The sequence below is a fragment of the Magnolia sinica genome, chromosome 19, assembly GCF_029962835.1.
Source record: "Magnolia sinica isolate HGM2019 chromosome 19, MsV1, whole genome shotgun sequence".
Lineage (NCBI taxonomy): Eukaryota > Viridiplantae > Streptophyta > Magnoliopsida > Magnoliales > Magnoliaceae > Magnolia > Magnolia sinica.
This window is the reverse complement of record NC_080591.1, coordinates 49,378,529-49,450,617: the sequence shown is the minus strand read 5'-3', so window position 1 is coordinate 49,450,617 and position 72,089 is coordinate 49,378,529. Positions and strand designations below refer to the sequence as shown.

Below are 72,089 nucleotides of genomic sequence, written 5' to 3'. Positions count from 1 at the left end.
TGGACGGTCTCAGATTAACTAAAGCAATGGAAGCTAAAAAGATGAAAATCTACAGCGACTCATAGTTGGTGGTCAACCACTGAGTATCGTGCTAAAGGTGAAAATATGGTTGCCTATCTAACTAGGGTTTGAGAGCTACTCGAGGAATTTGAAATGTACAAAATCATGCAGGTTCCGAGGTCCAAGAACGTCAATGCAGACTCCTTGGCTAGGTTAGCCTCGGCCATTGACATTGATCTCACCAGGATCATCCCAATTGTGTTCCTGCTCGAGCAAGCATTAGTCAACCTGGTCAGAAAGAAACTCTCCTTGTCAGTCATGTTCCAAGTTGAATGGTCCTGATCATATGCTACGTGCAATAAGGTGAGCTGCCTAAGGACAAGCTAAAAGCTCGAAAAGTCAGGTATCGATTTGCTCGGTACACAATGTTGGGGGGCATATTATATAAGAAAGGGTTCTCATTACCCTACTTGAGGTGCTTAAGACTATATGAGGCTGAGTATGTCTTAAGAGAAATCCATGAAGGCGTCTGTAGAAACCCCTCGGGCGGGAGAGCCTTGGCGCATAAAGCAGTTCGATGGGGATATTATTGGCCCACTATGCATGAGGATGCCAAGCGGTTTACAAGGAGATGTGACAAGTGCCAACACTTCATGGCAATACCACGACAACTATCCAAATAGTTGCCAACCCCCCCCCCCCCCCTCTCGAACAACTAATCCCAATGAACATGCCCTGGCCCTTTGCACAGTATGAAGCAATATCATCAGACCCCTGCCGACCGGTAAGGGGTAAACCAAGTTCGTCATCATTGTTGTTGATTACTTCACAAAGTGGGTCGAGGCCAACCTCTAGCTCAAATCACCAAATAAAAAATGACTGACTTCATCTGGATGAACATCATCTACAGATTTGGCATACCTCATGCTATTATTATCGACAATGGTAGACAGATCGATAATGCCAAGTTCCGAGGACTGTGCAAGAGGCTCATCATTTATCACACCTTTGCCTCGACTTGACACCCACAAGTTAATGACCAAGTGGAGGCGATAAATAAGATCATCAAGAGCAACCTTAAGACCAAGCTTGAGAAATTCAAAGGAGCTTGGGCAAAGGAGCTGCCACACTTCTTATGGGCATATCAGACCACTGCTCGAACGACTACTGGGGAGACCCCCTTTTTGCTAGCCTTTGATGCCATAGCAGTGGTCCCAGTAGAAATTGGGATGCCATCATAATGAATTGAACTATTCCAACTGGGAGAAAATGATGGGTGGATGCTACTGAGTCTCGAATTACTTGAAGAACTAGGAGATAATGCGCAAGTGAGAGTCACCACATACTAGCATAGAGTTGATCGATACTACAACTCGAGGGTCAAACATCGAACATTCAGGGTTTGATACATGGTGCTTCAAGAGGCCTCCTTAAGCACCAAGGAGTCCAGCTCAGGAGCCTTAAGACCAAGCTGGGAAGGACCCTACAAAGTCACTGGTATAGCTTGACTAGGGATATACCGGTTGGAGCATTATAAGGGGCGAGCCCTGCCTCATCTATGGAATGCAGAACACCTACTATCAGTAGAAACTGATCCGATCGAACTCTACAAGAACCTCAAGTGTGCAAGGTCGACAAACACCTTAGGTATTAACTACTCGTATTTTTTTATTTTCTTATAAGTAAAAGCGCATCTTTCCTATATTGGTGATTGTCTATAAGTGATAAATGCAGCGACTAGAAAGCTTGAGAAGGTGCAATACCTGAGGAGGTGCCCTTCCAATTACATAAGGCTTGACAGTTAAAAATCCAAAGCAAGGGAGAGGCCGAGAAAGGCACTCTCTGGTCAAGCACGTTACCTTAATTAGGTAGCAAACCCAAGGGGCATAGCCTGGAGACAAGCATTTGACAAGGACCTCAACGCCCAAGATTAGATATTTCTAAGGACTTCTTTTAGTGGGTCTGACCCCTACTACCTTGTACAATCTCATTTCCAGGCCCGAACAATCCAAGCTCGAAAGTGCGGGCAGCAGCAAGCATACACTTAGAATATGCACAAATTCAAGAAACAATCACAGAAGTATTCCATTAATAATGTAAATTCATACAAAGTATACAAAAACAAAAAGAAATACATGTATGCCTATACTAGTGGGGGTCTCTCTGGCTTGGGAGCGACATGACCAACAGTAACCCAACTACAACAACATCCCCCTCCAAGCCTACCTCTTTATCTAGCCACAATAGGCTAAGATCAGGGAATCACCCCTAGATTTCTTCTCAGTGGCCTTGGAAGCCGGCATTGAAAACTTCCTCAAACTCCTCCTGGTGGACTTCGGAAGCTTTGTAGGCGTCCATCGCAACTGCCTCTCTAGTCGGGATACTAACCTCTGCCTTAAATGCCCTGGCCCTTGCCTCCACCACCTCGGGCTCCAGCTCGACCCCTTTGGCCATCACTGCAGTACCCTGCTGGCACGCATCTGCTAGCTAAGACTGATCGGCCTCCCGTCCCTCCTCAAACACATGAAGGGAATTGTGCAACTCCTCCATGGTTGATGTGGCCAACACCAGCTCTAAGGATTTCGCTTTAAGGTCACTTCAGGCAGAGTTCAGTCGGTGTTCGACCTCCTTGACTCGAGCCATCAGGTCAAAGAAAATTTGGCAAAGGTCGATGATCTCGAGGGCCTCTTGCAATAGAAAGAGAACACCGTGTTTTTTTTTAAAAGAGAGCAGAAAGAAGGGATTGATGTTCTTGAAGCTATTGACATACCTTGATGGCTATGTTTGTCATTGCTGCAAATAGCTACTCTGGGCGTAAAGTCAGCAAACAGTTTACCTCCTCTTCGGACACTTGACCCCACCCCCAGCTCAAGAGCACACCTAATGCCTTGGGATCGAAGAGGAGGAAGATGAATGTAACAACCCATTTTTAAAAATAAACGATGGGAACTAAATCCTGTCATTTCCTATGGTGTGGCCCACTAGAGCTTCAGATCTATCTCATTTTTTGGCCCATACCCTAAAATGCTCTAATGAAACTGGTGAGTGGAGTGGATTCGTCACATCATCCTAGTGGGGCCTACCATGTGAAAAATAAATAAAAAAATAATGCAGTGACGTGCTAGTGCACATCACCGCACGGCCTAACTTCTCTCCTCGACCTTCTCTCCCATTCTCCTCCTTCTTTAGTTGCATTTCGCACCGGTAGCTGCACGACCTAACCTCTCTCTCTCTCTCTCAACCTCCAATCCATCCATCTCTCTCTCTCTATTCCAAAGCCCCAAACTCCAAAAAAAGCTTCCCATTTTCAATGGATTCCTTAATCTTATTCCATGCTATTCCTTTGCTTTCTGTAGGGTGTAGATAAAGCTCAAGCAGTAGCCATTGTCAAGGGCAGTGTCTTTTGCGACCAATGCAAAGATGGGAAGATAACCTTCTTCGACTACCCACTCTTCAAAGCCAAGATATCTCTGACATGTCTGGGCAACGACGGGAAGCCAACTGTTTTGAAGGAGGGGACAACTAGCTGGTTTGCTAGCTACACGTTCAAGTTCGATGACAGCACAGATCTGAGCCAATGCCACCATCCGCTCAATTTTCACCGTCTAGCCAGTTCCCGCCCAAAACTCTTTTGCAAGGTTTCGTTTGTTCGCATGACGTATTTTGGACACGATCAGAAGAATGAATCAGAAGAAAAAGCTAGAAGAAATGAGAATAAAATAAAGAAGGAAGAAAGAGAAGCAGACAATTTCATTGAGCTAACTCAGCGAGTCAACCCGATAACTCACTGGCCCGATCATTCGAGCTAATTCCATATTCCAACTTCGAGCCATTTATCAGTTAAGTTTCTAATCTTCATCCTTTAACCTCATACGTTAGAGTAGCCTTGATTCGAGTCGACACACTGAGTCATCTTAGTGATTTAACGTGTTATTTTCTTATATTTCTTATATTTTAATATTAGATAATTAGAAACCTTAGTGTAGATCTTAATAAATTAGCATGTATGATTTATGTAGGAATGCCATCATTTATTTTAAAAATATGTACTGAGTCTTACTAGTCTAAGTGCGTCGAATTGAGTTTATGCGAAGTCAAACCCAGACCATCTACATGTAGAATCCATCATCACATCAAATCTATCACTCTAATAGCAGGTAGGTGATTTTTCCAATTGAAAAGATTATATTATTATATACTTTGATTTTATTGATTATTTATTTTGTATTACTGATTTAAGCCATTTGATTTTGGTTTTACGTGGTGTAGAATGCATTTATTTGATTTCTAATATGTGGAATAAATTCATTTGATTATTGTTAACCATTATGTTATTTTGATACAAGTGCTCTGTCCAAAGTCATTACTGATAGGATCAGCACAATACGGGTGCTCTGCCCAGGGTCATACCTAAAAGGATCGGCACGGGTGCTCTGCCTTGAAGGATTTCCTAAAACGATCAACACACACGGGTACTCTACCCTAGGTATTTATCCTAAAAGCTTATTCACTAGGTGCTCTGCCGAAGGTCATTCCCTAAAAGGATCAACACCGGTGCTCTGCCGAGGGTCATTCCCTAAACGGATCAACACACACAGGTGCTCTACTCTAGATTGAACCAAAAAGGATTTTAGATGACTGTATTATCTTATTTTATTATTATGAAAAAATAAATTGTTATTATTGTCATGTAAAATGCTAATTCAATACTCATAATTGATCCTATTTATTTTATTGAGTTGTATTGGTATTAACGTAGAATTTTCAATTTTGGAAATGATGTGACCCTATGAGCCGCCATGCTTACACCCGTATAGATTATTTTGTAGGGTTTGTACATTAAGAATCAGTTGGGCAAGATTGAAGACTTTTTTCCTTATTTATTTAGAAATTAATTAAAGTTCAATGTATATTATTATTAATTTTTTTAATATCAATGTAATTAAATATTCAATGATTAATTTATGGATGTTATTTAATGCTAATTACTTTGACTCCTTTTAGTTATTCTGATTGCCATAAAAATTATGAAAATAACGTGGGTTGTCGTATATATTTTATTTAAAGTCAACTCACAGTCCTGGAATTCGGGTTCGAGCCTGGCCAATTTGGGTACCGAATTTCGAGGCGTGACAGATTGGTATCAAAGCTTAGACTTTAGATTCTCATGAAGACCTTTGATATATGTTACACTAATAGTTAGATTAAGCCTAGGCTAGAATCAATTTGAGGGCATATGATAAAGATTGAATTAGAGATCCAAATATAAGATTTTTTGCTTTTGTGATAAAAAATAAAAATAAAAATAAAAATATGAACTTAGGAAACCTTATGTATCTATATGACATCAAATATGATATTAATTAGGCTTGACATTAAACTAACAGCCCAAAATTCGACCCTAAGAAATTTTTAAGAATTTTTAGCCTACTACAGTGAGTTGGACAACAATGGTAAGCAGAAAACACATAAATTATAAAAATCATAATTAATTAATTATAACTTCGTTTAAGGTGATTCAAAATCTTAGTTATATATTAACAAGTGTAGTTTTATAGAAAAATAATATAAAAATGTAATTCTAGGTTTCTCGTATACTAATTTTAATTTATGTGTATACTAGTTAGAAATCATTTGCTTCTAGACAGACCTAATTTTCTGAATTTTAGGATTTTTTGTAAACTTTGGATTCAGCTGAAATTTTATAGAGTTATAATAAACTAATAGATACGTTGTTATAAAAAAATTTAGACCAATCTGATACCTAAAAATACTGAAAACATTAGCAGGAACAATATCCTCAGAATTTGAAAATTTTTGCACTACAACCTTGGCATATATCATAACTCTTATTCTCTTCACATTCATGTGTAAGTCTTTTAAACCATCTAATCTTCCTTGTAATTGTACAAAATCTTGAACATACTAATAAAATAAAATAAAATAAAATCATTGTCCAATCAATGGTAGATTATATCTAAGCGATACGAGTCACAACACTCCATCATAAACACTCGTACCCGATGCCCTTGGGAAGAGATTAATTGCGAGTACGTAGTTAAGCCTTAGGAGATCTTTAAGCCTTAGTAGATTATTAGGTATGACAGAGTTAGTAAAAGAGTTAGACCTGATCGGGATCACGCATTAGCCTACTACAACTAAGGATATGAAGATCACATTTCACATCTATGTCGAGCGCCTCAACTCCAGTACCAGTATGGTTTTCATTTTCTCTCGACAACTGCTACATTTAGGGACTCAAGGAGCATCTGCGCCTCAACGTTAACAATAGCCTCATCTTCACCAGCCACAAAGTCAAGGATCCACACCTTAACAACACGATGATCCATCTCAAGGTTATGATGACTTAACACACTACAAAACGACGTGATGCAGGAGTGCAATGTTGTCACACCCCAGACTCGGAAACCGAGCTCTCAAAATTTCCGATCACCGAATCCGATGCCAACAGCCTCTGTAGTACCTCATTCTTGGCTTCCAATGCCATACACCAGATTTCGATCCTGGGATCCTACAAGGAGGATTTTCAACGTATATTTGTCTCATAAGAAGCATAACCACAAGTATACCCAAATCACAAGAATAACATCATCACCATATATCCACTAATATAATTATTCGAGTACAATGTTGAAAGGGGAAAATACATGCATATAATAAAATCTTCACAAGGCTCGGCTGCACTCTCCTGCTCCTGCTCAGCTACGATTACGTCCTAACGTCACCTGCACACATCTATCGTGCATAAGCTTATAGAAAGCTTAGAGGGTGGTGTAAGTGTGTGAGTAGGGTAAGTGTCAAGTATTCAATACAATACCATAATCATACAATATCAGAATTACTGGCAAGATCATGAATTATACGATATCAAAGTAAGCGAAAACACTGCAAGTCCATATACAATATCAGAGTATGCAATACAGATCAGCTATGCAAATGAGGAGTCATAAAGAGCCATATATCAGATGTCGAGAATGCAATGCAATTTACAATTTCTGATGAGTTCACGAATATTGCCAGCTGTATCTAGGCCATGCAGAAACGTCATAACCCAAAATGTCATATGCCACGGATGTAATGCGATATGCGGTGCAAATGGAATGACCATGCTAGAGTGTGAAGTTGAGGTGATAGTACGTAATATCGCAGGTTATGGGGTCCATCACAAGGGACTTCAATCCAAACTAGTCTCATACATAATTTGGATAGTCAGACTCAATGTGGTAAACTCCTGATATCAGGTTAGTCGCATGCCCCAATTGAAATTCTGGCCATTGCGAAGGTATACATAACAATTAGTTGCGCACCACTAGCCCGAGTGGATAGTGAATGAATGAATGAATGGTTAAAATGCTAAATATGTGACTCTTGCTCAATAAGTCCACATATCAATACTGTACATCTCTAGGATCATCACCGGGGTCTAGTACACTCCAAGCTGGCTATCGCCCCGACCGGCCACGAAGCCCAACGAGTGGAAAAGACCTCACTACCCACCTGCCAGTAGTATACCATGCCTACTCGGCTCGTTGATAGCGGACCCATTTAGGAGCTGGTCAAACTCAGCCTAGCTTACAACCCCCTCACTCGGGTAGATAAGGCCACACCCCCTCCCAACCGACCACGACACAGTGGGAGAGGCGGCCTACTGGTATTCAGCATTCGGGCGCTCATGTATTCACTCGGTCTAAACGTTAGGGCATCTCTTGGCCTCGAAGGTCTAGAGACTTTCACCCAGGGACATCCAAAGTGCCCAGATACTCAAACTAAATATTTTTGGTGTCTCATCTGGCCATCCACGACATGCCTGTGGAGGTCACAGCCCTGATGTCGCTAGGGCATACAATAATCACTATCACACAATGCGAGATGCATGAGTCATGAAATCTAATCATGCATCAATCTTACGCATACCGTGCGCTCATGTGGGATAACTCTGCCTATCAGGGAGTCTCATAACAACCTGCCCAATGACATCTTATAACAAACATGTAGATGATGCGTATGGGCATGTATCATGATGCTATGCTGTCACATACTCATAATCGGTATTAATAACTAGCATCGACAATCGACCTCAACAATGTGGACATTTAACCAACATTGCCCCCAAGAAATGGCCCACATAGAGCCTATCATATAGTGGAGCCATGATCTCATACAAGGGCCGAATATACAACACCATGGGCTTCACTCAAGAGCTTAATACCCATCACGATGAGCCTCTCACATGGGCTTAATATACATCACAACAGGCTCCATCGCCTGACCCTCAAATGCATCACAATGGGCCTCATCACATAGACCTCATATTCATCACATTAGGCCTTAAACACGGGTTAGATATACATCACAATAAGCCTCAAATACGGGCCGCATATACATCATATTGGGCCTCAAACACGGGTCGCATATACATCACATTGGGCCTCAAACACAAGCCGAATACACATCACAATGGGCCTCACCTATGGGCCGCATATACATCATACGGGTCTCGACACTCAGCCTTGGCAATCGAAATCGGCCTCAACAATCGAAATCGGCCTCAATAATCGGAATTGGTAATCGATCTTGACGTAAGGCGGGGTCCATAGATAGGCGGCCGATGATGGACCAAGAAATATTAATGGGGCCCATTCGTTTGGGTTAACCCACTAGAGAATGATGAGATGGGCCTAACCAGGCCCAAGGGAAGGTCACAATGTGAACGTTCAACCATCATTGCCCATTAATGTGAACCTTTAACCAACATTGCTCCCAAGGGATGACCCATAAAGGACCAAACATACAGTGGGCCCATGACCTCACACAAGGGCCTCATATATCACATCGGGCCTTATCAAATGGGCTCCAAGTACATCACATCGAGCCTCATCAAATGGGCCCCCAAATACATCAAATTGGGTCTTATCAAGTGGGCCCCAAATACATCAAATTGCTCATACCAAATGGGCCTCAAATACATCTCATCAGGCCTCATCAAGTGGGCCCCAAATACATCAAATCGGGGCTCATCAAGTGGGCCCCTAATACATTAAATGGGCCGTGCCAACTACACCTTTCATCCATTTTAAAAATCATTTTAGAGCAATATAAAAAAAATGAATCATATCAAATGGATCATCTGGACCATACCACAAATGACGGTGGAGATAATGATTTTCAACTGTTAAAACCTCAATGGGCCCACCATAGCGTTCATTTTCCATCCAGTCTGTTCATATGGTCACAAGGACCTGAACTGAGAGGAAACAAATATCACATTGGTCCAAAACTTCTGGAACCCAAAGGATTTCAATGGTAGACATTCAATCCCATTGTTTTGGCAATGTGGTCCACTTGATACTAGATCTATCTTATTTTTCTTCCCAAGCCTAGGACTAGCTCACCAAATGGATGGATGGTTTGGATGAACCAATATATCAGAGTGGGGTTCACCTACGTGGCCCACCTAAGACGGCTCGCTAAATGGATGGATGGCTAGGATGTAACATATACATCAGATTGTGGGGCCCACCGTCTAACCATCTGGACGGTGCGGCTAAGACCCATACATCACAGTGGCCCCACATAAATGGATGGACGATAGGGATACAACACATGCATCATGGTAGGACCGTACATGGCATCGTCCAAATGGATGGTGCAGATGAAACACATAGATCAAGGTGGGGTCCACGAGCGTGGCCCACCTAAAGAAAATTATTTTTTAAAAAGGGGATGATCCAGCGTCCAGCGTCCAGACCTAGACGGATGGCTAGACGCAAGACACCTACATCTGGTATGGGTCCCACGTGGGCCTACATGCATAATATATAATATATATTATATTATATATATATAATCAGCCATCTGGACGGACGGCTGATGAAACACCCACATTTGGTGGGTCCCCTGCTGATGTGGCCCACTAGAGTTTGGGTCAGGCTGATATTTGTATTTTCCCTTAGAGAGAGAGAGAGATGGAGATTGGAGTAGCGGAGATGCCCCGCCACTATGGGCCCCTGTAAGACCCTTATCCTAGCCCATACTGTTCCGTAGGCTTCCGCGGTCCTCTCGGTCGAATTCCGACGACCTGCGACGCGTAAACAGCAATTACGCATGATCCTGAGTCGTGTCCCGTATATCAGAGTCGGCTTAACTTGAGACTTCTACCATTATGACTGCACCATCGTCGCGGTTCCAACGCCGCATCTTATCCACCGATCCGATACCCTGGCAGGAAGATGTGGGCCGGTGTTTATTTCGAAGAAACACCGCGCGTTTGCAATCCCAAGAGAATCTCTACAACATGTCAAATCAATCCCATCAATCACCTCATGTCAAGTACAAAGCAACCCATGCATTCTTTCTCCACAAGTTAAGCAAACTCAAAAGTCAACCAATCCATCACCTCACCCATCACTCACATTCATCACTCTCTCTCCTTACATCTCATCTCTCTCTCTCTTTCCCTTCACATTTTCCAAGCAAAAATCCAAGCAAGAGAGTGGACGTCCATGATTTTCCAAGAGAGGAAGTGTATGTGTGTGGCCTACTTTTCCATCCCTTTAACCTTCATCCTAGCCATTTAAACCTCATCTCCCTTCATCAAAGTGAAGCACAAGGAGATTGGCGTTCCAACGGACCGAGAAGATCAAATGGTGGGTGCTTCTATAGGCTAGTTTTCATATTTTTATGATGGGTTAAGTGAGGCCTACCGATCAATGGTATGGATCTCACTTTGGACCCTAAGATGTGGCCGATGGCCCACCTTGATCTTCATGATCATTCCATGATGGGGCCATTCTCCATGGACCCTATCATGATGTTTATTTTCTAACTTGAAAATGGGTCATCTAGACCTTCTATTTCGATGGAAAAAGGATCTCCACCGTTGATTTTGATCGATGGGCTCATATGAAATGGGACCCACTTGATGTATGTTTTAAATCATGCAAGGGAGGGCCCATAATGTCGGGGTCCCTCCATCTCACGTGCGTCCCACCTTTTCTTTCTCTCTCCCTCTCTCTCTTTCATTTTGTTTCCCATTATGTGTGATGATGTGGCCGTGTGGCCCATCCGGATGGACCCCATCATGAACCATGTATTTTTTTCCAAGTCACTTGTAAGTGGGGCCCACTTTATGTATGTGTTGTATCCACACCACTCACCATTTGGCGGCCCACCTAAGCAGGGCCCACCTCAATGCACGTGTTATGTCCAGATGTCCACGGACGTCCCTGGACGTCAATTGAAAACATAAATATGAGCTTGATTCATAAGCTTTGGAAGGGGCTTGTCCATGTAGGCCCCACCTTGATATATGGGACTAATCCACACCGTCCATTCCATTTTTCAAATCATTTTAGACATTGAACCAAAAGATGAAGCTGATCCAAGCTTCTGGTGGGCCATATCTTTCAAAATAGTGATTCTCACTGTTTAAATTTACTTTAATTTTTGTTACACGCCGAAATATATTCAATATTGGACTTCTTTGGCTTGTCTTAAATCGTAGAGTACAATGGTTGGGCTAGATTCAGCAGATGCAGCCCCCACCTGTGAAAAACCTTTGAAAAACAACAAATTAAAAAAATAAATTAAAATGTGCAAAGAGGAAGCCGCTTGCTGTCAGACGCTGCAGCAAGCAGCGTCCTATGGCTTGTAAAACGAGCAGTGACCATGGCCCCCACCACAGGTCCCACCTTGATGTAGTTCGTAAATCCACACTTTGCATTGGGTGGGACCCCTTTTTAGCTGTAGGCCACCCCAAAAATCGGCCACATGTGGGACTCAGGTGGCCCACACGGTAGGAAATATTGTGATTGAGGGGCTGCCATGGAAACTCTTTTGAGCGCCACAGGAGTCTTGGATTAATATGAAATTTGTTTCCCCTTTCCATCCCGGTCCATGTGACCTTACCAACGGGTTAGATTGCAGATAAACATTATGGTAGGCCCCACGTGGGATCCACAGTGATGTTTGTGTTTTATTCACACCGTCACTGGACGGTGGAACCGAGCACGGTGCATGTGTTTTGTCACCACCGTCCACACCACTGGACGGTGGGACCCCGCTGACATACGTGCTCCTCCACACCGTCCACATCACTAGATAGTGGGACCCACCATGATGCATGTGTTGCATCTGAGCCGTTCAACCCTTTTGAAAGCTCATTTTAAGGCTTGAGACTAAAAATAGGAAAGATCTATAGTTCAAGTGGACCTCACCTTGGTATATGTATGGGGCCCGTCTTGATTTATTTGTGGCCCTCCATTGAGGCCCACCTTGGCATATGTATGAGGCCCATTTTGGGTTTATTTGTGGCCCTCCATTGAGGCCCACCTTGGTATATGTATGAGGCCCAATTTGGTTTATTTGTTGGTATATGTATGAGGCCCATTTTGGTTTATTTGTGGCCGTCCATTGAGGCCCACCTTGGTATATGTATGAGGCCCAATTTAGTTTATTTGTGGCCCTCCATGGAGGCCCACCTTGGTATATGTATGAGGCCCATTTTGGTTTATTTGTGGCCGTCCATTGAGGTCCACCTTGGTATGTGGATGAGGCCCATCTTGATTTAATTATGGCCGTCCATTGAGGCCCATATAATATGCATATGGCCTATGTGATCAGGCTTATTTTGGCGTATTCTAAGGCCCATCTTGATGTAGTTATGGCCCATCCATTGGGGCCCACCTTTGATTTGTATGAGACCCATCTGTGAGGCCCACCTTGATGTGTATGAGGCCCGTTATTAAGGCCCACCTTGACATATATAAGGACCATATGATGAGGCCCATTGTGATGTATTTGGGGCCCGTGGGTCGAGGCCCATTGTGATGTATTAGGGCCCATGGGTTTAGGCCCAATGTGATGTATTTGGGGCCCGTGGGTCGAGGCCCATTGTGATGTATTAGGGCCCATGGGTTGAGGCCCATTGTGATGTATAAGGGCCCGTGGGTTGAGGCCCATTGTGCTGTATTTGGAGCTCATTAGGTTAAGGCCCATTGTAATGTATTAAGGCCCGTGAGTTGAGGCCCATTTGATGTATTTGAGGCCCATGGGTTGAGGCCCAATGGGATGTATACAAGGTCTATTGCATTGTGTGATTCCACCATGGGTTATGTAATGACATTTATGGCGGACCGTGCCTTGGGAGCGATGTTGGTTTAATGTCCACATTATAAGAATAATGTTGGTTAAATGTCCACATTATAACTCTCCTTAGGGCCCATTGATAGGCCCATACTTGTTGATAATTCATCACTTTATAACATGCTTAGTATAGCTCCATGATTCATGCCCATACGCATCATATGTATGCTTGATATGAGGAATGTTTGATCATAGCATAAGCCGTTGGGCTGAAACATTTACGGGACTTCTTATGAGGCGGAGTGCCCTACATGATTGGGTGGTACGCGTAGGATTACTGTATGATTGTACGGTGTGACTCATGCATCTCGCATATATGTGACTTGATCATTATACGCCCTAGTGACATCAGGGTCGTGGCCTCCATAGACACATCATGGATGGCCAAATGGGACACCAAAAATATTTAGTTTTAGCACTATGGGCACTTAGCATGTCCTTGGGTGAAAATCTCAGAATCTCCGAGGCCAGGAGTAGCCCCAACGTCTAGACCGAGTGGAACATGAGCGCCTGAGTGCCGAATACCAGTAGGCCGCATCTCCCACTGTGTCGTGGTCAGTTGGAAGGGAGTGTGGCCTTATCCGCCCAAGTGATGGGGCTATAAGCTAGGCTGAGTATGACCAGCTCGTAAATGGGTCTGCTATCGATGAGCCGGGTAGGTATTGACAGACTACTGGTCAGGCGGATAGTGAAGTATATTCCGCTCGCTGGGCTATGTAGCTAGGGAGGGGGCAGTCGGAGTGGAGTATAATAGACCCCGGTGATTTCCCCAGAGAGCAACCGTACTGATATGTGGACTTATTGAGCAAGAATTGCATATCCATTCATTCATTCATTCACTATCCACTTGGGCTGGTGGTGCGTAACTATTTGTTATGTATACCATTGCATGGCCATGATTTTGGTTGGGCGCGCGACTAACCTGAGATCAAGAGTTTACCACATTAGGTCTGACTATCCAAATTTAGGTATGAGATTAGTTTGGATAGAAGTCCCTTGTGATAGACCCCATAGCCTGTGATACTTCGTACTATCATCCCGACTTCACATTCCAGCATGGTCATTTCATTCGCACCGCATGTTACATTGCATCTGCAGTACTTAGTATTTTGAGTTACTATGTTTTTGCACTTATATGGCCTAGATGAGGTTGACGGTATTCGTGGCCCGTCAGGATTTGCATATTGCATTACATCCTCAGCATCTGTTATTGTCTTATTATGTTTTGCATTGCATAGCCTTGGTACGACTGATAGCACTCATGGACTTACCTGTATATTTCCGCTTACTTTGATATCATATGATTCATGATCTTGTCAGTATTTTTGCTTATTCCGATGATGTATGATTTATGGACTTTATGGTATACTTGGCACTTATCTTGTGCACACACTTTCACCACCCTCTAAGCTTTCTATAAGCTTATGCATGATAGATGCGTGCAGGTGGCGTTACGTTGCAGTAGCATTGAGCTTGGAGCGTGTAACGGTCTCCGGGAGTTTCGATTTTTAACATACGTATTTCCCTTTCAGCATTGTATTCAAATATTTATATTAGTGGATATGTGATGATGATGTTGCCTTTGTGATTTGGGAAAACTTGTGGTTATGCTCCATACAAAAAAAATCTTACTGAAAATCCTCCTTGTAGGATCCCAGGATCGGAATCTAGCGCATGCGCGCTAGGAGCTGAGAATGGGGTACTACGGAGGCTGTCAGCACTGGATTCGACAATTGGAAATTTTGTGAGCCCGATTTTTGAGTTTAGGGCGTGACAGCCCCTCTTGATATAAATCATACATCAAGATGGGTCCCACCATAAGTGAGCCCTCAAATCACAAAATCAACAAATAAAAGCATCCACTGTCGATCTCCTCTTCCTTCTTCCGCCAACACGATCTAGAGCTCCAAAGAAATGATTCTAACGGTTGAGATGGACTTTGGATGGTGGAGATGGGAAGTAGGAAGGTGGGCCACACATGGCTTCTCACATGGAGGCTTGGACGTTGGAGTCTCATGGGGTTTGCTTGAAGATGAAGAAATGAGAGAGAGAGAGAGAGGATGGGATGTAGAGAGAAAGGGATGGGCGAGTGAGTGATGGGTGATGGGTGTACTTGACATGTATGGGTTATAAGAGGGAGAGAGACGACTTTAGGGGAGGGGTGGTTATACTTGCTTGAGGTGATTGATGGGATATGTACTTGACTTGATGTGATGTGATTCTCTTGCGTGGTGTTTTCTCGAACTGAACGCGGGCCCACATCTCCTAGCCCGGTATCGCCTCAGCGCGCAAAATGCAGAGTCGGAACCGTGGCGACGGCGCGGTTGTAATGGTATAAGTCTCGAGCCAAGCTGACTCAGATCGACAGGATACAACTCAGGGTCACGTGCAACTATTATCTACATATCCGAGTCACCAGAATTCGACCGGGAGGACCGCAGAAGCCTACAGAATGGTACGGGCTAAGATACAGGTATCACAAATGTCACTACACTATAATGCAAGGACTCGATGTACAAATGAAAAGATTTTGATGACTAGGCACCGAGATTCAATCTGGAACAAGATCACACCAACCATTGAACAACAAATCGAGTTAAGAAGCAGTGGAAATCATTAACCCCGCACTAGGAGCCGCAACATTTGAAGTTAGCTCCAACATTCAAAATCGCAACCATAGTGCTTGAAGACTCAACCGCAAGAATGGGTTCTCCACGGCTGTACTAAGTATCTTAGCAACAATCTTCGTTGTACACATCACATTGTAGCCATATTAAGGACCACATTGACAATCTCAACAACTATCTCAATCATATCAACAACGACAACAATGGCAATATCATAGGTCTTCACGACGCTCACATCAGGCCAAGGATAAACTACCACACCACCAGATACTAAGCAAATTTCAAAACACAGGTATGTCGGCCACCATTTGAGGGAATGTAATAGATAAAGGATGCACCAACACCAAATCATACCATCTATGATGAGATTTGAGTGTAGTCGATAATATAGTAAATTTCAAGGATGAAATTTTGTTAAGGGGGGTAGAATGTAACAACCCATTTTTAAAAATAAATGGTGGGAACTAAATCCTGCCATTTCCTATGGTATGGCCCACTAGAGCTTCAGATCTATCTCATTTTTTGGCCCATACCCTAAAATGTTTTAATGAAACTGGTGAGCGGAGTGGAATCGTCACGTCATCCCTGTGAGGCCCACCGTGTAAAAAAAATTAAAAAATAAAATAAAAAATAAAATAAAAAATAAAACAATGCAGTGACGTGCTAGTGCATGTCACTGCATGACCCAACTTCTCTCCCCGACCTTCTCTCCCATTCTCCTCCTTCTGTCACATTTCACACCGGTAGCCGCATGACCTAACCTCTTTCTCTCTCTCTCTCTCTCAACCTCCAATCCATCCATCTCTCTCTTTATTCCAAAGCCCCAAACTCTGGAAAAAGCTTCCCATTTTCCATGGATTCCTCAATCCTATTCCTTGCTATTCCTCTACTTTCTGCAGGTGTAGATAAAGCTTTGGCAGTAGCCATTGTCAAGGGTAGTGTCTTTTGTGACCAATGTAAAGACAAGAAGATAATCTTCTTTGACTACCCACTCTTCAAAGCCAAGATATCTCTGACATGTCCGAGCAATAACGGAAAGTCAACCGTTTTGAAGGAGGAGACAACTAATTAGTTTGGTGGCTACACGTTCAAGTTCGATGACAGCCTAGATCTGAGCCAATGCCACCATTAGCTCAATCGCCACCGTTTAGCTAGTTCCCCCCCAAAACTCTTTTGCAAGGTTTCGTTTGTTCGCATGACGTATTTTGGACAAGATCAGAAGAATGAATCAGAAGAAAAAGCTAGAAGAAATGAGAAGAAAATAAAGAAGGAAGAAAGAGAAGCAAATAATTTCATTGAGTTAACTCAGCAAGTTAACCCGATGACTCGCTGGCCCGATCATCCGAGTTGATTCCATATTCCAACTTCGAGCCATTTATCAGCTAAGTTTCTAATCTCCATCCTTTGACCTTATACGTTAAAGTAGCCTTGATTCGAGTCGACTCACTGAGTCAACTCAGTGATTTAACGTGTTATTTTCTTATATTTTAATATTAGATAATTAAAAACCTTAGTGTAGATCTTAATAAATCAGCATGTATGATTTGTGTAGGGATGTCATCATTTACATTGAAAATATTTACCGAGTGCTACTAGTTTAAGTGCATCAAATTGAGTTTATGCGAAGTCGGACCTAGACTATCTACATGTAGAATCCATCATCACATCAAATTTATCACTCTAATAGTAGGTAGGTGATTTTTCTGATTGAAAAGACTACATTATTATATACTTTGATTTCATTGATTGTTTATTTCGTATTGCTGATTTAAGACATTGGATTTTGGTTTTACGTGATGTAGAATGCATTTATTTGATTTCCAATATGTGGAATAAATTCATTTGATTATTGTTAAATACTTTTAATTATATTATGGGTGCTCTGCCCTGAAAGGACCATTATGTTATTTTGATACGAGTGCTCTGTCCAGAGTCATTCCCGAAAGGGTCGGTATAATACGGGTGCTCTGCCTAGGGTCATACTCGAAAGGATCGGCACGAGTGCTCTGCCCTGGGCGATTCCCTAAAATGATCAACACACACAGGTACTCTGCCCTAGGTATTTACCCTAAAAGTTTATTCACTAGGTGCTCTGTCAAAGGTCATTTCCTAAAAGGATCAACACCAGTGCTCTACTGAGGGTTATTCTCTAAAAGGATCAATACACATGGGTGCTATACCCTGGATTGAACCAAAAAGGATTTTAAATGATTGTATTATCTTATTTTGTTATTATGAAAAATAAATTGTTATTGTTGTCATGTAAAATGCTGATTCAATACTCGTAATTGATCCTATTTATTTTATTGAGTTGTAATGGTGTTAACGTAAAATTTTTAATTTTAGGAATGATGTGACCCTACGAGCCATCAGGCTCACACCCGTATAGATTATTTTGCAGGATTTATATATGAAGAATCAGTTGGGTAAGATTGAAGACTTTTTTCCTTATTTATTTAGAAATTAATTAAAGTTTAATGTATGTTATTATTATTATTTTTAATATCAATGTAATTAAATATTTAATGATTAATTTGTGGATGTTATTTAATGATAATTACTTTGACTCCTTTTAGTTACTCTGATTGTCGTAAAAATCATGAAAATAATGTGGGTGGTGGTGGGGCGTGACAATGAAGGCCCCCACTAGCGATCCCTTTAGGGGTCGCACCTTGGCACTTAGAGGTAACTTCAGAATCCTAGGCCTCCTCGCCTAGACCTCCTCAGCCCTCAGGGAGGGTGCATCCAATTCGACCACTTTGAGTGACCGAACACTAGGTGTCGCCGCAATACCCCCTCCGCCCCCAACTAGATATGTTACATACCGATAGTAGCCTCGCTTGCGGTGGGTCGGAGGTAAGGACGATGGTGTGGATGTGAGTGGTAAGAGTTGGAGCAGAAGGAGTCACCCCCTTCACCGCGCACTTAAGCTTCTCTAGCTCAGCCTTTGTGGGAAGTTTCCTCTTCTGAGGTTGAGGAGGACTTGACATCGTTGTATTATATATATATATATATATATATATATATATATATATATATATATATATATATATATATATATATATATATATATAAAGAGAGAAAAGTCAGTATATGTGAAAATTAATCTATTAAGGCCTTCTCAGGTTAGAAGATTTACTTGTTGGAGCAAGGCTGCACTGATGGAGGAGCCGCGGAGTCACCAGTCTCATGTAATCCCACTAGATAGCAGGTCACTCTTGGGCAATCTTGATCTGGCATAGGTGGAAGGCCGAAAGGCTAGGCTTTGATATGAGGAAAGTTGTGAAAAGAAAAAGAACCAGACGTCAACATTGAAGAAGCAATCAATCAGAAATAGAGAGTAAAAGAAATCTAAGTATAACAGCTTAATGCATGTTCTAACCTAGGAGGGTGAAGGAGGTAGGGACCCGAGCTTGAATGCCCTCCATCTCTGCCATAAGAGCCTCCCACTCTCCAATTGTAAAATACCACCTATCCTTCCCATCCTTGTTAGAGGACGGGTTGTTGGTGATAATGGCCTGACCCTTACCCGACCACAAAGAAAAATAATACCAGCCATGAGAGTCAGGACTGCTTTTAGTCTGGTATAGATAAACGAGCTCATCCACTGTGAGCTCGGAGTTCCCAACTTGCTACCAAAGAATAGAGTAGTTAAAGACAACTTGCCACACGTTAGGGTTCAACTGCCCTGAGGTGACTCTAAGGCACCGGAGTACCTCTCTCACCACAGAATGGAGAGGTAAGTGAAGATCGCAAGAAAAAAATATTGGATATAATTAAGGCGACCTCCCCCATGGGAGGTCAATTAAAGACTTCTCTACCTCAAGAAGGTCATAGCCCCACCAAGTTGGGGATCACATACTCATACCTAAGAGCCTACAAGTCGGTTGTCCTCAACCTGCACATGAAGATATTGGCCATAAGGGCCATATTTATAGAAGATGAGGAGGCCGACTCAGGGTGCCATGAGGAGTCCTCCTTAGTTCGTGGCCCCATTCCTGATGGTGGTTCTGCCTCAAGTGAAGGATGGGATCCTGAGGCCTAGATTCTGTGGCCGGGGTAGACATGGAGTCAAAGTTACTGCCCACTAACTCCTCTTACAGGGGACTGGAGATAGTGGCCGCTCCTTAATCCTCACTAGAAGACATAAAAGAAAGGGGAAGGGAGCTGAAAGAGAAGAAGGGAATGGTCTCTGGTATACCGGGAAAGGCTTCGACATGAGGACTTTAGACAAGCACTGAAGGGAGGAGGCTGTCGGATCGCGCTGAAGGCAAAAACTAGTTGACAGAGCTCGTGCTTCACAAAACAAACAAATGAATAGAAATGAGCATTAGGGTATTTACATGGCTCCCCTGGCAGCACATTTACTATAGCATAATACCACGAGTCAACGTGGGAGCTCGAGGTGACACTTCGACAGATGCACTGCTCCACATGGCGGCATGGAATTCATCCTAAGAAAAATGTGTTCACCCTAGTGACAGCTGTCGACCCACAATTCATTCAAAATCCAAATAGCAACCTACCGTTAATGCATGTCCCCTTGCGTCCTGTAACAGTAATCATGCATTTTTTACTTCAGCGTCAAGCACCGTCTTTCACCTCCCACCTTCGTCGGCAAAACCCAGGCTCGATTCAAAATTCAAAAAAAGACTAGGCTACTCGAAATTCAAATTTTTATTCCCGCACTTTCAGGCCAATTTAAGATCTGACTTCCCGAGCACGTGTAGGCCGAGCTCACGAGTGGGGGGCAACTATTGTGGATAAAACCGAACTAATCTACCATACGAAAAATGCAACCAACATAAGAGATAAGTCTTGAGACCTAAACTGGTTGTCTAAAGGCAAAGCTTGGTAGAAGGAGAGTTATCTCGTCGACCTCTTCCACAAATGAGAATGTAGAACCTGCAAGGCAAGAAGCTTGGGCCAGGAGCTCCCTGACCTCCAGACCTCACCGAGTTAGCCCATGGCCGAAGGCAATATAGAAAATTCAAAGAAAATCTTACCTAGGACCAAGGAGGAAACACTTTAAAAAAAATTTGTCCGAGGATCACGCCCACCAAAACAAGATTTGTGATATCTTCCGTAAGGATTCCCATTCAACTATGAGAAATTTACCACTGTACGACCCATTTATGGTTCATGTACTCATTGAAACCCACTTCTTTTTACCTCACCAAAATAAGCCCCAGCTGTATGGACGACTTGCCAAAGGTCGAAAATGCCCCTGCTATATCAATTTCACTCCATTCTCTCCTTTACGCCCAAATACACGTTCGAACTCACCTATATCATCCCTATTTCTTATTTTCACCCATTTTCTTCACTAAATATCCATATAATCTCCATCATACTATCATATTACATCTTCCATGTTGCATTTTACTCAAGCCTAAGTGCATTCTTTTTCTGAGAGGATGATAATGCATTGATAAACGTGAAATCTTGAAGACCTTTCTCCGAAGAACATGTTTCACATCAACGCACTCTTATTCTTTTTCTAGAACACAGATTTCACTGAGTGTTAGGGAGTGATTGGAGTTCGCGGTCAATTACCTTGCATTTTAAATTCTAGGTAAATTCTTAAGTGTTTACCTTGAAGTTTGTGGTCAATTTCCAGTGGTCAATTTCATGCATTGCTAAGTCAATTTTACGTGGCTATCCAATAAAATCGAAGAAGTTCGCGGTCAATTTGATGATGTTTCATAGTCAATTTCACTTAGTTCCCAGTCAATATACTCAATTGATCGGTCAACTTCATGCACTACTTGGTCAATTTCACACATTTTACCAGTCAAATTGTAGTGCATTTTTGTAATAAGACTGTGAATTTATAGTGCATTTTTTTTGTAATACGATTGTGAATGTTATATATTGAATACATTTGTTGCTTTCTTTGAAATTGTGAATTTCTTACCACTACGATTCAAATTTCCAATAAGACATTCATTTCACGGTCAATTCTATGCACTTCACAGTCAATTCTCTTCATTTCATGGTCAATTCCATGCATTTCACAGTCAATTTCAGCAATTCACCTTCACTTCACAGTCAATTCCATGCATTTCATGGTCAATTCCCTTCACTTCATGGCCATTTCAATGCATTTCACAGTCAATTCCCTTCACTTCACAGTCATTTCCAATCATTTCATGGTCAATTCCCTTCACAAAAAATGCATGAAATTGAATATGTGGACCCCACTATAATGTATATGATATATCCACATCGTCCATCTATTTTATTATAATATTTTGAGGTATCAGACCAAAAATGAGGCTGATCCAACACTCAAATGGCTCACACGAAAGGAAATAATGACCTTAATTCTTATACCGTTGAAAGTTATTTCCTTAATTGGGCCCATATTGAGGTGTTTTCATCATCTAACCCATTCATAGGGTCACATAGACATGGATAAGGGGAAAACACAAATATTAGCTATATGTAAAACTTTTAAAGGCCCCAAAAAGCTTTTAATGGTAGGTGTTCGATTCCCACTATTTCCTATGGTGTGGTCCATTTGAGCTTTGGATCTACCCCATTTTTTTGCTCATGCCCTAAATTCAGCTAGCATAACAAATGAGCGGTGTGGATATGTCACATACATCATGGCAGGCCCCACATTGATTTTGTAAATTTCTCAATTTTAGTGTTAAAAAAGTAAGTTATCACAACTACATTGGGAAAGATGTGGTAATTACCTAGGTGAATAATTGTTACCCATTTACATGGTAATTACAGTTGAGCCCAAAAATCAGACAGGCACTCACTTTGCACTCATTTTCAATCACTTTAGGACTGAGAAGTGAGTGAAATTCAATGCAAGGTGATGGGGAGTTGCCTTAGAAGTGAGTGAAATTGACTGTGAAGTGAGTGAAAATCATCGCGAACTGAGTGGTATATTTGAGAACTTTGAAAATCTGACTGTTAAGTCGATCATATTTGAGATAGTACAATAGTGGATTTCCTACTACTCGGTTAAATCCACCTTATACATGTGAATACTAAACGAGTTATATTATTATGTTTGTTTTCAGAAAATGGCTTCGATAATAATCATATGCTCATATGGTGGGGAGTTAGTTAGTAAAAATAATCGATACATGTACAAGGGTGGTTACTCGAAACCTATTACCGTGGGAGTTGACACTACATATAAACAACTTGTATCGAAAATGCACAGAGTTGAGAAGACTAGACCTGAGCATTATGATATAAGGTTGAAAGTACTGTACCCTTGCACAAACGAATCGGTCCCTCTAGCTATAATTGAAGACGATGAAGATTTGAGAATGTTCCTGGCAGCACAGCTGAAACATCCGGATCACTACATCCCTCTATTCATCGAGACAACGCAGCGCGTTAATGAGGTAGTACTCAAAGACCCGGTGGCTTACAGTGCATTCAAACATGACGCCCTAGCTGTTGTAAGTTTGAGTGAGGAACATGGATGAAAATATGAATATATGACATCACGTTCACAGGTTCCTCTAAGCAACACTCCAATACCCGAACCGGCTCAGACATTAAACTTCATGATAAGTCCGGTGAGGTCATCGGCTAACGTGAATCTCAGAAGTGAATATACGACATCACCTTCATTTACAAGAATTACTTGCCCTCAACATCCAACGCCAGAAACGTAAGTTGAAGCGACATTCCATTGCCTGAACAGGCTCGAACATCGGACTTCACCATTAGGCTTCCCGTTGTACTTTTCGAGGATGCTGGTTTCACTAATGCAGACTTGTCACTGTATTCATATCCACTTGATGACCCGATTGATATAGTCGTTGGCCAAACATATAAGGACAAGAGCCGGTGTAAGTATGTTGTGAGCCAATTTTCCATTCGCAACAACTTTCAATACAAGGTCATGTATTCCGCATCCAAGAAATTCACCGTGGCGTGTATGAAAGATAAGTGTGAATGGAGGCTACATGCATCTAGGGTGAATGATGTGAGGATATTTAAAATTAAGACTTACAGGTCCATATATATATGTGGAATGTCATGTATGAAGAACAATCATCGGCAAGCAAGCAGTCAGCTGGCTAGTGAACTAGTTGTCAATGGCATTGAGCAACGCCTGTGGTTAAGGTTGAAGGACATTATATTTATAATATAAGAGAAGTATAATATTCTTATTAGCTATAGGAAGGCATGAAAAGCTAAAGAGATTGCAATCGATCGCGTAATGGGGTCTTATGAAGACTCTTATAAAGAACTCTTGATGTACTTACATGAGTTGAGGATGGCGAACCCGGGGATAGTGACTGCCCTGCTTGTGAATCAACAGACGATGAGGTTTAAGAGATGTTTTATTGCACTCGGACAGTGTGTTAGAAGTTTTCAAACATCTCTGTAAAGGGTCTTGGCCGTTGACGGGACACATCTAAAAAGTAAGTACAAGGGTGTTCTGTTCGTTGCTATGGATTTGGATGGCGACAATCATATCTTTCCAGTCGCTTTTAGTATCGAAGAATCAGAGAACAGTAGCAGTTGGAACTGGTTCCTTACATACCTCAGCGATTCGTTAGAGGATCTACCTGGTCTTGTGATTATATCAGACCGACATAAAGGTCTAATGAAAGAAGTTCCCCAGGTCTTCCAAGTAGCAATCCATAAGTACTTCACGTACCATATATACTGAAACTTGGTAGACACATTAAAAGACAAGGCGTTAGAAATCTACTTCTGGCAAGCTGTAAAGACTTGTAGGAGGCTGAGTTCGAAAAGTTTATGCATTATATTGAACTTGCAAACCCCTAGTACATGAATGGTTGAGGGAAATAGGTTATAAAAAGTGGGCATCTTCACACTTTCTAGGAAAAAGATTCAATTTGGTCACTATAAACATAGCTAAGTGTGTGAATGCTCTATTCAAAGAAGCACGAGAATATCCGGTGATTATGCTAATAGAGACAGTTAGAATGAAAATTCAAGAGATGTTTTATAAAAGAAGAGAATCAGCATCATTATTCGTTGGGCCGTTGACATCGTGGGCTAAGAAACAATTAAAGGATCTCATACCGAAGGCACAAGATGTTCATTGCCACGCAATTTCCTGGGATGAATACTATATTGTGAGAGACTACAATGATACCGTCAAGCTCAATGACCATTCATGTACATGTCGCGAGTTTGAAGTAAATGGATTGCCTTGTTTTCATGTTCTTTCAGCATGTATAAACTATAATCTTCCTCATTATTCGTATTGCTTCCCGTTGTACATGGCGAGGAATTACTAGATCACGTATGAAAATTCCGTGTACCCAGTACGGGATAAGAGTCAATGAAAAATTTCTTCTGGATTCAAAAGAGTATTGTTCGAGTATCAAGCCCCCACTACAGATGAGGTCAGCTGGAAGACCGAAGAAGGCACCGATCCTTTCCCGTGAAGAGGAACGAACAACAAAAATATGCAGACGTTGCAAACAAATAGGGCATAATCGTCGAAGTTGTAAATTTCCAATACCTCTGGAATAATGTAATTTGAAGTTCATTTTTTGTAATACGACTGTGAATATTGTATAATGAATACATTTGTTGCTTTCTTTGAAATTGTGAGAGTAATTGAATACATTCACTTGACGGTCAAGTCCCTTCACTTCATGGTCAATTCCGTGCATTTCACAGTCAATTCCCTTCACTCCGAAAGAGTAATTAAGGAAATAATTTAATAAAATTAGATTGGTATTTGGAATTCGTCTGAAATGAACTTTATTCACTTCTCTCTTTACTCTTTAAGATGTTTTCATGGTGCCCATGTGACCAAATCAAGATGCAAATTTTATACAGTGGCAAAAGCAAGCATTTTCAATTTAAACACACTTTGAATGACATGGTCTTTGGTCCCATATAGGTACAAATGATATTTTTCTGTGAACAGCATAACAAACTAGTGTTAACTTATAAGCGGTAAGCATAAACCGAGCAGATCTGAAAGCATAAACCGAATCGCTGCCCAAGCCCGGTTGGAGTAGATTGTACAAGGTTTACAGTAATCCTAGAGTGCAAAAAATTTCCAAGTCTATGTAGTTCAGTCCGATTTCTTTCTCTAATCATGATAGCCTCAGGAGGATTGATCCGAGGGATGGGTTGATTGCAAGAGGGCTGATTAAAACTATATTGGGTTATCTTTCATGATCAATTCCAACGATTCCATTTCATTTCACGGTCATTTCCATGCATTTCACGGTCAATTCCCTTCACTTCACGGTCATTTCCATGGATTTCATGGTCAATTCCGGCGATTCCCCTTCACTTCACGATCAATTCAATGCATTTCACGGTCAATTCCCTTCACTTCACGGTCATTTCCATGGATTTCACGGTCAATTCCCTTCACTTCATGGTCTATTCCGTGCATTTCACGGTCAATTCCTTTCACTTCAGGGTCGATTTCATGCATTTCACGGTCAATTCCGGCAATTCTGCTTCACTTCGCTGTCATTTCCATGCATTTCATGGTCAATTCCCTTCACTTCACGGTCATTTCCTACATTTCACGGTCAATTACGGCGATTCCCCTTCACTTCATGGTCATTTCCATGCATTTCACGGTCAATTCCCTTCACTTCACGGTCTATTCTGTGCATTTCATGGTCAATTCCTTTCACTTCATGGTCAATTTCATGCATTTCACGGTCAATTCTGGTGATTCTACTTCACTTCACGGTCATTTCCATGCATTTCACGGTCAATTTCCTTCACTTCATGGTCAATTCCGGTGATTCCACTTCACTTCACGGTCATTTCCATGCATTTCATGGTCAATTCCCTTCATTTCACGGTCAATTCCATGCATTTCACCATCAATTCCAGCAATTCCGCTTCACTTCACGGTCATTTCCATGCATTTCATGGTCATTTCCATGCATTTCACGGTCAATTCCCATAATTTCGCTTCCCTTCACAATCATTTCCATGCATTTCACGGTCAATTCCCTTCACTTCACGGTCTATTCCGTGCATTTCATGGTCAATTCCTTTCAGTTCATGGTCAATTCCATGCATTTCACGGTCAATTACAGCGATTCCGCTTCACTTCACGTTCATTTCCATGCATTTCACGGTCAATTCCTTTCACTTCATGGTCAATTCCATGCATTTCATGGTCAATTACAGCGATTCCTCTTCACTTCACGGTCATTTCCATGCATTTCACGGTCAATTCCTTTCACTTCACGGTCAATTCCATGCATTTCATGGTCAATTATGGCGATTCCGCTTCACTTCACGGTCATTTCCATGCATTTCACAGTCAATTCCCTTCACTTGACTATCAATTCCATGCATTTCACAGTCAATTCCCTTCACTTCACGATCAATTCCGTGCATTCCACCAACGGGTCATGTCAGCCTTGCTTACTAAATGAAGGGTGAAACTTGTGAGCAAAAATGTGTGCAATTTGTGTTCCTCTGGGGAGAAGATGCTAGTCTATTACTAAACTTTTATGGAATGTCCCATACTTCCAGATACTACCATGTGCCATTGGTTGCATTCTCCATATTATTAAAGCTTTTTGTATCCTTTTCATCTTGTGGTGGTTAAATTAATTCAGTCTTTTCTTTGTTACATAATTTGCCGTGAAATGGTAGAAGTTATTTCCCAGAAGAGGTTTCCTAGAAGAGAAAAAGACAGAAAGGCCTATTTGCTGCCAGATGGTTCTGAAGGGGAGACGGGCCGAATGCTCATCTATTGATTCTTAATAGTATCTTTTGATGTGCGTATGAAAAACAACTTGTTTGTGTATTTAGATAGAAGCTTTGATGATGAGAGTGAAAAACTATGCTTTCTTCACGGTTTGATTTCATTTATACTAGATCCTTTCATCCCCATTCTTTGCACAATTCCTTTCCTGAGTTGTCTTTTTATTCTAAACCTGGAATGACATCTTTGGACTTAAGAACGTGTTCTTTGTATTTTGCAATGTAGGGCCAAAGGCCACGCAGATTTGGCGGACCCTTATGGCTATGGATTATAACCGTAGCCATAGGTACCCTAAGCTGATCAACCCCCCCCCCTCATTTTTTTTTTTTCGTTTTGTTTTTTTATTTTGCTTTTTTTCACACACACTCATGCCTTTTCAATGATAATTTGGAATAAAATGTAGATGACATACATAACTAGGCCAGGTTTTGCAATGACTCAACCTACATTGCAATTTTCAAGTTGATTTTGTATCTTGTGGAATGGGCAATAAATGGGTCGTACAGTAGGAAATTTCTCACGTTTTTTCCTTGCTAAAGAGAGTGACAAAGAGACACCAAAGCGATCATAGTTTATTGATGAACCTCCTATAGTAAATGAATCTGCCAAACCTAAAATGCAGGATGCTTCCAATCTAGAAAATGAAAATACAATGCCTAAGGAGGAGGCTTCTGCAGCTGGTCTTGATGAATCAAATATGGAGGTCAATACTGATGAAGAGGATTCAGAGGAACATGTTGGTGAATATCAGGAAATGGATGATACTGTGCTATCGGATCCTCATGAGGCAATATTCTTTTCCTCAGTTGGTATTCACGGGGTGTTTGGATGAGCCCTTAACCAAATTCATTGATTGTGTAATTAATGTGTTTGATTTACTTGGAATGCTAAATTTACTAGTTATTACTTCCCAATTAAAAAAATGGGCACAAATCTTGAATTTGGTAATTAAAAAGAAACTCCCCAATTCATGAAGTTGGGAAGTCAAGGAATTTTTTATGGCTACGCTGGGTAATCAATTCACGAAATCAGTGAACTTGGCAATTTTCAATTGCTAAATTAAGAATGACCAATTCCAACACGAGGGATATAACTGTGTTATGGCCTAATATGGGCGACCAGGAAGACAGTAAATGGCCAGAGCCGGCAGGACCGAATCAGTTTTGTTGAGCAACTCCAGATAAACTACTACCATTAATCAACTAGGGCTACGACAATCATAATTGTTGGATGAGTCTGGCCCAGTGATTATGAGGCCTACAACCAGACCTTTTACTTGGAGTAGATTCTTCTCTTTCATGAATGAGTTTTGGAGAAATGCACCCCAATGTGCACTAACAGATCAATATGGTTGAGAGTAAATATTTTCATCATTGAGGAAATGAAACAACATCTGAATTAGCATGGTCAATTCCATGCATTTCACCATCAATTCCAGTAATTCCGCTTCACTTCACGGTCATTTCCATGCATTACACGGTAAATTGCCTTCATTTCACGGTCATTTCCTTTCACTTCATGGTCATTTCCATGCATTTCACGGTCAATTCTGGCGATTTCGCTTCACTTCACGGTCATTTCCATGCATTTCAAGGTCAATTCCCTTCACTTCACGTTCAATTCTGTGCATTTCACGGTCAATTCCTTTCACTTTACAGTCGATTCCATGCATTTCACGATCAATTCCAGCGATTCCGCTTCACTTTACAGTCATTTCCATGCATTTCATGGTCAATTCCCTTCATTTCACAGTCAATTCTGTGCATTTCATGGTCAATTCCTTTCACTTCATAGTCATTTCCATGCATTTCACGGTCAATTCCGGCGATTCCGCTTCACTTCACGGTCATTTCCATGCATTTCACGGTCAATTCCCTTCACTTCACGGTCAATTCTGTGCATTTCACGGTCAATTCCTTTCACTTCAAGGTCATTTCCATGCATTTCATGGTCAATTCCAGCGATTCTGCTTCACTTCATGGTCATTTCCATGCATTTCACGGTCAATTCCCTTCACTTCACGGTCAATTCCGTGCATTTCATGGTCAATTCCTTTCACTTCATGGTCATTTCCATGCATTTCACGGTCAATTCCGGCGATTCCGCTTCACTTCACGGTCATTTCCATGCATTTCACGGTCAATTCCCTTCACTTCACGGTCAATTCCATGCATTTCACGGTCAATTCCCTTCACTTCAAGGTCATTTCCATGCATTTCATGGTCAATTCCAGCGATTCTGCTTCACTTCATGGTCATTTCCATGCATTTCACGGTCAATTCCCTTCACTTCATAGTCAATTCCATGCATTTCACCGTAAAATTCCTTTCACTTCACAGTCAATTCCATGCATTTCACGGTCAATTCCGACGATTCCGCTTCACTTCACTTTCATTTCCATGCATTTCACAGTCAATTCCCTTCATTTCACGATCAATTCCTTTCACTACACGGTCATTTCCATGCACTTCACGGTCAATTCCGGCGATTCCACATCACTTCATGGTCATTTCCATGCTTCACGTCACGGTCATTTCCATGCATTTCACGATCAATTCCCTTCATTTCACGGTCAATTCTGTGCATTTCACGGTCAATTCCTTTCACTTCACGGTCATTTTCATGCATTTCACGGTCAATTCCCTTCATTTCATGGTCAATTCCGTGCATTTCACGATCAATTCCTTTCACTTCATGGTCATTTCCATGCATTTCACAGTCAATTCCGACGATTCCGCTTCACTTCACGGTCATTTGCATGCATTTCATGGTCAATTCCATTCACTTCATGGTCAATTCATTTCACTTCACGGTCAATTCCATGCATTTCACGGTCAATTCCGGTAATTCGGCTTCACTTCATGATCATTTCTATGCATCTCACGGTCAATTCCCTTCATTTCACGGTCAATTCCATGCATTTCATGGTAGCCTTGGGAGGCTTGATCTGAGGGATGGTTTAGTTGAATTATCTTACTGGTCCTCAAATCATTATGCCATTAAAAGAGAGGCACCAGGCGACATTCCTCTAGCCTTTAGTTTTATTGGGCCGAACGTAGGCCATAGAGCCGGTCTATGCAAATTGTACTTGGCGACTGTCTTTTTGAGCTATGCATCGCCCAATGAAGCTCAAAAAAATCCAACTGAATGGGAGGTCATGGGACTCACTGGGCTTGTGGTACATTGCGGATGACAGATTCAGACCACACCTAGAAATGAACGAATCGTGCCGTCCAGTCGGCACTTATAAAGTGCAAATCGCTTTAGCCTTGAAATAAAATTTTGTGTTTTTTAAACAAATGGCCCTGCCAATTGGGATAGTCAATTGGGCCATTTCAGCTGTCGAATTTCATCTAAATTTACATATTGAATGTTGAAGATATATCCCTGCAGCATGGCGGCCAGATTTGACCCTTTATTGAGAAAGGGTGACAAAAAATGAGTCCCATGCGGCCATTTACATGAATTAGCGGAACGCAGGGTTAACTCACCTAAAATCAGGTATAAACCCCTTTAGCCTCTCCCTCTCACTGACTCCAACCCTCGCCAGGTTGGTCCATTACCAGAGGCAAGACAGAAAATTCAAAGAAAATCTTGCCGAGGATCAAGAGGAAACAATTTAGGGCTTGTTTGGATGCCTGTAAGTTGGGTAAGTGGGAAGTGACTTACAGGGAAGTCACTTACAGGTGGTGTTTGGGGGAGAAAAATAACCTGTAAGTAACTTACAACCTGTAAGTCACTTACAGGCAAATCTACCAAAAAACTGCAGGGGGATGGGGGTGGGAAGTCACTTCCCTGTAAGTCACTTACAGGCTCAACGGTCAGATTTTTAAAAAGAGGGGAAGAGGGAGAAATGCACCAACCCACCAAATCTCTCTCTGTCTCTGCAATCTCTCGCTGCCGTTACTGCCTTCCGTCTCTTCTCCTCCTAAAACGGTAGGGTTTCATCTACCATTTTTGTTTCCTTTGAAAACGGGAGTGGTTTGACGTTACTTTATAAGGCACGCTGGCATCCAAACAGTCACTTATACGCACCTGCGTATTTTTTCACACGTGTCATGGGCCTCTAATCCGAACAGACCATATGATGTAGCATCCCATGAAACCGTCAGGGACTGTGGCCTGTGGTTGGTGATCCTGTAGATCGTTTATCTGGTTGGTCTCACTATGGCTTGTGGTTGGTGATCCTGTGATGTACTCGCAGTGTTGGTGAATCTCTTAGATTGCACAATTAGAATGCAAGTAATTTAATGATCTACATCAGTGTTGGTGAATCTCTTAGAACCTGAGCATCAAACTCCTCATTAGGGAATGAGAAAAACTTTGATGATAGAGCGGGATTGATGATGCGCTGGCCCTTGGAAATTACATCAGATTGCACAGTTGAAATGTAATTTAATTATTAGATTTTCTATTAATATTTTTAAGTTTATTCTCAATGCTTAAATTGAGTTATTACTCCATATTATAGATTTTTAGCATTTGTGGGCCCACTTTTATAGCTCACTTGATGATTGGTTTAGCTTAATAATTATCTCAAATATTCATCTTGATGGGCTTAACAAAATAACATATTTGATCCTATGTTTTTTTATATGATTATAACATTTTAGAACGATTTCTCAATCTAAACTATGCTCGATGTGAATATATAGCTTTCTACCTGTAAGTAACATACAGGTTATCCAAATAGAAAAAGTAACTTACCCGTAAGTGACTTACAACTTACATCTAAAGAGATTACCTGTAAGTAACTTTCACCTGTAAGTCACTTATAGGTAAGTCACTTACAACTTAAAAGAACCTGCAGCATCCAAACAGACCCTTAAAAAAAAAAAAAAAAAAATTCTGTCCGCCGATCACGCCAACGGAGACGAGATGTGTGATATCTTCCGTGATGGATTCCATCCAACCATCAAGTCTCACGCATAGTTTGCAACCACCGAAAGAACCCCATTTACACCGCCATCCTAAACCCGGGAAGAGGTACATAAAAACCCTAATCTACACTATCAAGATCATCGTCTATCAGCGAGATTTGGGTGACATCAAGTCAGATGAGATAAATGGATTGGATGGCATGTAAACACCAAGTCGCGTCTGGTGCAAAACTGATGGTGGACGTTCTATCCTCAATGTTTCTATTTTGTGGCCTACCTTCGTTTCAGATGATCATGAATTTTAGGTTCAATGGTTAAAATGAAGATCTATACCTGATGAACAGGTTGGATCTCAGAAAAATATCTCTCTACCTGCGAAAATAACACCGAAATGTACCAAGCCAGCCGTTCATCTGCAATTATCCGAAAGCAAGAAGAAGCAAAATCCATCTAGAGTGGATTTAAATACTCGGGCGGCTCCAGCTTTCAATAAACGGATGGTCTTCCTATGCTATCCCTCGACGCCAAGGAAGCTGTCCAGGACCATCGCGACCTTCTTAGCCGGCGCCACCCTCTTCTCCATCGGTGCGCACCCGTCGTGCTTTAACGTCGCCCCTCAGCAAGCTCGCACCAAAGCCCGCAACGGTTTCGTCAAAGAGCATTTCCGGAAGAAGTACGGCAAGTGAATCCGCCGTTCATCTATCTCTGGCTTCAAGAAAATCAATGGCTCCTGTTCCTTCTTCGGCTCCGATCGACGGCCCGCTTTTTTCTGAGGTCAATATGGGTTCGGACTCCTCTGCTCAAACGGTTCGAGTCACTGTCGTGCAAGCGTCCACTGTTTTCTACGACACCCCAGCCACTCTAGGTATTCCTTCATGATCTTCTTCTTAACTTGTTCGATTCTTGCATCTGAACCGTCAATATAGTGAGCCGTGTTGTGGATGGTGCATGATACTGAAATATGGATTGATTGGATGGTTCTGATGTCTGATTAATGGCCATTTGCTTGTTGAATTGGATGGCGGCCTAGCACAACAGTTGGATTCATGGATGAATTGGGCCTCTGATTTTTCTTTAAAGATTGGAGCTTTTGGCTGTTGTCTGTTTTAGTAATATACACTGGATGTTCAGCGATCAGACGGTTAGGATCATCTTTTCTGGTTTGTGTTTCTGATTTCGGCCCATCTAAAGTGGACTCAGCTTTCGTAGTGACCCCTCCAGTATCGAGCTCGGTACTGGTCGGTGATGGGAAAGCTGTGTGGGCCCCAACATGATGTATGTGACTTATCCATGCCGTCCATCCGTTTTGTCAGCTGATTTTTAGGGCATGAGTAAAAAAAAAAGAAGAGGCAGATCTAAATCTCAGGTGGACCATACCACAGGAAAAAAGTTGCGATTGAACGCCAACCATTAAAAACTTCGTAGGGCCCACTGTAATGTTTATTTGCCATCCAACCTGTTGATCAGGTCACACAGACCTGGATGAAAGGAAAACCCAAACATCAGCTCGATCCAAAACTTTTGTGGCCCCAAATAAGTTTTTAATGCCTAAAAATGAGCTGAAAAACTGAATGGACGGCATGGATAAAACATGATTTCTTATGGTTTGGTCAACTTGAGACTTGGATCCGCTTCATTTTTGGTCTCATGCCCTAAAATGATCTGAAAAACTGAATGGACGGCATGGATAAAACACATACATCATGGTGGGGCCCAAAGAGTTTTTTCCAGTACCGAGCTCGGTACTGGAGGGGTCACTACCCAATCCGAGTCCATCTAAGGTGGGGCTGCTGATTTCAACGGATTAGTTTGAGAGATCTCAATGGCACATGCATGATGGGTATGTGCATATTTATGGATCATCATACTTCGCTAGCACATTGTGTTAGACCATGGTGATAGTCCACTGCACCTTTTTAAGTGTGATCCATGCAATCCAAATTGCCGGCCCATTGTGTATGGGGATAGCCCAGAATTTACACTAGTTTATTGAATTCGAACTGCTGACCGCTTTATTTTCAATGATCTATTTAATATAGATTAATTGGATGGTCAGGATTGTTCGATCACTGTTATTATTGTATTATGATCCATACATAAGGGTCCTTGCAGTTTGGATGGTGTGGATAAATGTGCATGTATACCACGTGCACATGAAATACCAGACTTAGCACATGGTGTTCAGCTACCAATATCTTCATGCTCATGTTGTGATTTGTTGCTTTTGTATTTGCATTTGCCTTTGAAATCGTGTTTTAGTTGAATATGGTGTTTGGATGCATGCTGTTGACACTAATAACAGTGATTAATTCAATGATGTGGAATACAAAATTGTGTTTTCCTTTTCTTTTCTCACCATTCATTCTAGCCAAACCCAAATAGTTGGGACAAGGATATGATGTTATGGATGTGATTTGGCCATTCATATCGAGGGACTAGGCTCCTAATTTAGATTACTATTTTAAAAAATAAATAAATTATAATGAATAACAGATATTTTATTTAAAATAAATAACCTAGGAGCACATCAAAAGGAAGGCATGGAGTTGCTGAGTGCCAATACAAAGATTTCCAAATTTTGAATTTCGTTGCTTTCAAGATGGATTTTAAAGGAATGCAACTGCAACTTAAGAAATGCAAAATGCAATTGCTTGTCCTCCATGGAAGCTTGCTTTCATTCTCAATGATTTACAATTGCTTTGTCACTTTAGAGAGATTTGTTTTAATCATATTAATCGGGAATTTAGTGATATTGCCGATTCCTTCGCTGATGGGTCTATAAGCTCTCTGAATGTTTTCAATATTATCATTACACTTGATATTGCACTTAGGGAATGTAAATTGTTGAGGGTCAAATATTGCATATTATCCCCCATTTATTACTTGGTTTTATGAACATGATAATGCTTAATATTCTATTTTAATCATGTTTGTGTTACAAGGTGAATTTAAGAGCTTGGATTGAAAAGGATGCTAAAAGCATGAATTTAAAGCTCAAGAATCACCAAAGCCAAGGATGGATCTTGTGAGACCAAGAATAAAGAATTCGCATGCCAAAGATCCAAGAAAATCAAGTGAAGAATGTAGAGTATGGAAGACTTGAAGTGAAGAAAAAGAATCCTTAAATTGTCCTGAAAACAAACATATTCCTGAAAGTGTCCCGAAGAAGCATATTCTGAAACGCTGGGGCATTCTGTGAAATTGTGCAGAGTAAAGCCTATTTTGGGAAACTGCATAAATTTGAGGTGATTTTTAGAGATTTCCAACTAGGTGCAAAAGTTGGAGTTCCACAAGTATAAATAGGACTTCCTAGGATGTTCTTAAGCATCTTATAGGGTTTGTGGAGTGGAGCAAAAGCATGAAGAAGCCGTCACCAAGAGTTTTTCTTGCCTTTCCTTAGTTGTTTTCATACTTTTCTTAAGAGATTCTAGTTCAATCATGTCTATGGTTGGCTAAACCTCTTAGCTAGGGCTAAGAGGTGAAGCTTGTAGCGTGATGAGATGTTTTCTATTGCTTTGATTCATGTTTAAGTTGAACTATCTTTGATTATAGTTTGATTATAAGAAATACTTTCAGTTTTTAATGATTTGTTGTGACTTAAATTACAATAGATCTGCGATAGCTTTGAATATGTTCGTTTCACGTATTGAGATTGTGAAATTAGGAAATCTCGTTGTTCACCATCGTCTCATGGGCATGGTTGGGTGATGGAATCCTTCTAATCTTCATGATTCTCTTATGATTGGTTGTGGGATTGGTAAATCCTGTCGTTTGTCTTGTCTCATGGGCATGGTTTTGTGATGGAATCACTTTCAGTTCTCATACTTCTCATCCATTGAAAATTAGGTCAAAGGAAGTTTAGATTTGGTTTTACTGAGATATCTTCCAATTGGATAAGATGAGACTCTGATTCCAGTTGCGTCATTGGATCAAGCATAGATCTCCCTGATCTTTACAAGTGAATCCTTGGAAACCCTAGTTTCCCACCTTTGAATTTCTTAAGTTTTTCATTAAATCTCTCACAATTACTCTCTATACTTCCAGACTTAGCTTTTCATCTTTTTTTAGTTCTTCTTCTAGTTGCTTTCAGAATACTCACGAGATTAGTCCCTGTGGATTCGACCTTAGTCTCACCGAGATTATTACTACATCGCGACCCTACACTTGGGGTTGTGAACATAAATATCAGGAAATATTGTAGATATTGCATAAAAAAATTGCAGTCTTAGGGAAATGTTCGGAAAACTTTTAGAAAAATGGTGTAACTTTTCAGTAAAACTTCAGGAGATGTTAAGGGTCTGCTTGGGTAGGAGAACCAGTGTAATCGGGATTTAGTCTAATCTTGATCTTGTCAGGTCCCATGCCTTTCATGTAGGATTTACCACAATAAAGCAGTGCTTTCCTCCACACACACACACACACACACACACACAGACAAAATAATTTTTTTTAAAAAAAAAAACGCAATTAATGAAGTTTTAGGAAAAATTAAAAATGGCACTCGTTGTGTTTATGTGAAGGAATGCTCTGGTTTAGCACGCTGAATTGTATGCGGAGGGCATGGAGCCCAAAAAAAAAAACAGGATTAGAGTTGATCCTGATTTTGCAGGATCCCCTACCCAAAAAGACCTCAAAAGACATACGAAGGTTAAGATTTTTCTATTGTATAATACCTGTAATTTATGTTTGGTTGTTGTTCTTATGAACAGATAAGGCAGAGAGACTGGTTGCAGATGCTGCTGCATATGGGTCACAGTTGGTTTTGTTTCCAGAAGCATTTATTGGTGGTTATCCCCGTGGCTGCACCTTCGGTGTTACAATTGGTAGCCGTTCAGCCAAGGGAAAAGAAGAGTTCCGGAAGTATCATGCTTCAGCCATTGATGTGCCTGGTAAAATCTCTTTCTGTTTGGAGAAATTATGAGATTCATGCACATTCATGAATGTACGGTCACTGAGCTGTGCTTCCACATGTACACATTATTACACATTAATGAACTGTACTTTTCCTGGTTAACATGACCCTATATAATTCCTCTTCCATTTTATTGATGGTCAGTTTTGGTTTTCGAAGCAAATAGATCTGTTGGCTGATAAATGACTGGTTTTCAAGCATTTCATTTAGGTACTTGTTGAAACCATGCTAAGATAAGTTGCAGCACAATATATGGTAGATATTCATGGAAATTAATGCCAGCTAGTTACATACTGACCTGCATTCCTACAGATCCTCTTAGTGAATGCGCAAGTACATTATTCATACCTGAAAACCACATATGGCTATATGTATTTCCAATGATTGCTGTATTCCACCAGGACTCGTGGGATAGATGGTAAGTGCTGTCAACAGCCTATGCTGGTGCTGTTTGAAGCCTGAATTTTGAAATATTTCGGGCCTATTCAAAATTTTGGTTTTGCTCAGCCCGTGCAGTGAGTGGCTTCATGTTGTTTGACATGATGGTGTACAAGATCAGACAGCGGGCCACTTCCAAAAATTTTTCAATTAAAATGAAAGTGTGGATGAAGTCAAGATGAATCAAGTGGAAATTGGAAAAGGGAAAATTTTGGATCTCCATGAGCTCTATAGATTAGATCGTTGTCATTTCTTTGAAATATTACTTCCATGAGGTTGTGCCTTTTGCATGGTAAAACTTGGACGAGTCGGCTTGGACTTGGTGGGACCTAATCTAGTTTGATGCCCCAAGTCACTTCTGATTGGGGGAGTTGGGCTGATTTAGACCTGACTTGCGTGACCAAGTGGGTCCTAATTAAACACAAATCAAGCATAATTTGATAGTTAGGGCCAGTTACTTGTAAATATGATAAAAAAGATGGAAAAAATGTGGTGTGGTTTTCCCCCTTCTTTTGATATTTTCCAAAATGGTCCACTCTACTTTTGTTTACCGAATCTTGCTCTTTTTATTTATTTATTTTTTATTATTATTATTATTATTATTGTGTTTTGATCTATAAAATAGGCCTAGATGAGTTTAAAATTACTTTGTAAGCTTCCTTTATGTTTGCAATGAGTAAAGAAGTGAAAGAACTTTCATAATGCGCCCTTTATGGCTGTATTGACCACATAACAGTGCTGATACAGACATGTCCCCCCCATCTTTAAAAAAATAATAATAATAAAATAAAAATAAAATTGTAACTGACAATGTTTGATGTTTGCACGGGTAAACAATGGTTGGTGTTTGATTACTAGACATGTCCCCTGTTTTTGAATGGACCGATTCAATACTTTTAAGAGTGCCAAGTGTCATGAAACTTCAGTCTCTGATGAGCAGTGCTGTATTCCCTCGGAAAAGTTAGGAGCCTATTGGCATTCATTTTATAGAACTAATCACCTACAACCCCTTTTTTCAACCATTTTGCACTTGAATATATGTGATGTTTTCAAGTGGGGTGTGCATGCAACTGACTGTAGGGGTCATCCCCTTCATTTTATGTTGCTATCTTCCATAAACGGGTCACTGATAGTAATCTGTGAGACTGTTTGGATTTGGGCAAAGTTGTATCCCAACTACTGGTCATGGTCAACCTACATGTCCATGGTTTACCAACCCGCTTGTGCACGGCAACTAATGAACTTTTGGAGAGGTAGTCATGGATGGGTGACCATTAGACCATTGATTGGGTGTCTTTAGTTGACAGGTGGAACTACTTGTCAATGGCCCTTTATAGTTTCGGTGCACATAAGGATCATATTTATCTGTGCACGTGTGCAACGTATTTCAATGTGCCACGTGTGCTACCATCCAAGTTTAAGCATCCCACATGTGCATATATGCCACCATCAATCTTCACCATTAAAAAATGTGGCACATGTGTCAAATGTACACATGTAAGTGTGCCTCTAACCGCTCTTTAATTTCCCTACATGTGCCACAATCTATCTTGTCCATGACACGGTGTTGGAAACAATGGAGAGAACAACTAGCCACCAACAACATGTCCATGACCACCTAACCTTGACAGCATGCCATAGATTGATAGTCATGACACTACTTTGCCCAAATCCAAACAGGCCCTTAGCTTGCTCAATCATAAACTTTCAATCCAGCAATTCTGATCTTTTATTATTATTATTATTATTAGGAGGTCTTTCTTGTTTTGAAAAAAGCATGGTGTCCAGAACAGGTTTTCATTTTCCTTTTGTGTTTATTGAATGGTTTTACTGTTTCGAGCTTCTGGTTTATTTGGGCAAAGTTCTGGTCTTAAAAAAAAGAGCTTCTAGTTTATTTAATAGGAAGGGAAATGTTATCCTTTGGATTCAGAACCTTTAATCAATGTTATCACTATGTATGCATGCAGGTCCTGAAGTTGATCGCTTGGCAGCCATTGCTGGAAAACATAAAGTTTATTTAGTAATTGGCGTGATAGAGAGGGCAGGTTATACACTTTATTGTACGGTTCTCTTCTTTAATTCTCAAGGCCAGTACATGGGGAAGCATCGCAAAATCATGCCGACAGCATTGGAACGTATAGTATGGGGTTTTGGAGATGGATCGACTATTCCCGTCTTTGAGACTCCAATTGGAAAGATAGGTGCTGTCATTTGCTGGGAGAATAGGATGCCTCTTTTAAGAACAGCTGTATATGGGAAAGGTAAACCTTTTGACACTAGGCTTTTGCTGTAGTTTTAGTTATTTATTATTATTTGAAAGTGGATCTTGGCATTATTGTTTGTATCTTAGTTGCATGATCCTTCTAAGTTGGTGTTGCTCCTACTTCAAAACACGCTTTGGTTTCGGGAAACTGCTCTAACTTCCTACTTGAAAACATTTTGAAACAGATGCTTCCCCGCTCTCTCACCCAAACCTGTTGCTACTTCACTTTATGCTTCGTGCAATTATAGTTTATATCTAAGTTAGTTATAAGGCCCTCAATATGATTTAGTTCTGTACATGCGGATGTGCATGAGATCCCAATTTTTTTTCTGCTGCAACCTATCACTATTGAGCCGTACTCACTAATCATGCCATTTGGATACTCCTAGCCACTGATTGGAGGACTTTCTACAAGTCTACAAGTGTTTTGAAAAAAAGAAAAAAAGAGAGAATTCCAGGGGGCCATTGACATTCAATAGGCAGCTAGGGGATCATCTGCCCTTTGTGTGATTTCTGAGGCATAGCCCATCCATGACAGGGCTCCTCAACAAATGAATAGAAGATACATATATGGATATTAGCCATTACATTTCTTTTAGAAAGAGATTCTGTTCAAATGAACAACAATGGCATGGTTATAGAAGCCTATCTGGCACATGTATGCTTTAGGGGACATCATGGCATAACTTTTTGAGGTGTAGGGATCTAAAAGATTGAATGGAAGGATACATAGACAAGTAAATCTCTTATGAGTTCTGTAGTATTCCTTTTAAGGGGATTCATCATTCGAAGGGAATTAGGCTACTCAATAATTTTACATTTCATTTATGTTCAAGTAATTTAGAAAATAAAAGTTGAAGGAAGAATGAATCAATGAAATATTCGTTGGTCCTTGCTGGGAGCTTGAGTAAGAAATAGATTTTTATGGGGTTGTTTTATTTTTATTTTTTGAACGGCTATGGGGTTGGGTTTTCTAGAACAAAATTCGAAAGTGAGAATCAGTTTCTTTCTTTGGTGTAACTACTAGTGCCAAAAGGCCTGGCTCAATCAGTTCTAAATCATGGCCAGGCTCCAGGCCTTACCATTCTCTCCCTACATGCTTCCTCTTCAACTGCTGGTGGATTGAAAATGTAATGTACATCCAAATGCACCCTTAACTTTTAGTCCCTGCATCACTCACAGGACTTGCTGTGCTTTTGTAGGCATTGAGATCTATTGCGCACCTACGGCTGATCCCTCGGACACATGGCATCCATCGATGATCCACATTGCCCTAGAGGGTGGATGCTTTGTTCTGTCTGCGAATCAGTTCTGCCGAAGGAAAGACTTTCCACCTGCACCAGATTATGTATTCATTGGTCCGGAGGATGAATACTCGCCAGACTCTGTTGTGTGCCCGGGAGGCAGTGTGATTATTTCACCATCAGGAACTATTTTGGCAGGACCCAATCATGAAGGAGAGGCCCTCATCTCCGCTGATCTCGGTATGACTGCCTCCTTCGCAATCAATTCTGCTCAGATGATACTTATTTGGTAAATATGAAAAAATAATGTGCATGTGGGGGTACACCCATGATTCGTTCAAAAATGAGGGAACAAGTTCCATGGTTGGACTTGGACAAGTCCCATTTGACTCGTCTGAGTCAACTCAAGACTCAGTCAGACACAATATGGTTTGAGTCACTTGACACCCTGAGTAACCCTTGACTCAGTCAAGTTGACCAATTTATCTAGACCCGGGCGAGTCCCAACTTGACTCCAGACTGGACGAGTTGGTTTGAGTCCCCATGTCTTTTAACCATGACGTTTTCTGATCTGATGGCATGTGACCCAGCCATTCTACATACCCCCTTATGTGCCAATGTGGCACACATCAATGGGTTCCAAGCTATCATCATGCAAGCCCCATTGTGTACTCTGGCCCAAGAATGAGGCTGGTCAGGGCAGGCCAGTGTAAGCAAAAAAGTAATGGATGGCTAAGAAGAATTGAGCAGTGATCCACATTCTGTGTATATGTGTGGCCCACTTGATTCTTTATGGTGCGTGCCTGATGGATAGCTTGATTTGGCACATGTTTTCCTTGAATTAGCAAACCTTGTAGACACATTACAAATAGACGCCCATGCATGCACATGCAAATGAGTGCATGCTATGGCGTGGATGTGATTGTATGGATTTCCATGAGGTATGAGGAATCATTTTCCCCATCGGCTCATTTCAGATCTGATGTTCTGATCATTCATGAATGCATGATGATAACACCCACAGTGGGATGGGGGATACACCCAAATATATTCCAGACTGGATGATCTGAAACATACACTCCCCTTTTTCGGACCATTTTTGTAATTTTTCTCAACTGTTGATTTCTTAGATGCTGGTTGAAGGCATGCGATTTTGGGCACCCTCATCAATGGGTGGGCTCCCATCAGATCAATGGTTTGGATCAGCAAATCATGGGTGTCACCACTACAAAATGAGAGTAGAAATGCACTATTGACAGCTCAATGCATTAGGAACCAATGATTCCTCAAAATTAGGACTGCAACTTGGGTTCGGGTCAACCTGAACCCGATTGACCCAACCTGACTTTGGGTTAGGTTGTCAATGTCCTCACTCGGGTTGGGTTCAGGTTGGAAAATGCCATCTGATTTGCAGTCGGGTTGGGTTTGGGTTGAGCAGATTCAGGTATGGTTAGATTGGGTCAGGAACAATCACATGTATTTGGGTTAGGTTGGGCCGAGCATAGAGGAATTTGGGCACCTTGGGTTGGGTCAGGCTAAAGTTGGATCCTAAAACCCAACCCAACCCAACCCGCCGGATTTGCACTCCTACTCAAAATACAAGCCTGACCCTTTTTCTTGTTCTGATCTTTAACACTGCATTGATATTCCAAATGATGTGCAGATCTTGGAGAGATTGCACGGGCGAAGTTTGATTTCGATGTGGTTGGACACTACTCGAGGCCGGACATTCTGAGCCTGACAGTGAAGGACGATCCCTTGAATCCGGTCACGTTCACCTCCGGAGCTAAAATTGAAGGCTCTCAAAAACCATAACAGCCTCTTTCAACAGGTTTGCAGTTCAAGATCTTCCCTTCCATCCCTTTGTATGTCTTACTACTGTACTAATATTTGTGTGTGGATGGATTGAAACTCAGTTCCTGTGTACTATATCAGTCACCACCGAAACCGGGTCATATCGCCCCGCATCAGGCCGTTTTGAGCTGATGCAGGTCTGTACAGCTGTATCTTTTATGGACCTAACCGGTTCAGATGAGGTGGTACCTACCAGATTCAAACAATGCTTGGGTGATTTGATGAAAGCTGTGCATTTTGTGTGTTTCTCTCAGATTGGAAATTTTACATATAGGGGTGGACTCCAGTTTGGGGACCATGTGATGCATGTATGACATCCAAACCATTGATCAGATTAGTCTGCCCATGTTACTCTTAGGGCCTGTTTGGATGCTTGTAAGTTGGGTAAGTGGGAAGTGACTTATAGGGAAGTTACTTACAGGTGGTGTTTGGGGGAGAAAATTTACCCGTAAGTAACTTCTACCAAAAAACTGTAGGGAGAAGGGGGTGAGAAGTCACTTCCCAGTAAGTCACAGGCTCAATGGTTGGATTTTAAAAAGATAGGAAAATGGAGAAACGCACCAACCTGCCAACCACCATTAATGCCATGAAGCTCCAACCAATGAAGAATCAGCTCAAATATTTATCTTGATCGGCTTAATAAAATGACATATTTGATCCCATGCATTCTTATATAATTTTAACATTTTGGAATAGTTCTTTAATCTAAGCTCTGCTAGGTGTGAATATACAACTTTTTACTTGTAAGTAATTTACAAGTTATCCAAATAGAAAAACTAAAGTACCTGTGAGTAACGTACAAGCTATATCCAAACAGGTTAGACTATCACATGTAAGTGACTTTACAACTTAAAATAACTTACAGACATCCAAATATTTATCAGATGGATTGGAACATCCTGTTCATGCATCTTTAATTTTTTAGCCATTCATGGTAGGGCCCACCAGATTGAAGGTCTTGATTGACAGGTCACCCTATCACATGTGTACAGTAGAGAGATGGCTCTATCTCTCTTGACGGATACACGTGGTTGACATGTGGGCTGATGGAATACTGGTGCCCAAGAGCTTTGCTAAGCGCACTCATGTGCAATAAAGCTCGTGTACACGGCAAACCTGTGCCAGCATGGCAGGTGAGAGATCGTATCCATCCATCAGGTTGATCTGACCTTTTACGTGTTTTTCTAAAAATAAATATGGTTCACTAAGCATGTGGGCCCCAATATTAGAAAGAGGTGGATGGGTTACAAAACTTCAGTAAGTCTCATAGCCGCACATTTATTTTTTGGAACTGTGGCCACCCTGATCAGTGGATCAACCTGATTCTTTGGGCTAAGGCACCAATATAATGCTGCCTTTCTAATAGAAGGATTGGATCTTGGACCCGTTATGTCATGTCATGCTGGCGCACGTGTAGCTTGTATGGAGCTTTATTGCACACGCGTGGGGCACAACGTAAATGGGTCATCGTTAAAAAAAATAAATCATGCTGTCGGGTTACACAAAACAGCCTATTCTTTCTCACCTTAATTTTTTTTTTCTTTTAAAAAATGGATTTCAATAAGATCGTCCCGTTTGATCAGATTTTGGAGGTGGGGCCAACAATTTGGATGGTCTGGATTGCGGGCGCCTATGTACCACATCTACAGTGATGATCATACTACCTGTGTTGGCGAGTCGGGTGGTGTCGACGGAGTAAGATCCAGGAGCTAGTTTCCCACCGGACGCGGATTTCCTGAGAAAGCCCGGAAGTTCCTTCGCTGAGATGCAAGTGGGACTCACCGTGATGTTCGTGAGAAATCCACACCTTCCATCCGTTGTGAGAGATCATTTTACGACATTAGACCAAAAATGAGGTGGATACAAAACTCAAGTGGGCCACACGAGAGGGAAAACTGGAAAAAGAATTTTGTACCGTTGAAACCTTCCTGAGATCTACCTTGATGTTTATATGCCATCCAAACCGTTTATAAGGTCATTTCCACTGGAATGAAGTGAAAACACCACAAGCTTAGCCTGATATGAAACATTGTGGCCATACAAATGTTTCAAACAGTGGTCACTGAATTCCAACTGTTTCCTTTTCTGCGGCCCACTTGAGTTTTGGAGCCACCTTTTTTTCTCATGTCTTGAAATGAGCTCTCAAAACGGATGGACTGGATTTCTCACAAAAATCACAGTCACAGTTGCCTCACTTTGGATCCAGAACTTCTTCAGCAGGAAATTCGCTGTTTTTCCCACCGACTTGGTTGAAAATGGCAATTAGTTGTATTGGAAATGGTACGACCATCACGTGGGTCCCACCTTTGATTTTTCATTTATTTTAGAAGTGACTTTGATAAGATGATGCGAAACATCCTTTTCATTGCATGGCATAGATTGATTATAGGAAATTCCCCTCTTTATGTTTCAACCTATTAATGAGTGGAGCGAGGACTGGACTTTTGGGTCTTTTTTTGACGAGTTCTCAGAAAATCTCGCCGGAATCATTGTGTCACATCCAGCTAGAGTGATAGTTTGTCGTTATTTCCAAAATGGTAGGGACACATTCACCGTACACGTGGCATGCACATATTAGCCCTTGAATTTAGAGCCTTTGGTGAGCATATGCCTCACCGAACATACCCCTATGATCTGATGGCGTTTAATTGAGTCACGTACTGATGTCAGATATGGAAACACCCGCTACGGCATAACACTTAATCCGTTAAAAGGAGTATCACGTAGGTATTTCCCTAACCATAGGCCCCAATCTCACATCGTCTTGGAGTAGAGACGGTGGTGCCACCATTGTCGTCATACCAACACAGCGGTACCTCTGGCTCTGGCCGTCCAATCACTAAGGGCCTGTTTGGCCGGACAAATCCCATGGGATTAGGAGGGATGGGATGGATTTTAAGGTAATGATAGTGGTGTCACCGGATTGGTTTAGGGCATGTTTGGGCGATGGGATAAGAAGGGATCAGGTCGGATGGGATTCAAAAAAAACATAATTATTGCCCATTGCAGGGATTGTTCCCGTTGCAATGGGATAAGATTAATGCCCTGCTTTGTTGATAATACGGCGGTACATTGAGTGGATATACCCACCATTATTCAAAATTACTGAGAATAACACACATGTGCTATATCTAAATCGTTCATTTGTTTTGTAACCTCATTTTATGGCATGGGCCTAAAAATGAGGTAGATCTAAAACTTATGTGGCCCCAAAGAAGTTTTCAATGGTAAGTATTCAATCCTCGTTGCTTTCTATGGTGGGGTCCACTTGAGCTTTAGATTTACCAGATTTTTTGGCCCATTCTCTAAAATAATCTCAATAAATGGGTGGACGGTGTGGATATAGCCCACACATCATGGTGGGACCTACATAACTTGCTAACATTGAGTGAAATTGGCACGGGACCCAATGCAATTCCATTTAATGTAATTCCAAGCTTTTCCATTTCTTCCCAAACATGGAGTGGAATTGGCACGGAATCAGATGAATCCCATCCCACCTAATCCCTTCTAATCCCACCGCCCAAATAGGCCCTTAAGATCCCTATATACCACGACAAGTTCATTAAGTCTGTTTGGCACTCCGGGCATATCCCGGAATTTTACCTTCCAGGCCATCCAATGAAGGGATGAGATCAATTTTAAGGTAATGATGGTGATGTCAGTGGATTGTTTTAAGATCCATGGGATTGTTTATATCTCCAGATAAGTTTACCGAGTCTGTTTGGCTCGTCATGTATATCTCGGGATATCGCAATCCCATCCCTCGCAATACCGTGGGATCGGTCTAGCCAAACAGGCCCTAATGCCCGTTGGCTTAGCATGCATGAGCCTCCCATGAATCTCATACGGGTGATGATCCATGCCATCATCCATACCCATCTATCATCTATGTGAGGGTCAGGCTCATGCCAGCCTATGTTGAAATTGAGCCATTGGCTCATACCATCCAAAACTATCACTCAAAATGCTTTTAAAAGGAGTTGGGAGAGTAAAAGAGGAGCAAGAGAGATCCCATGAAGGGGAGACATAGAGAGTATGGTAGGGAGAGAGCCAACGAGAGAGCCAGAGACTCTTTTCTCTCGGTCTCTTCTATTCCTTCAATATCTTTTACTATATTTCAACTTCAAAGCCAATGGTACATTTTCAATCTATCTTTTGCAAGTCTGTACATTCCAACATTCCTTCAATAGGCTTTGCTTGACATCACATAAAGTATGCTATACAATTTTCTTTTTTAAGAATGTTCTGTATCAAAAAACGTGATCTAAAGGAGTAGTTGCAAACTTTGTATTCCTTTTTCTTTTCCTTATTTCTATCGAAAAAATCATTTTCTATCATTTCCATTTCATTTTCACTTTATCTTTAAACATTTAAAGTTTAGTATTTTACCGGAAGTTCTTTGAATCCCCTTTGAAAGCGTATACCCTGGTAAAATAGATATCATATTTGACATAGACAGTAAAAGGGTGCCTAGCCTCTTCCTTTTTTTTATAACCATGGTGCTTACCCAGAATTTACGTCGCATACCTATCCAAGACTAATCTAAGTCGGTTCTAAAGCCCTCATTTTGGCTAGTGGCGGCTTTGATTAATACGTGCACACGAGTAGGTTGCATGATGTATTACAAGCGGTATAAGTATAATCATTAACCTTCTTTGCTCAATTCCTCTGTAAGGTTCAGGTATGGAGGTCTTAACTATAGGTTTCATTAGATCTTGACCTTCATACATTATTGCTCATATCAACCAAGCATCTAAAATCATTAACCTTCTCTTCTCAACCCCTCTGCTAGGTCCGATTATGGAGGTCTTATCTATGGGTTTCATTGGATCTATATAAACTTTAGATCTGGACCTTCACATGTTATTGCTTGTATCAACTGAGCATACAATATTCTTATATCGTTTCGACTCGTGCAGCCATTAGACGGTCTGACCCAGATAACTATTGGGGCAGCTCATAGCGGGAAACCTCCTGCCAACGTCCACAAAATGATGATTGTACTGGGGAAATGTAAGACTCCGTCCATTTCGTACCTTTTCTATGCCTATGTGCACGATGATCGACGCCCTTAGCTAGACTTGGATTAGCCGTGTATAGTGCACACCCAACTGACTAGAACCCCAAGCCTCGAAACCCTAGCCATATTGACCGCCCTGTCACCACGGTCACATAGGTACCACCTGTGCATCCGTGCGACGCTCCGTTAGTGAGATACGCCACGAAGAATCATTAGTGTATAATGTGCGCATGGCGCTGTATGTTTCATTCCACACATGTGTCCAACACATGCTATCCACACATGCACCATACCACACATGGGTGAGGAAATCTTTACTCATGTGTGTGATGTCACCCTCCCATACCACCCCTCTCTTATGTGTACCCCAAAGTCAACTCTTCTCCATACTACACCCTATGCATGATCTCATCACACCATACCATCCTATGTCCCTTTAATGCATAATTAAGTCCTAATCATGCATTACTTACCATAATCCTTGCCCAAGCTAACTATAATCATATTAATCTAATCTAACCACATTTTTAGCCATTTCTCTACAAATACTCCTCCATTTCTTAACATTTTCACCATTTTCTACAATAAGTAAGAGAGAGAGAAAGGTAATCCTAGTGGGCCACCATCAACTCCATCAATCCATCTCAACCATCTATTTTGATGATCAAGGTGAGTACACCCCCCTCACTTGTCTTTTGGTGTATTTTCTTTAGTTTATTAGATGATGATTGAGGGACCCACTTGTAGTGGGGCCCACTATGATGTTTATATGTCATCCATTCCAGTCAACAAATCTCTTACATGTGATTAAAGGGAAGACAAAAGATCAGCTTATTCCAAAGCTTGTGTCGGACCCACTAACCGTGGGCTGCACCATGAGGTTTGTCTGCCACCATTCAAACCTCTTCATGGCCATGGCTAGTTGTCATCTTTTCCTGATGAATAAATCAATAAAATGAAACAGATTTGGCAGCCAACCATGCGGATTGAACGATCACCATTACCCAAAAAAAAAGAAAAAAAGAAAAAGAAAACAATTGCCAACTCTGGTGGTGGGCCATGCTTGTACACATGTGGCGTCTACCCTGGGATATGTGTTGTATAATTACAACGACCCTAGTTGGGGCCTTCTTTGATGTATATCCATCCGTCCCTACATTGTCCAGAAATCTGGATTGCATGATGATATGGGTTGCACCCTAATGCCAATAACGTATGTGTTTGATCCACACCATCCATCTGGTGGTGGCCCATCGAGATGCCCACGTCAAATCTACACAGCCCGTCTGTTTTGGTAGACCACAATATAGCAAGGCACTAACATCCAAGTAGATCTAGATCTTAGGTGGGTCATACAAAACATGAAACAGTAAGAATTGAACACTTACCAGTGAAAACTTCCAGGGCCCACCATTCATATGTAACCCATCCAGGCCATCCAAGTTTTTATCCCAATTCATCTGGGGACACATGTCCCTATATGCAATAGACCCAAAATTCAGGTGGACCCCACCATAGGAGGCAGTGAGGGTAATGTCACCCATGGTTGGATGTGCATGTGCCCATCGTAATTCCTATTTGCCATCTAACCTACTGCGAAAAAAAAAAAAAAAAGGGAGAGGCAGCAGCGGGACCTGCGATCCCAGGATGTGACAGCCTGGTCCCATGTTGCTGGGCCCACCGTGATGCACCTATTCGATACTCAAGCCATCCATCCACCGGTGGGACCCATTATGAAGTAAAAGTTATATCCACCATTCATCTATTTGTTACCTCTTTAGAGCATTGAATGGATTAGATTTAATGTTCATGCGAACCCCACTATGATGTATCTATTTTATCGTCACCATCCATCCACTTTGCCATATCATTTTAGGCCGTGAGTCCAAAAATGAGTGACATCTGTGCCGAGAGAAACAATGAGGAATGACTCCTACCGTTGAAACCTTACTTGGGTTATATGTAAATTTTATTTTCTTGGCTACCTGGGGGGTGTGGGGGCCACCGGGAACTCCCACCATGATGCTCATTCTCCAAACCAAGTAGCCCTCCATTTTGACCAACAGGTGGCCAACGGGCCTTGGTGGGCCAATTGGAAATGAGATGGGTTCAAGTTCAAGTGAATGACACCATGGGCGCCCATTATAACTTTTTTTGGGCCGATCTCTACAATCCATAGGGCCCATTGTGGACTCTTGCCCCCATGTAGGAGAGACCCTTAGGAGGACCCTACATTTTGGGCACTATAGACATCAGCGGGGCTTTGTGGGCCACCCAAAAAAAAAAAAAAAAAGAATTAATGAAGTAGATGCACACCTCAGTGGACTACGTCTAGAGCTGTACACGAGCAGAGTAAGCTTGGTTACTCGCTCGACTCGACTCAGAATTACTCGACTCGACTCGACTCGTCATGAGTTTGACCGAGCACGAGCTGATTTTTTATACTTGTATTGATTTAGAGTAGAGTACGAGCTTGGCAATACTTGACTCGAGACTTGACTTGTGTGCTCGACTCGGTACTCGACTCGTACTCGAGGGTATTTGTACCCACCAAAAAAAAACCCTACGCCCTTATTCCTTCTAGTCGTTTTCAGCAGCCCGCCCATTCGAAAAAACCCATTTCCTTCCCTCTCAGCGCCCGTTCGAAAAAAACTCATTCTCTCTCTCTCTCTCTCCCCTCTCATTCCCCTGTCCGGTACTGTCCACCGTTCGACCCATCTCTCTCTCTCTCTCTCTCTCTCTCTCTCTCTCTCTCTCTCTCTCTCTCTCTCCCTTGTCCAGCGATGGTAGTCCCTGCTGCTCGTCCCTGCGGCCCGCCCGGTGCCCCTGTCCGGTGCAGCAGCTCATCCCTGCCACTCGTCCGCTGCCGTAGCTCGTCCCTGCTGCTCATCAGTCATCCCTGCCTTGCACGCACGGTGCCAGTCATTCCTGTCGCAGCTCGCCCGGTAATGTGTGCTGTTGATTTATTATTATTATTTTTTATATAAATTGTTAATATATGTCAGAAATTGATTTATTATTATTTTTTGAAATATTGTATGGTGTTGATTTTTTTATTTTATTATTTTGTATAAATTGCTAATATATTAATATATGTCAGAAATTGTTAATATGTTAATATGTTAATATGCTCAAATTCGGACTCGGACTCGAACTTGACTCGAAAACTCGTACTCGACTCGGCTCGATTTCTGCTCGTACTCAACTCGTACTCGAACGAGTAGAGCACGAGCAGGGAATCCATGCTCGATGCCCGAGCAGAGTCGAGTACGAGTAGGACTCGGGTAGTGTGAGCCGAGCATGAGCTGGGCAATACTCGGCTTGACTCGACTCGTGTACAGCTCTAACTACGTCGACATGATAACAATAGTAATTGATCATTCACCATTAAAGATGCCCTAGAGTCCACTGTACTGTTTACATACCGACCAAAATGTCAAGATTGTGGGGCTCACTGTGGACTCAACACGAGGTATGTGATTTATATCGATGTTCATCTACGTGTACAACAAGTTCTAGAGCATGGTATAATAAAATAGAGCATGCCCAAATCTGGTGGCCCACACCAGTTGATTATCCAGCAGATGGGCCCTCTTGTGGGCCTACAGTGACGATTATTTGCCATTCAACTTTTTCTTATGACCCTGGATGGAGTGGATATCAAAACTTTTGTGGCCCAAATCATATTGTCATGAGATGCTTAGGCGACCACTAAACTATGTAGACTTATTGTATAATGTGGCCCCGAATCATGTGATCATGTGATGCTTGGGCACCCTAGACCATGTGAAATTGTACGACCTGCGAGGTCCACAACCATGAGATCATGTGTTGTGTTGTTGCTATAAATTGTGCATGACTGAGTTCCAATCCTTAATTAAGTAGCTATATATCTAATGTGTAGACAACCCTTGACCATGTAGAATTGTGATTGGAGTGTGGCCCTAAGTCATAGGATCGTATGACATGTGTTCAATGTTAACGTATGTGTGGACACTAGTGGTGTGAGGGTGCGATGGATGTATAGGTATGAGCAATATAGTGTAGTGATATGTGTCAAACCCTTAATTATGGGGTAATGTGATGTATGCGTGGCCACCCAATCATGCGCAGTGGTGGTATATATGTAGCTATCTAATTGTATAATTATGAAATGCACATAAAGCCACCTAACTGTATGGAACAAACTAGCTGTAGACACCCCACCTAGGCTAGTATCTTGAGAAAGCTAAGACAATCCGGGAACCATGATCATATCATAAACCAAACCCTAATCCCAGTTTAAACCCTAATTCAAATCGTAAACCAAAAAACCAGCCTAACACTAACCCAAACCTCAGCTTAAACCCTAAACCCAGCCTAACTTCAGCTTAAACCCTAACTTGAGCCATCACGAGCCATCATACAAGCCAAAGCATACCCATACCTTTACCCACAATCAATCTATTTTCGAGTCACTTCAGGTCATGATCGAGCCAATTTTGAGCCATTTTCAAGCCAAATATAAAAAACGGAACTTTTGTTCCGAGCAAACCTTGCCCGGGCGGTAGTTGGACTACCGCAGGTGGTAGTCTAACTACTGCCAACCGTAATCAGAGTGCCACTCCAGATTTGACAGGTGTCTCCTTTGACCACATAACTGTCCCTCGTCTCAAAGTCAACTTTCATATAGATTTACCCCCTCCCCCCACCTCAGCCCACCTTATTTACCATTTTACCAACCTCCAAGAGGCAATGAGAGCATGACAAATGACATTCCTCTCTCCTCAAAAAATCCTAAGCTGCCATGTCAGCTTTTACCCCTCTCAAACTCAGCAATTACAGCAATGCCATTGAAAAATGCTATAAATAGCCCTCTCCTCTTCACATTTCACACAACTTCTTATTTCCAAAATCCAAGTGAGAGAGAGAGAGAGAGAGGAAGAGAGTGAGGGTGAGAAGGAGCTTCCAAGCCTCTAAGATCAGATTTTTCAGCTACCCCTTAGCCTCCTCCTAACCATCTCAATCCACAAGTCTAGCCCGGATTGACCATGGTGCAATCTATGTCCTAGCCTACTCAAGATTAAGCTAAAAATCCTTTCATTTTTACATACAAGCATTCATCATGACATTTCTTCTCTTCTCAACCCCCCTACTTCTCTAGATTTCTAGTGAACCTATGCTCTGTGACTTACCGTACATCGGATCCTGTCACATCAGAAATTCTAGTAATCTAGTCTACTTTTTTTTACCTTTTTTGGATAAGCATCATCACATCTGCCTTCTAGACGCATCATTAGACGTATGGTCTGTGGGTTGCCGAAATATCAGATCTTGCCGCATCAGAAATTCACGTGTGCCTAGTCCTATTCCAACCACATCATTCATCTCTTGAGATTTCCTTACCACACTAAGTAGAGACCATACGTTTGTATGGGCAGAGAGGGTACCTAACACCGTCCTTCTTTGTAACCGAGGTCCCTTATTCAGAATCTCGGATCGCAGACCACGAGTCAATCTAAGGTGGAAGAATCTTTGGATTTCTTCAACCTTACATATTCCGCGAGTTTTAGCCGACTGCGGGATTTTGAGATTAAGGGGCTAGTGGCGACTCCAAACCGACAATCAAGGCTACATACCCTACAACATACACACAAGAGAAAGAACAAAAGTCAAGATCTCCTAAGAGCGTGAGCGCCGATCTCCCAGCGTTCACAGAATGGCGACTCCGCTGGGGACATGCTAGAGCGCACTAGTTGAGACCCGACTCGAAAGTGTGTGGTATTCCAATCTCAAGGGACATTCATCATTGCATTCATAAAAAAATACATAACAGTCATGAGACAAACAAACAAACAAACTAAAAAAACATTAATCTTTGGCTTACGTTTATTTGGGATCAATCCTAGCCACGACTACTCGATCCCATGCAGCTATAGCTACCCATGAAGAAGAGTCGGTAGCTCTACCGACTCCTGAAGCATCAGTATTGGCACTGGCACCGGTGCCTATGCCTTTGGCAGCTCCAACAGATTTGCCAATTACTGCAGCCTTGAGTGAGATGTCTCAAAATCTCAAGGCACTGCAAGTGCTATTACTTCGCTTAATACCAGGCGTCATATCGAGCATGCAGTGGCACAACTTAGTGCTCAAAGCAATTCAATCCCACAATTTCCCTTTGCTTCCTCCCTTCCTCCTCCAGCAAATCCCATTCTACCTTTCCCTACAGAATCAACACAAGATCACCAACATCCTCTTCCTAGTAGGAGATCTGGTTAATTCCAAGGGGCAAAACCCCTCTCATATGGTCCTTTTGAACTCGCAGAACTCCGAGAGCAATTGTGCGATATACAGAGGATCTCCCATCCACCAAGTTCAGGGATCTTTGCCCCTTCCCTGATGCAAAGGTACCTCAAGACTTCGAGGTATCAAAATTCAACAAATAAGATGGTACAGGGTGTCTTATAGACCACTTAATGGCATTTTGTGGAGAGCTTAATACTCTGGTAGGTAATAATGGAGCGTTGATCCATTTGTTTAAAAAATCCTTGAAAGACGATGCATTAGATTGGTACAAGTCATTAGATTGCCATCGAATTAAGACTTGGGAATAACTTTCCCAAGCTTTCATTGATCGTTTTGTGTACAATTTTAATGTAGTGCCCAAAAGGGTGGATCTTGCTGCCCTAAGGTAGATGAATGATGAGTCATTATCAATTTACGTTGGACGGTGGCGGGCCATGGCCACCAGAATGAAAACACCCATTGATGACGAGGAGCAAATCTACATGATCATCCACTCGGCAAACCCGAGCATCTTTGGATACCTTGTCTCCTTTCATATGCCAACTTTACCCAACTCATTCGTGCTAGGGAACAAGTCGAAGCCGAAATAAGGGCTGGGATGATCTCCCTTTGGTGGCCTCATTAGGTCCCCCAGTATAATGGATAGTGGAAGGAAGGTCTACTGGATATGAGAATGGTAACAGAAATGTTCCTGACCTCCATCCAAAAGAAGAAGACAATCTCGTCGCCTCTTCCCAAGGTGCTCAATTCGCTCCTCAAGAGGAACAATGACAACAACAACAGTAAAGGGAGATTCCTCAGTACCCCAATCATGGTCAGCAGATGAGGATGGCCCAGGAACCTAGGCAGTTTACACTGATAGCCCAAACTTCCAGTGAGATACTAGCCACGTTAGTCAAAAGGCAAATACTTACACCGCTACTACTTAGGCTCCCACCAAACCCTCTGCCACCAAATTATAATGAGAATAATTACTGTGCATACCACCAATCCCGAGGCTACACGATGGACCGTTATTTCGCCCTGAAACATGTGGTCCAAGATCTGATTGATAACCAAACGATTGTGGTTACCTCTCCTGCTGTTGCCACCACCAATTACACCCTCCAGAATCCCCTGCCACTGTATCAAGTAAGCCCCATCTCATTGGGCACCCTTATCACTAATAACATTCAGGGAAAATCGCCTTGTCATCCAGTCCAATGCATCCATTCAATCATTTCCAATCTAACACTAATACTCCTGATTCTGCAAGGGGCATGCCCATCCAATCCAATCTCTGTGTCCTTAAATATGCAAGGGGCATCTCTAGTCAGTCCAATCTCCGTGCCCTCAAAGCCACCCCCAATCAATCTAATCCATACAGGTTGTCTCGCAAGGGGCACCATCTACCTATCGACCATTGCTTCAAGAAAAATCTCATTCCCCGATCAACATACCACATGCCCTAGCAAAATCAGGGCCCGGCTTCAATCATACAGTAACTTTTCAGGAAGGACATTCTGCCACTCAAAGAGATTTGCCTAGCTCTACTCAGTCTTCGATCCTTCAAGAGAAGAGTCTAGGATGAGTGGTTCCCGCCTCTCGGAGAAAGGTCGAGGAAGAGATTAACGTCGAGATCTTGATTAGCCCTAAAGCATCAACTATCACTTTTCAAGTCTTTGACATTACGGCTTCATTTCATTTCCTCCCTGCTCGGTCTTGGATCCATAGAGTAAAAGAACTTGGAAGATGTTACTAGTATGTAGTAGATAATACTACGATCAATAGTAAACATTTTGTTTTGAGTGGAAGACCGAGTAAAAGAACTTGGAAGATGTGCTTTTTATGCCTTTCAGCTTCAAACTGGATACCTTTTGGATAAACCAAACATCCATTCACCACTAGTTTTCCAACTTCAGATTCATACTTTGGAATTCAAATTTAACAAATACCAACCTGGCATGTTTTGGTAGGAAATGAATAGATAGTTTAATGTTTATTTTTTCTTCTTTTAAAGCGATTTGTGTGATGGACGGTTGCAAGTGTTCGGTTTATGTGATTGAATTTGCTATTTTTTTCCTTATTTTTTCATTCCAAAGTTATCTGGGATTTTTTTAGTCTAATATCATCCCTTGCACTTGCATTAAGCACTTCTGTGGACATTTTCAAATTTTGTATCTTTTACAGCATACATGGCTGACTCCAATGGTGATGGTTATCGCAAAACTGAAGATGTTAATGCAATTGACAATCATGGTTTTTTTTTTCCCCAACTTGACAGTCATTGAAATCAACTGATTCAAGTGAGATTTTACAAGGACATTGGTAATGAACTGCACATGCATTGGATTCTTTTCTTTAGTTTGATCTCCAAATTCTTGCATTTTACTACTAACAGTATTTGTTTTAGTTGCAATGCATGTTTGGGGATCTATTTATCTTTTCTTCTTTTCCATTACACCTAGAGCTCTTCCTTAGCTCTGGAATTGTTTGCCTCTCTATTTATTCATTGGTTGCTAGGATCTTTGGCATGAATCTCTCATATACATGGAATCTAAACCATGGATATCTATTTAAATGGGTACATTTTCTCCTTTTTTTTCCCTTTCAAATAGACTATGTGCTTGACTAAACACATAATATTTTCATATACAAATCAAGTTTCTTCATGTTTCTCAAATAGGTAACATGCATGTGGGACCAGCCTGAATTATGGGTCAGGGCATCTATACATATAGGGTTCATCTGATGCATGGATTGTGCTAATTTTTGCACAAGGTGCTCCTCATGGTAGGCCCACGTTTTGGACAAGTTGGATGTTGCATGCACGACAGGTTAGAATGTAACGCCCTGAAATTCGGGGGTCGAGTATAACTCAGCTCCTGAGTTCCAAAACATCACTTATGCAACATATTTAATGATGGATGTATGTTGACTATATTAGTGCATAAAACACTAAGTGAATAAGCCAATTGTGGGCGTATTAGATTAAGCCAAAACACAGATATGATTCAGGGATAAGTGAATAAAGCAAGCGGAAGACTTATAGAAAAATATGTGTACAAGTGTAAATCCCTGAAGTACATATACAAGAAAGGTCGTATGAAAGTGTTATTTAACCAAGTTATAAGTATCAAGTTACATCATTTAAGTTCCGAAAAATAATCCCAGAGATCTCGCGCATCAGACCGAGGCTCGCAAGAACCCATCTGAAAACTGCATATAGGAGAAGGCAGCCTCGTCATCATCCATCTCCCGCTCTGCCTCAGAAGTCGCATCCACATCTGCAATATCAGAATCTAAGACAGAGTCTGGTGGGTGTTTAACACCGCCCCAGAACGTGGGAGTGAGTGATCAACTCAGTGGAACAATAAGGCACTGGTTAACATGTTATCAGTTCAATCAAACAGTAATGATAAAGCAGGACAATTAAATAAATCCTAAGTACTCTTGTTAATGCAAGGATGAATGCAATATGATGCGTGCCCTCACGCGTACACCCTCAGCGTCTTCATCTTACGTTACGCATGACATCGCCTCAAAGTGCGCCACATCTACAAAGCACATGCAAATGCGGTGCATGGATATGATTACCAAGTTGTTATTAGTCCATTTCACACAGCAGGATTGGGAAGCTAAGATACCTTCCTCATATCACCATCCAAATAGTGATCCATACTAGGGTCGTCAATCCTAGAAATCTCATACGATCATATAGTTGAGGTCGTAGCAAAGGGCTCATCACCAATCAATGCACGCCTTTCATGCCTTTACTACCACAATTCGGCTCGTCACCTCCTTACGGTATCCAGGTATGCTCGAGGTCACTACAAAGGGCTCGTCACCAATCAATGTAGGCCGACAGCACGAATATAGTGTCCCATACCACCATAATCGGCTCACGAGTTTAGTTGCTCACTGGTCACTACGGGGAGGCTCGTCACCCCAGCGTAGGCCGACAGCTCGACCACGGTGTCCCATACCACCATGTCCGGTTCATGAGTCTTAGCGGATCAAGTACCATAGTTAATAGGATTTCACTGGTGAGTTTGGTACCCTAGATTCAAACAATAGCGTCCATACATGGTAAACATACATCGGACAATCGGGTTACTTGACGAACTCGACTAACACGAGCGCACGTTGAATTGAACGACATAGAGTGCGCAAACACTCCGCGTGGCCAAACCACTGCCGCCAACTCTAATACGGCTCAGGCTCGTCTAATACGTCCTACGTGGCGAAAGCAATCTCAACCACGAACATAGGGTCAATTACCGATTTCCTGGACTAATGCATAGTCCCAAACACCTTACGCTACTACAGATACTCATATGGAATGTAAAACAGTAATGGAACAACAACTCCAATCATGGTACATACGCATCTGAAGAATATCAACTTAATATAAATGTAAGCATAGGAGATGCTTGAATTTAAATAACTTGAAATGTAACTGCATAAAGGAAATCATGCGCATCAATAGGAGTATTGAGAATCACTTCTCAACGCCCACAATTAGTGTAATAAGTTACACTTTAGATCATTCATGCATTTCTACAAACACTTAGCATACATGGAACAACATACATGACGGATGTTGGAATACATGCACTTAGACAATTCCTTTTACTAAGGAGTTGTCTTACATGCATCTAGCATACATACATGACAAATAATCATGGCAATCATAAGTGCATATTTTATACGTATACGGTACTTTATAAATACACATAGAATACACAAATCTCAATATAGCACATGCATATCAGGAAAGCAATGTAAACACCACATTTTGCATGTGAAATCTCATCCATAACAAGAATAAATCACTAACTGGGATTGAAAGCCTTGAAAACCATAACTTATACACTTAAAGTCCGCACCTTAAGCGAAGAAAGAACCACCGAACTGATTTAGACGAGTTGTCTTCGTCAACGGCGCTAGAATACCCTAAAACAAGGATAGAAATGAGATACAACAACACCAAGACTAATCTAAGCTCTAACACAGGTTAGGGTTAGGTTAACTTACCCCAAAAGAACTCAGAACCGTCAGAAGAACAATTCAAAGCGAAGATTCAAAGATGAAGAAGAACAAGGAAGAATCCAAGATGATTCACCAACTTATCTCTCTCACTTTCTCTCTCTTTTCCACTCTCTTTCCAAGCTAGGGTTAGAGAAAATCGTATGGAAAAGAGAGCTAGGGTTTAAGGACTATAAATAGGCCTTTACTTGATGAAAATAACCCCAGGGTCAAGGTATACTTAGGTTATAACCAAAGTAAGCCTTTCTCGATCCAACGAAGCACTTCTGGTGGGCCTATAACCACGAAAGGTCGGACTTAAGCTCCTTGACCATGGATCTAGGTCAAGCTGAGTTTTCATACCAACCGGCTCTTCAGATCAGCCGTGGCGGACCACACTCAATTCAACGGTCACTAAATCTCGATCAGGTCTACAAGCACTAAGATATGCCTGGCCAACTATCCTGATCGGAGGGTGAAATTGGGTCAGAATCCAACGGTGAGATAGCTTAAAATCGTCGCGAAGCACGACTCAATTTCATAAAAAGCTTAATAAATTCCAACCGTTCTCACACTCTTCACTCCGAGCTCAAACAAATCGACCTTAACATCACATGGACTTGATTTTTGAGGTGATGGTCAAGCCCAACTCGGTGACGCATGACTAAGATCATCGCCATCGGATTTTCGACGCGGTCCAGGTCCGATCCAAAACTTCCAAAAATTCCCCAGAACAACTGGATTTAGCGATGGATCCCAGATTTCAGAGTAACGTAGCGCTCACTAATCTACACGTTTAGAGCCATGCAGATACAATTTAAAGTGATTGATGCGAATTTCACAAGCAATCGAGTAAAGCACTAATTACCCCAAAACAACTACTTAAGGAAAGATTAGCACAGAAAATTCCAAGGTCGTTACAATCTACCCTCCTTAAAGAAAATTTCATCCTTGAAATTCATACCTTCATATAAGCCTCAAGGATCAGAGGGTAGGTCTTCCTGACCTCAGCTTCAGATTCCCAAGTAGCCTCTTCCACACCATGATGCGTCCATAGCACCTTCACAAGAGGGATAACCTTGCTACGCAATACCTGCTCCTTCCTATCGAGAATACGCGTCGGTCGCAGTACATAAGTGGCATCCTCACTCAACTGCACTTGCTCCCAACTGATAATATGCGAAGGATCAGGAACGTACTTCTTCAGCATAGAAACATGAAATATGTTATGCACGCCCGCAAGAGGTGTGGGCAAAGCAAGGCGGTATGCTACCGCTCCCACTCGATCCAGAACTTGAAATGGACCAATAAATCTTGGCGTCAGCTTCCCCTTCTTACCGAACCGCAGAACTCCCTTCATAGGAGAGACCTTCAGAAAAACATGGTCTCCCACTACAAACTCAAGCGGTCGACGCCTCGTATCAGCATAACTCTTCTGCCTACTCTGCGCTGTCAGAAGTCGACGTCGAATGATGTCAACCTTCTCAGAAGTCACCTGCACCAACTCTGGGCCAAGCAAACTACGCTCACCAATCTCTGCCCAACAATTGGTGCCCTGCACGGGCGACCATACAACGCCTCATAGGGAACCATACCGATACTCGCCTGGAAATTATTATTATACGCGAACTCTGCATACTGAAGACAATTATCCCAACTGTCCTTGAAATCCAAAACACAAGCTCGCAACATATCTTCCAGGACTTGATTCACGCGCTCCGTCTGCCCATCTGTTTGCGGATGAAACGCTGTGCTGAACTTCAATTTCACACCCATTGCTTCCTGGATATGAGTCCAGAAGATAGATGTAAAACGCGTGTCCCTATCAGACACAATCTCCAGGAGAACTCCATGCAGACACACTATCTCCTTGATATACAACCTAGCCAACTCGTCTGCAGAGTAAGTGACTCTGATCGGTAAGAAATGCGCCAACTTCGTTAATCGATCGACGATCACCCAAATAGAGTCAAATCCCTTTCTCGTCCTCAGCAACCCAGAAATAAAATCCATAGAGATGAAATCCCACTTCCATTCAGCTATGGGCATGGGCTGCAACAACCCAGGAGGTCAGCGATGCTCTGCCTTGACCTGCTGGCATGTGAGACAACGAGAAACAAATTCAGCAATCTGGACCTTCATATTGTCCCACCAATAAGACATCTTCATATCCTGATACATCTTCGTGCTACCTGGATGCATCGCAAGCTTAGAACTATGGGCTAAATCGAGAACCTCACGCCTCAAGTCAGGGATGTCAGGACACATAACCGGTCATGAAAACGTAGGCCCCCATCAGAACTAACACTCTGAGTTCTCATCTGTACCAACCCGCCGCCTCATCTTCACTAAAAGCTCATCATCCTGTCCGAGCTGCAACGATCCTCTCGCCGATAACGGGCCGTACACGAATGTGTGCGATAAACTCATACGGCTCAACCACCGTAAGCTTCTCGCTCAAAATCGCGCACGAACTCCAACATATCCCACTCTGCTATCATCCGGAGCCGCAAACTCAATAGCCTTCTTGCTACTCAACGCATCCGCCACAAGGTTCGCCTTACCAGGATGGTAAGAAACATCGAACTTGAACTCCTTCAATGTTTCCATCCATCTGCCGCCTCATATTCAAATCACGCTGCGTGAAAATATACTTAAGGCTCTTGTGGTCGCAAAAGAGCTCGAACTCCTCACCATAGAGGTAATGTCTCCAAAGCTTTAATGCAAAGATGACAATGACTAATTCCATGTCGTGCGTAGGGTAATTCTCTTCGTGCTTCCTAAACTGACGCCAAGCATAAGCAATCACCCCGTCCTTCCGCATAAGGACACAACCCACCAACGCGAGAGGCGTCCGTATATATAATATACTTAACCCCTTGCTCGGCAATACTAGCACAGGGGCGGACGTCAACTTGTCCTTCACTTCCTGAAAGTAACTCCGCCCGCTCACTCCAAGCAAACTTCAAATCCTTCCATGTCAGCCTGCGACAACGGTCCGGCAATCTTCGAGAAGTCCTGGATAAAGCGTCGATAATAGCCTGCAAGACCGAAAACTCCTCACCTCAAGAATGTTTGTCGAACTCCTGCACTGCAACTACCTTGGCAAGGTCGACGGCTATTCCTTCCTTGGACACCACATGTCCCAGGAACTTGCTTCCTCTCTCCAGAAATCACACTTCTGAACTGTGCGAAGAGCCGATGCTTCCTAAGAGTATCCAAAACCGCTCTTAAGTGCTCCTCGTGCTCGTCCCGACTTGAATAAATCAAAATGTCATCAATAAAGACAATGACGAATCGAAACAGAAATGGCCGAAACCCTGTTCATCAGATCCATAAACACGGCCGGTGTGTTCGTCAGCCCAATGACATCACAAGGAACTCATAATGACCGGAGCTAGAGCGGTCTTCCGCACGTCCCCATCCTTGACGTGCAATTGATGATCCTGACCGCAGATCAACCTTCGAGAAGTACCGTGCCCCTTCAACCGATCAAACAGATCATCAATCCCGGGCAAAGGGTACTTATTCTTCACGATTACCAGAAGTTCAACTGCGATAATCAATACACAATCGCAAGGAACCATCCTTCTTCTTCACAAACAAAACAAGTGCTCCCCAAGGAGACACACTGGGCCGAATAAAACCCAATTCCAACAAACCATTTATCTGCTTCCTCAACTCCTCCATTTCACTCGGAGGCATACGATAGGTGGGTAAAGAAATGGGCGCCGCACCAGGCATAAGATCGATAGCAAAATCAATCTCACCCTGAGGAGGTAATCCAGGAATCGACTCAAACACATCTTCAAACTCCTGAACTACCGGCGTACTAACCAACGCCGATTCGGCCGAACTCTCCAACAAAGAAGAATAAAAATCAATACGAAGAGGGTAACTGACCTGAACTGGGAAAGTAACAATCTCGCCCTCAGGTCCATGGATCGTCACTGATCTCGCTTCACAATTAATCTTAGCTCGCATCCTCGTGAGCCAATCCATACCCATAGTAACATCGTAGTGATAAAGCGGTGCGACTAGCAAATCAACATGCATTCCATTAACCAAAATCGTCGCAATACAAGTAGTGCAGCAATACATGAATCACGACTAGGAAAGCATGAAAACAACAGCATCTAACACTTCAACAACCACAGCAACTACAACAACCACAAACAACTACCACAACTACAACACTACAACACTCCAACTACAAGCCAACAATGGCTACACATAGAAAGAAAAACACAAACAAAGCAAAAGACGGCCATGACGATGCTACTCATCGGAATCAGGAGATAGAGGCGGAGCACCCTTATCCTGCAAGCAACACAGGATAGACTTCAGAGTCCGAGACACCTTCTTAAACTTATGTTTAACAAGGCCTCGAAGATCAACCATATCCTGGTATAAAGCAGCTTGCCCTTCTTCATGCCGTGTAAGACGGGCATCTCTGGCAATCTGCTCTGCGCCCTGCTCTGGCACCATAGGAGGAGAGCTATCACTCGAATCTTGTGCCTCATCTCCTTCCTCGTCTTGCTCTGTTTCTTCCTTAGACTCCGCACCACCTTCAGTATAACTCTCTTCATCACCACTCTCAGACTCAACCTCACCCTCTGAGGCAAGCCGACCAGAACCAACCTCCATCAGCTTGAGAGTCCTCAAATTGATATAACGAACAGGAACCGGCTTCTCAGCTCCAAGCCTATAGCCAAACTCATGTGCAATCTTGTAAATGAGGCGGCCAAAGGGAAGCGACTCGGTCCTTCTACTCGAACGAGCGATGACAATAATCTGGCGCAGGACGTACGTCGGCACACACAACTTCGCTTCCTGCCCCACCTGATATAGGAAATCTACCATCAGGCGCGTACACTCGCTGCGGTTGCTCCACCTTGGATATACATTGAACGTAAAGATGTGGTGAAGCAAACGGAAGTCGTCCGTCATGAAAGAAGCCAGAAGACTCCTATTCGGCTGCCATTAGACCAGACAACCACACAAGGATCGGGTGCGACGATCCCTCTCACGCACACTGTTCACATTCTTCTCTCTAACATGCACTTCACCAAGTGGCACTCTCAGGAGGCAGGATATCAAAGCAACATCAACGATACCCACATGACCGCTACCACAAGGAATCTTGAATTGCAAAGGCTCCAGCGAAGGCTCCAGAATGTTGACATAAAAGGCCCGAACAGTGCTAGCATTCGCGCGATACTCGCCTTCAAACAAGGGACCCCAACTAGCCCCTTCTAGGCGCTCCAACAAGAAGAACTCACCAAAGAGCCGCGAATCAACATGAGCCTCAAAAAGGACTCTACGGCCTTCATAGACTCCATGCGACAATTCCGCCAATAAGGTCCTACTAACAGGAGCTCGAGGATCGAGGTCCCGCTTCGTCTGGAACTCGCGTATGGCGGACGTGCTAGCGGCGGCTCCTCTCGGCCTCCGTGCACGGGTTGGGCGGCTCGGCCCGGCTTCATCCACGGGTGCTCTCTTCTTTCCCATCAAGGAAAGAAGGGAAGAAATGGAAAAGATGGCCGTCACAATCTCAAAGAGGGCCATGAGAAATGAGAGAGAGAAATAGGAAGATGGTGAAGCTTCCACACAACTATTAGCCAAATAGGAAAAACAAGGGTTCAAATGAGAAGGAAAGAATGAGAAATCAGCAATGGGAAGGAAGATTTGAAGATGAGGTGATGGGTTTGCATGAAAAATGGAGGAAGACGAAGATTGGGGAGAGATTTGAGAGGATTTGGAGAGGTTTTTGAAGAAAAGGAAAGCTTGGGAGTGAGTTTTGTGAAGGAAATAGGTAAAAGGAATGGGTTTTAAGGTAAAACCGTAGAGAGGTGGGCCACACTAGGCCTGAGATGCGTCGGCCCGCTGCGGCCCAGCCCGCTGAGCCCGCTGACCGGCGATGGCATCGCCGGTCTCTGGACAGTCCGGCGATGCCTTGCCGTTTTGGCGAGGCCCTCCTGGTCCCCCTTGGTCCAAAACACGTGGTCCCCCCTGGGTCCCACAGAAAATGCCCCGATTGGCCCCTTGCATATTTTGATGCCTATCGGGTCATTTTGACAGAAATCTGATCCAAATAACGATTTCTGAAAGGTTTAAAGATGAAAAAAGGGAAGATAGACCGTCTAAACTCCTTAATAGAGGGTCTAGGAAAGGTTTCGGGTCGCTGTGTGTGATCAGGTAAGAGTACAGACTCGATCTCGGCGAAGGTTTTCAGGAAACTTTCGCCGATAGGAACTACGGAGCACAAACACAAAAGCGATGATAGACCCGCACCCAATTACACTAAAGTGACGACAACGTGCAGTGTGTGACCATAACCCAGGTCCGGTTTAATCTAGATCATGCTCTGATACCAACTTGTAACGCCCTGAAATTCGGGGGTCGAGTATAACTCAGCTCCCGAGTTCCAAAACATCACTTATGCAACATATTTAATGATGGATGTATGTTGACTGTATTAGTGCATAAAACACTAAGTGAATAAGTCAATTGTGGGCGTATTAGATTAAGCCAAAACACAGATATGATTCAGGGATAAGTGAATAAAGCAAGCGGAAGACTTATAGAAAAATATGTGTACAAGTGTAAATCCCTGAAGTACATATACAAGAAAGGTCGTATGAAAGTGTTATTTAACCAAGTTATAAGTATCAAGTTACATCATTTAAGTTTCCGAAAATAATCCCAGAGATCCCGCGCATCAGACCGAGGCTCGCTAGAACCCATCTGAAAACTGCATATAGGAGAAGGCAGCCTCGTCATCATCCATCTCCCGCTCTGCCTCAGAAGTCGCATCCACATCTGCAATATCAGAATCTAAGACAGAGTCTGGTGGGTGTTTAACACCGCCCCAGAACGTGGGAGTGAGTGATCAACTCAGTGGAACAACAAGGCACTAGTTAACATGTTATCAGTTCAATCAAACAGTAATGATAAAGCAGGACAATTAAATAAATCATAAGTACTCTTGTTAATGCAAGGATGAATGCAATATGATGCGTGCCCTCACGCGTACACCCTCAGCGTCTTCATCTTACGTTACGCATGACATCGCCTCAAAGTGCGCCACATCTACAAAGCACATGCAAATGCGGTGCATGGATATGATTACCAAGTTGTTATTAGTCCATTTTACACAGCAGGATTGGGAAGCTAAGATACCTTCCTCATATCACCATCCAAATAGTGATCCATACTAGGGTCGTCAATCCTAGAAATCTCATACGATCATATAGTTGAGGTCGTAGCAAAGGGCTCATCACCAATCAATGCACGCCTTTCATGCCTTTACTACCACAATTCGGCTCGTCACCTCCTTACGGTATCCAGGTATGCTCGAGGTCACTACAAAGGGCTCGTCACCAATCAATGTAGGCCGACAGCACGAATATAGTGTCCCATACCACCATAATCGGCTCACGAGTTTAGTTGCTCACTGGTCACTACGGGGAGGCTCGGCACCCCGTAGGCCAACTCGACCACGGTGTCCCATACCACCATGTCCGGCTCATGAGTCTTAGCGGATCAAGTACCATAGTTAATAGGATTTCACTGGTGAGTTCGGTACCCTAGATTGCGTCTATACATGGTAAACATACATCGGACAATCGGATTACTTGACGAACTCGACTAACACGAGCGCACGTTGAATTGAACGACATAGAGTGCGCAAACACTCCGCGTGGCCAAACCACTGCCGCCAACTCTAATACGGCTCAGGCTCGTCTAATACGTCCTACGTGGCGAAAGCAATCTCAACCACGAACATAGGGTCAATTACCGATTTCCTGGACTAATGCATAGTCCCAAACACCTTACGCTACTACAGATACTCATATGGAATGTAAAACAGTAATGGAACAACAACTCCAATCATGGTACATACGCATCTGAAGAATATCAACTTAATATAAATGTAAGCATAGGAGATCCTTGAATTTAAATAACTTGGAATGTAACTGCATAAAGGAAATCATGCGCATCAATAGGAGTATTGAGAATCACTTCTCAACGCCCACAATTAGTGTAATAAGTTACACTTTAGATCATTCATGCATTTCTACAAACACTTAGCATACATGGAACAACATACATGACGGATGTTGGAATACATGCACTTAGACAATTCCTTTTACTAAGGAGTTGTCTTACATGCATCTAGCATACATACATGACAAATAATCATGGCAATCATAAGTGCATATTTTATACATATACGGTACTTTATAAATACACATAGAATACACAAATCTCAATATAGCACATGCATATCAGGAAAGCAATGTAAACACAACATTTGGCATGTGAAATCATATCCATAACAAGAATAAATCACTAACTGGGATTGAAAGCCTTGAAAACCATAACTTATACACTTAAAGTCCGCACCTTAAGCGAAGAAAGAACCACCGAACTGATTTAGACGAGTTGTCTTCGTCAACGGCGCTAGAATACCCTAAAACAAGGATAGAAATGAGATACAACAACATCAAGACTAATCTAAGCTCTAACACAGGTTAGGGTTAGGTTAACTTACCCCAAAAGAATTCAGAACTGTCAGAAGAATGATTCAAAGCGAAGATTCAAAGATGAAAAAGAACAAGGAAGAATCCAAGATGATTCACCAACTTATCTCTCTCACTTTCTCTCTTTTCCACTCTCTTTCCAAGCTAGGGTTAGAGAAAATCGTATGGAAAAGAGAGCTAGGGTTTAAGGACTATAAATAGGCCTTTACCTGATGAAAATAACCCCAGGGTCAAGGTATACTTAGGTTATAACCAAAGTAAGCCTTTCTCGATCCAACGAAGCACTTCTGGTGGGCCTATAACCACGAAAGGTCGGACTTAAGCTCCTTGACCATGGATCTAGGTTAAGCTGAGTTTTTATACCGACCGGCTCTTCAGATCAGCCGTGGCGGACCACACTCAATTCAATGGTCACGGAAACTCGATCAGGTCCACAAGCACTAGGATATGCCTGGGCCAACTATCCTGATCAGAGGGTTAAATTGGGTCAGAATCCAACGGTCAGATAGCTTAAAATCGTCGCGCAAGCGACACGACTCAGATTTCATAAAAAGCTTAATAAATTCCAACCGTTCTCACACTCTTCACTCCGAGCTCAAACAAATCGACCCAGAACATCACATGGACTTGATTTTCGAGGTGATGGTCAAGCCCAACTCGGTGACCGCAACAGCCTAAGATCATCGCCATTGGACTTTCGACGCGCGGTCCAGGTTCAATCCAGATCTTCCAAAAATTTTCCAGAACAACTGGATTTAGCGATGGATCCCAGATTTCAGAGTAACGTAGCGCTCACTAATCTACACGTTTAGAGCCATGCAGATACAATTTAAAGTGATTGATGCGGATTTCACAAGCAATCGAGTAAAGCGCTAATTACCCCAAAACAACTACTTAAGGAAAGATTAGCACAGAAAATTCCAAGGTCGTTACATAGAAGTTGTCCACTGGCTGGACAATAACCTACGGTCCAACTTAGCTGAACTTGATGCATTATCCCTGCTCATAAAAGAGTTCGAATTGTTGAGAAATAGGAATTTCCCAATTCCTACACTTTCCTTTGGTCATGTCGTTAGACACTAGTGCATTAAATGCAGATTGCCTTGCACTGTTGTGTATTGATTCCAACATCTAAAGATCCTTTCAAACTGTATTGTGCTCTCCCAGTGAATGCTATGAAGTTAAGAAATGCTCTTACCTGAACCTCTAATGGCTAGGATGAATTCTAATCTTTTATTTTGTTAATTGGTTTCAGTTGATTAAATTCTTCACATTTCATGGATTTGAGCTGGTTATTTGTAATATATGAAGGGTTGACTAAACTATTCTTTTCTTGGATTGAATCTGGTTGTTTGTAATATATGTAGGAAGGGCTCAAAAGAAGGTTGAACAAGAGCAGATACTAAGTAGCCAATTCAAGGCAAGGCATAGCCAACAATTGAAGTTCCGGGTAATTTCTTTTGTACGGGTCCTAGTTTAAGAGGGGGAAATGTTTAGTTTGTAGGGTAAGTCAATTTTTGTTGGAGTGGGCCACTTGGGTCATTTCCTCTTTTATTGAATTGAGTTGTTACCAATTTTGTGAATAGGATTCTTATCAAACAGTAGTGTGAATTATTTTTTGAATGACTATCAGGTGCAAGATTAAAAAAAATAATAATAATAATTTATCAATATTTTGTTTTATTTACAGATATTTTAGCGACGGACCAAATCCGTCGCTAATTTGTGATAACAACCAACGACGGATTTGAGCGCTTATTCATATTAGCGACGGATCTTATTCGTCGCTAATTTCTGACCGTTGAAAATCAACGACGGATTTGAGGTCCGTCGCTTACTCATATTAGCGACGGATCTTATCCGTCGCTAATATTTTTAGTAATGACTGATTTTTTGAATTTTACCGACGGATTTTTTATTTTTTACGACGGATCTTATCCGTCGCTATGAAACGACGGACGTTATCCGTCGCAGATTAAACGACGGATTTTATCCGTCGAAAAAAAAACGACCCAGTAAACAGCGACGGTCGAAATCCGTCGTTTATTTGGTTTTACGACGGATTTGGTCCGTCGCAAATTGGCGATTTTGGCGTAGTGCAAAGTAACACATTGCGCAATCCGCGCAACTACTACTGGTTGCGTAACCCGCGCAACTTCAATTGGTTGCGCGACCCGCGCAACAGCAAAACACTTGATATTCTTCTTTCTCATTTCTTCACTCTATATTATCTTCTGATCTTCAATATTTTTTCATGATTATTATGCTCTAATAGTCACTTACTCAGAGATTATAAAACACAAACTCAAGAGTCATGATCTAAGGGTCAGGGATATTCAAATTCTCAATTCTAAGTGTTTCTATAAGGTCTAACCGATTGTAATATCGAAATAATTAGTTAGTAGCAACTCTAATCAAATGTAACACCCTCTTAACCCCCAAAAAACCCCTCGAGTGAGCTGATTCCCCTACCTAATATCTTTAGCGACCACGGGACCACGGAAGTTTCAGATCAATCTGATATTTTTCCCCTTCATCCATATCACATTATTAACAGCTTGGATGGCAAAATATACATTAGGGTGGACTCTAGTACGGTTTCAACCATGCGTGTCATTTTTCCCACTGTTTCTTGTGGCGTTGTCCAATTGAGATTTAATCTGTCTCATGTTTGAGTTTAAGTCCTAAATTTAGCTGCACAAAAAGACGGACAGCATAGATATAATAAATACATTACAGTGGACCCCACAGCTTAGGGCCGTTGGAATTTTGCTGCGGCCGGGCGCTGCAGGCAATCTCGTCCTTTCCCCTGGAAGAGGTTATTTGATACTCTAGCAGAGTTTGTAGTTCATACTCGTGAGCTGTGTAAGTGAACACGTGGCATAATGTAACTCTAATCAAAGCCGTTGAAATTGTCGTGGTGAAATCTGACTCTGGTGTGAGTGCGTCGGTGTGTGTGTGGGGTGTGATTGCGTGTGTTTATTAAATAAATAAATAAAGGCCGATGAAATTGTTGGACTCACACTGGATAGGTCATAACACAAAATCAGATGGATGTGAGCGTCTTAACCTCCGATTGGTAAACTTCTGTTTATTTATTTACGACCATTGAATCTTCATCGACCTACTAGTTGGGACGTTAGCTCAATTTCATTGTTGGTTGATGACCCATCTGAAGTGGGGCCATTTAGATTTGGTGTAATGTAGGTAACCCTAATGATCCATAGCTCAAGTGGTGGACTGAGTGAAGATCCCTCCTTTTAACACTAAGGTCTTGGTATCGGTTCTCTAGTGGGGGTGGCTAGTGTGTATAGTTGCACTGCTTGCATGTACTAACAAGCTAACTCAAAAAAAAAAAAAAAAACACTTTATACTAAGTGTACAATCATTTAATGCGTGCACATGAACACCACCCCTTTTTGTTACTCCATCTTGCACCGTACACCTGGCACAGGTTTATGGTGATTGAACGGGGCATCCTCCATTCGAGGTAACTGATTGATCACTAAAATAAAATTTCGTTGATTGGATTATCCTAGCCATCTAAAAAATGGGCCTTTTTTGCAATGAATGCAATCTAAGGATGGTCATCGTCCAAGCAGTTTAAATTTCGGCATAGGCCCATTGATTATCTGAGCTAGCGAACGAACGGTTTGGATCCTCGTATGTAGCAATGAAATTGGACGCACGATTCCTATCATGCCTCCACAGACACCGGATCTTGTCCCAGTGTGGGAAGAGAAAAACTTTGATACTCTGGCGGAGATTGATGGGTGTTACGCAGGCACTTATACATTGCATGAATGGAAAATGAGTAATTGAATTAAACTGTCTAAATCATGATTTCAGTTCGGATGTAAGATTGACAAAAAAATCAAGCTTAGTTGATTATCTGATTATCTGATTGGTGGACATTCATGGATGGTTAGAAATGAAAAGACTCAACGGTCCTATTTCAAAATTCAAGTATCCTTGAATCATAGGTTTAATTGGCAATCAATGAAAATTTAGGGATACGATTTATCCACATTAGTATCAATAATTTAGACTGTTTAAGTTTTTCTTGATTCGTGTAATGTCTACAGATTTTGAGTGCCTGCGTATTAAGAGTCATGCCCTGACGACGT

The 72,089-nt window shown here is 42.1% G+C and overlaps 1 protein-coding gene across 1 annotated transcript; it reads left to right on the top strand.

Annotated features, from left to right (window-relative positions):
- Positions 1-32,855: 32,855 nt before the first annotated feature.
- LOC131234868 (bifunctional nitrilase/nitrile hydratase NIT4B-like) lies at positions 32,856-43,354 on the top strand. The gene is made up of 5 exons (XM_058231853.1): positions 32,856-33,255; positions 37,100-37,279; positions 39,708-40,001; positions 41,206-41,487; positions 42,911-43,354. The coding sequence occupies exons 1-5, from the start codon at positions 33,114-33,116 to the stop codon at positions 43,060-43,062; spliced, it is 1,050 nt and encodes a 349-aa protein (XP_058087836.1). The 5' UTR covers positions 32,856-33,113; the 3' UTR covers positions 43,063-43,354.
- The last annotated feature ends 28,735 nt before the right edge of the window (positions 43,355-72,089 follow it).

What these genes read in the sequence shown, in the direction of transcription:
- LOC131234868 (XM_058231853.1), top strand. Translation starts at nt 33,114, where the DNA reads ATGGCTCCTGTTCCTTCTTCGGCTCCGATCGACGGCCCGCTTTTTTCT. An exon ending in AACAGCTGTATATGGGAAAG is followed by an intron (nt 40,002 to 41,205) that starts GTAAACCTTTTG and finishes GTGCTTTTGTAG; the next exon opens with GCATTGAGATCTATTGCGCA. An exon ending in CCTCATCTCCGCTGATCTCG is followed by an intron (nt 41,488 to 42,910) that starts GTATGACTGCCT and finishes AATGATGTGCAG; the next exon opens with ATCTTGGAGAGATTGCACGG.